This window comes from Solanum dulcamara, chromosome 11, assembly GCF_947179165.1.
Source record: "Solanum dulcamara chromosome 11, daSolDulc1.2, whole genome shotgun sequence".
Lineage (NCBI taxonomy): Eukaryota > Viridiplantae > Streptophyta > Magnoliopsida > Solanales > Solanaceae > Solanum > Solanum dulcamara.
In genome coordinates this window covers 39,714,318-39,786,406 of record NC_077247.1, presented here as the reverse complement: position 1 = coordinate 39,786,406, position 72,089 = coordinate 39,714,318, and the positions used below count along the sequence as shown (strand labels likewise).

The following is a 72,089-nucleotide window of genomic DNA, read 5'->3' as shown; positions in this document are numbered from 1 at the left end:
TATGGGAAGATAAATCTCTAGAGGAAAACCAATCTTGCGGTGCTTATGCTGATGATGAAGGATGGATTTTAGTGACACGACGAAGACGTCGTAAAATGAGCTTGCAAAGAGAACCAAATAAGCAAGTGACTAGAGCGAAGATGAGAACAAAGTGGTGCCATCCACCTACCCTTAAAACTCAAAGGGTAAAGAAGAATGTGAAGAAGTCAAGAGTCGAGGGAAATTACTATCAAAAGCAACGTCCTCCGGTGACATTAGAGGAATTCTTACCAAGTTAGTTTCGTGAAAAGATTTCTCATCGTGACACCAAGGCCTCGTGTTGTAACATTGATAGAGAAGAGACGATGGTAGAAAGCTCATCACCATCATTACCTCCATCACATGAAGGCCCTATAAAGCCTCACTCTGAAGAAGTGGACACTTGTGATGCGAAGTTTACATTCACTAATGATGATCTTTTATTGGGTGAAGTGTTGCATAATCGTCCTTTATATATGGTAGGTTTTGTGCGTGGACATAAAGTAAATAGGATCATGGTGGATGATGGATCTGGGGTCAATATTCTCCCTATTCGTACTGTGAAAGAACTTGGAATACCGATAAATGAACTGTCTGAAAGTCGTCTGATGATTCAAGATTTTAACCAAGGGGGGCAGAGAGCCATTGGTGCTGTCAAATTAGATATAACGATGGGGGATATGCGTTCGAGTGCATGGATGCATGTTATTGACTCAAAGACCTCGTATAACATCTTGTTAGGAAGACCATGGATACATGAGAACAAAGTAGTACCGTCCACCTACCATCAATGTTTCAAATACTTTGAAGATGGGGTTCAAAAGAAGGTAGTTGCTGATGATGAACCTTTCACCGAGACGGAAGCGCACTTTGCTGATGCAAAATTCTACTTAAAGAATCATGTTTCAAAAGAAGTTAAAGTTGATAACGCGATACCTGCTGATATCACAAAAAGGGTTGATGTAGCACCTGCTAATGCGAGGGTCATGATTGAAAAGGATAAAACGCTTTCAGATATGAGTAAAGTACCTAAGATAAGTGAGGCATCTTCAAGTAAGAGAATGACTCCTATTTCTCACTATGTCCCAAAGACAAACAAAGTCAAGATCCCACCCTCTAAGTTGCAGAGTAGTAAGTTGACATTCCCTATCAAGCAAATTGATGCAATCAAATCACCTTCAAAAATGATACAAGGATTTGTCAGACCATCGAATCATGATTCACATGAATCACTCCCTAAAAATCGTACAAATGAGGGTTTTGACCAGAATGCATATAAGTTGTTGGTGAAAGTAGGATACAATCCCAACGAAGCTTCTAAAGTAGGGAAGCTTCCAAATGAAGTTATTGAAAGGGCAAATCATGGCCTAAATCCAACTCAAAGGATGATGATAGAGAAAGGGTATGATGTCAAGCAATAGCGCGAAGGCCTGGGTTACAAACAACCGTCACCAATCCGAATCTCTATAAAAAGGATGAGCATCAACTATATTACCCCTGTGGAAGAATCGATGATGTTCAACAAAAAGCCTTCTGTGTTTGATCGACTTAGTGGCCTGACTCCTAACGTTTCTGCATCTGATCGACTAATAGATTCAACTCCAAAAATTTCAGTATTTGATCGATTGGGACCAATGAAGAATAAATACAAGCGCCAAGGAGATTATAGAACAATGGAAGAACGGGTATATGCTCAGGAGCATAATTCACCCAAGAATTGGCCCAGTTTGATCCCTTCTAGAATGAGGCGAGAAACAAAACTTGTAGTTTCATGTGGAGATGTTTTGAGAGCAAAACCTCATACCATAGTTCACACTAGGGAGCGAGATGAAGATGAAGAAAGTGTGGGATCATCAAATCACATCACAATTTGTGACGAAGAAAGTACTCCACTATATGCAAAAATTGATGACGGGTTTGTTGATATTCATGCATGCCATCACATATCTTTTAATGATGGTGATCCTCAAGAAGATGAGGATGCTGAAGTTGCGCCACCTGAACTCGAGGAAGGGATAAAGAATACTGTTGATGCATTGAAGGAAGTAAATCTTGGAGTTGGTGATGATATAAGGCCTACATATGTGAGTGCTTCGCTGGATGACGATGAAAAGAAGAAATATATTGAGCTGCTTATGGAATTTAGGGATGTATTTGCTTGGAGTTACAAAGAGATGCCAGGGTTAGACCCTAAAGTTGCAGTTCATCGTCTTGCTGTAAAACGAAGTACTCGTCCTGTTAAACAAGCGCGATGTCGCTTTAGACCTAAATTGGTTTCTTTGATCGAAACTGAAGTTAACAAGATCATTGAAGTAGGTTTTATTCGTGAAGTCAAATATCCTATATGGATTTCAAGCATTGTACCTGTAAGAAAGAAGAATGGCCAAATACGAGTTTGTGTTGACTTTAGAGATCTTAATAATGCATGCCCTAAGGATGAATTTCCTCTTACAATCCCTGAGCTTATGATTGATGCTACAACTGGATACGAGGCAATGTCCTTCATAGATGGTTCATCTGGATACAATCAAATTCGCATGGCACCAAAGGATGAAGAACTTACTGCATTTCGCTCTCCTAAAGGTATATATTGCTACAAAGTGATGCCTTTTGGTTTAAAAAATGCTGGAGCCACTTATCAACGAGCCATGCAGAATATTTTTGATAACATGCTTCATAAAAATATTGAGTGTTATGTCGATGACTTAGTAGTAAAATCAAAGAAGAGTGATGACCACTTAAAAGATCTGAGAATGGTGTTTGAACAGCTTCGAAGATACCAACTCAAAATAAATCCTTTAAAATGTGCCTTTGGAGTTGCTTCGGGAAAGTTTCTCGGTTTTATTGTTCGACATCGAGGAATCGAGATTGATCAAGATAAGATAGATGCTATTTTGAAGATGTCTGAGCCAAAAAATATTCATGAGTTGAAAAGCTTACAAGGAAAATTAACATATCTTAGGAGGTTTATCTCAAATCTGGCTGGGAGATGTCAACCATTCAGTCGCCTTATGAAGAAAGATGTTCCTTTTGAATGGGACCAAGCTTGTACCAATGCTTTTGAGAACATAAAGTCTTATCTGATGAAACCTCCAGTACTTGTAGCTCATATACCTGGAAAACCATTGATTTTATACATTGCAGCACAAGAAAGGTCAGTAGGAGCACTTCTCGTACAAGAAAATGATGAAGGGAAAAAAACTGCCCTATAATACTTGAGTAGGATGATGACACAAAACGAGATCAAGTATTCACCTATTGAGAAGTTATGTCTGGCACTCGTGTTCTCAATTCAGAAGATGAAGCATTACTTCCAGGCTCATATTGTACAACTTGTCTCTAAAGCGAATCCTATCAAGTTTGTCATGTCCAAGCCTGTCTTAAGTGATAGGCTAGCAAGGTGGTACCTCCAGTTTCAACAATTTGAGATTGTGTATATATCTCAGAAGGCAGTGAAAGGACAAGTGCTAGCAGATTTCTTGGCCAATCATCCAATTCCGAATGATTGGGAGTTATCTGATGAATTACCTGATGAAGACGCAATGCTAGTAGAAATTCAGCCACCTTGGAAGATGTATTTTGATGGTGCTGCACATCGTGAAGGAGCCAGTGCTGGAGTGGTATTTATCACTTCCCATGGAGAAGTTTTGCCATACTCCTTCACTCTAACACAAAACTGCTCCAATAATGTTGCTGAATATCAAGCACTCTTACTTGGGCTTGAGATAGCCATTGATATGAAACAACTGCAGCTACAAGTTTTTGGGGATTCCAAGTTGGTGATCAATCAAGTCTTGGGTAAATATGAAGTAAAGAAGCCCGAGTTAATCCCATACTGCAATTACGCTCAAACGATGATAGGGTGGCTTAGAGAGGTGACTATTCAACATGTCCCAAGAAAGGAAAATAAAAAGGCTGATGCATTGGCAGCTTTAGCTTCTGCATTAGTATCTCCTCATGAAATCCAAGTTGTGGTTTGCCAAAGATGGATAAATTCGCCTCCAAATGAGCATGAAGAAGAATTTCAACAAGTTATCGCCACTTCGGAAGCTGAAATTGACGATTGGCGACAACCAATAATAGATTACTTGTGTTATGGAATATTGCCAGAAAACCTTCAAAGAAGAACAGAAATCCGACGATGAGCCCCTCGTTTTCTTTATTATAAAAATACACTTTACAGGCGATCGTTCGATGGAGTTCTCTTACGATGTTTGGGGGCAGATGAATCTACTCAAGCTATGCAAGAAGCGCATTCTGGAGTATGTGGAGCGCATCAGTCTGGACCAAAACTTCATTTTCACATAAAAAGGATGGGATATTACTGGCAAACCATGGTGAAAGACTGCTTGGATTACGTCCGAAGATGTAAAGCTTGCCAATTCCATGCGAATTTTATACATCAACCCCCAGAAGTATTGCACCCAACTATTGCCTCATGGCCATTTGAAGCTTGGGGTTTGGATATTGTTGGACCATTGCCTAAGTCCTCTGGTGGACATTTGTACATCCTGGCTGCAACTGACTACTTCTCAAAATGGGCAGAAGTTGTTTCTCTTAGAGAAGTAAAAAAAGAGAATGTCGCCAACTTCATTCGAGTTAATATTATCTACCGTTTTGGTATTCCTCGATACATATTGACAGAAAATGGCAAGCCATTTGATAACAAGTTAATGACGAAGATATGTGATCTTTTTGTCTTCAAGCAACGCAATTCCTCAATGTATTATGCAGCTGCTAATGGTCTCGCTGAAGCATTTAACAAGACACTCTGCAACTTGTTGAAAAAAGTTGTTTCCAAGTCTAAGAGAGATTGGCATGAAAGAATGGAAGAGGCTCTTTGGGCATATAGGACTACGTATCGCACGCCAACACAAGCGACTCCCTACTCTCTTGTTTATGGAGTTGAAGCAGTTCTTCCACTTGAACGTCAAATACCGTCATTGCGCCTTGCCATTCAAGAAGGGCTCACTGATGAAGAAAATGCTCGGTTGCGCCTTGAAGAATTGGAGGCTCTTGATGAAAAAAGACTAGAGGCCCAACAAAGTCTGCAATGTTATCAAGCTCGTCTATCTCGATCTTTTAATAAGAAGGTTCGTCTTAGATGCTTCCAAGTGGGTGATCAAGTTCTTGTTGTAAGAAGGCCCATTATTACTTCTCGTCGGTCTGAAAGCAAGTTCTCCGCCAAATGGGATGGACCATATGTGGTACAAGAAGTATACTCAAGTGGCGCTTACAAACTGGTTGACTCAGAAGGATTGCGCATTGGCCCCATTAACGGAAAGTTCATAAAGAGATATTATCCTTGAAGAAAAGAAACTCACTCCTTAAGGTACGAGTATAAACTGCATGTTACTCCTGGCCCGCAAGAGTATAAACTGTGCACGGCACCCCATAAAAAAAAATATCCGCTAGGTTGAAAATCTCGAAAGAGGCGGTCTAGGCAAAAGTTAGGGCAAAAAAAAAATCATTCTCTCAGAACTACGTTATGACTTGATCCTCTTCACTGAGGTACGTAGGCGCTTAGAATTACATTCTGAGTTCAGTCGCACGAGTATCCAAAGAACCCATAGTCTCTCTTGACCCTCTCCACCATAGTCCGTGAGTTACATCCTAATTTTAGCCTCATAAGCTCAAAAGAAATGGGGCACACTATTATTTGAGCATCACAATGTTCTTGTATATTGTCATATATGACGTGTGAATTAAAGAGGGCCAATCAAGACAGAATTTGAATTGACTTCAAAGAAATATTCGTACAAATCCATAAAGCTATTAGCTGTGATTATTGTACATATTATAGTTTTTTTTTGGATTCTCTACGCTAAGATACGAATATTTTCTTTTAATAAGATCATACAAATGTGAATCTGTCAGCTTTTCTGTATGTGAAATTCATTTTTGAAGTTTGCTTAGAACTATCCTGCAGGACTTGAACTATAAATTTTGGATATTTTAAGAAGCTTGGTTTCTGATAAATTGAGCCTATCCTGGCTTGGTGTTCTCATACAATGATATATCTTTTGTACTATCGAAACACAAAAGGTATCGCAACTCTGAAGAAGAGGAAGTCAAATCTCTAAAGTAAATCATGATTCTATCTGTAAAAAAAAAAAATGTTAGCGCTTGAATTAGTAATTCAATAATCATGGTAATGAATCTCAATAATGGACGATTATATTCTTTGAGCAAAACCTATGTCTGACTCAGACGGTGTAAAGTCTTTGCCACAAATCATGTAAAGTCTTTGCCTCAGACGGTGTAAAGTCTTTAGCTCGGACTATGGAATGCCTCTGACTCAGACGGTGTAAAGTCTTTGCCACAAATCATGTAAAGTCTTTGCCTTAGACGGTGTAAAGTCTTTAGCTCGGACTGTGGAATGCCTTTGACTCAGACGGTGTAAAGTCTTTACCACAAATCATGTAAAGTCTTTGCCTTAGACAGTGTAAAGTCTTTAGCTCGGACTATGGAATGCCTCTGACTCAGACGGTGTAAAGTCTTTGCCACAAATCATGTAAAGTCTTTGCCTCAGACGGTGTAAAGTCTTTAGCTCGGACTATGGAATGCCTTTTCTTTGCCACAAATCATGTAAAGTCTTTGCCTTAGACGGTGTAAAGTCTTTAGCTTGGACTATGGAATGCCTCTGACTCAGACGGTGTAAAGTCTTTGCCACAAATCATGTAAAGTCTTTGCCTTAGACGGTGTAAAGTCTTTAGCTCGGACTATGGAATGCCTTTTCTTTGCCACAAATCATATAAAGTCTTTGCCTTAGACGGTGTAAAGTCTTTAGCTTGGACTATGGAATGCCTTTTCTTTGCCACAAATCATGTAAAGTCTTTGTCTCAGACGGTGTAAAGTCTTTGACTTGGACCAATAGAATAAAAGTTTATTGTATATGAAGTAATATTTTCATTTGCAAAAAAAATAAAAAAATAATAATATATATATATATATATATAAAAATAAAAATAAAAAAAAAACCGTGAAAAAAAAGTCGTGAAAAAAAAATGTGAAAAATAAATAAATAAATTATCTAGAACGATATTGAAGGAGTTTAAATCTAAATTTTGAATATGTTGTATAACTTTGTGTCTAAATTCAAAATAATCTAGCGGCTTGTGATTTTGAAGTTCCTACATAAAGATACAAAAGTTTTAATAAAATCACTCAAATCTGAAACCTCCATCATGGCAAAATCTAGAGCTAACTTTTAAAAAAAAAATTTATCTAGAACAGTCATGAAAGTATTAAATTCTCAATTTTGGATATGTTATAAATCGAGAAGTCTAATTTCTAGAAAATCACACCGTTCGTGATTCCTACGTATCTACAATAAGATATGAAATTTCTACGACAGACATGTCAAGATGTGGAAAAGGCTATTTATAGAGGTTTATTAGCATCTATTATAACTAGATTCAAACTTGAATTAGGCTTTTACAAGATTGACTCCTAAGCGGATTCCAATTAGTGGTGGAATCTTGCATGACAAGTAAACACCCTAAAAAAAGGTGCAAAAAAAAACGTGAAAAAAAATCATTTTTTTTCTTCTCTTTCCTAATCCTCATTGGATATAACTAATTTGCTACATTCCTACTCCAACAATGATGAAGGGGTGCATCAATATAGTATGAATTCACGGTACATCTCAAAATACATGGCATGTCATTATCCTACAAGTAGTACTTCAAGCCTAGTCTTCAAAAGATAAAATATCTCGACAAAACTTGAAGCAGGGGGCATTTGTAATCATTTACAATTTATTAAATATAAATTTGTAGAATGGTTCAATTTATATTAAATTCAAGATATATTAGTCCAAATAAATATTTTGGATTAATAAAATTGGGTCAATTATTTAAGCCCAATAAATGTGGATTTAATTTAAAAACCTAAATTCATTGATTTGGGCTATAAAGATGACTCCACTTTGCTAAGCCCAATATCATCTCATCCTAGGGGCCCATTTTCATGCCACATGTCAAAGTTAAGTGGCAATCCAAGTCAAATTAAATAAGTCACTAGAATTATGCCATGTGTCAAAGTTAGGTGGCAATCCAAGTCAAATTAAATAAGCCACTAAAATCATGCCACATGTCAAAGTTAGGTGGCAATCCAAGTCAAATTAAATAAGCCACTAAAATCATGCCACATGTCAAAATTATGTGGCAATCTAAGTCAAACTAATTATGCCACTAGAACAATGTCACGTGTCTATATGACATGTTCTGACCAATCAAATTAAAACTCTTCAACAAAGAAATCTGATTGGTCAGTTCAAACCAACCAATCAAATCACACCCTCATACCACTCCCTACAACTATAAATAGGGGTCCTCATTATTCTGAAAGGGTTTTTTTTGGGGAAGAACAAGAAGCAAGAAGAGAGCTCGTGGATCAAAGACCGCAAATTCTCTACAAAGCTACAAAGTTCAAGCAATCAAATTCAAGTTCAAGATCAAGAACGAAGAAGAAGATCAAGATCAAGTTACTTGTTCATCTTTACTGTTCGTCATAACCATACAAGTGTTCGTGACGAATAATTCAAATCCAAATTCGAAGACGAAGATTCAAGATCAAGCTATTCAAGCCCTTGACTCTAAATCAAAATCAAATTCAAGTTCAACGTGTTTCATATTATTTGAAGAATCAGAGGATTATCATAGAGATTGTAAACCGCATTACATTTTGAAATCAAATATTACACTTTGTTACTCCAATTTTCCGGTCTTAATTATTTATTTTTCTCGGCTCGAAAATTTGTTGTTTACAAGGTCATGTGACATTGTTTCCCAAGGGTCGTGAGAATTTCAATTCCTCTTAAAGTTGCTCTGTACAATAATATCTTTTCTTTTCTCTCCAATTACATTCTCTGGAATTTCAACAACAGATGGCTCTAGTTGCAATTCTTTCAAGAAAAAACAATCACCCTGTTCTACTCAAAATAGGGTGATGCTATTTCATTAATGATAAAGACTGATATTTGTCTCTGAAGATTCTCTAGGATGATCATATTTTGAATTTCTTGGTAGTCCAGAGGTGTAATAGCGTTTGAGATCATAAAGCCCACTTCAGGATGCCCATGTGAAATGGCTTCCTCAAGTGTTCTAAGCAGATTTGCCTTGTTCTTGACTACAATCTTGAAGAAAATATTTTCATCTGTCATTATTTGACTAGAAGAATGAAGGAGAAGAATGAAAGAAGGAGAAGTCTTGCGGTTTGTTTATTTAACGAGAATCAGTTAATAAACTAACGGTAATCCAATTAGGGAAATAAAAACGCCTATATAATTTACAAAAGATAATAACTGCCATTGCTTGTTGTATATTTATTTATTGTTCATAATAATAATCTGTTGATGTCATCATCAACTCCAATTTATTCCTCAAAAACGCTATCTAAATCTAATTAACATTTCTTTGGTGGAACATATGCTTTGGTGGAAGACATTTCTCCCTCATTGGTAGTGGAAGAGGAAGATATTTTCCCCTCATTGATAGTGAAAAGAGAAGTTCAAGTATTTAAATAAGAAAATATTTTTACTTGTTATTAAAAGGGTTGAGCAGAGGACCTCTCGCGTTGTCGCTTGCTCGGGAAGGAGAATACTTTTGGACATTTTTTTAAAATTATTTTAATTATTAATTAAATTAAATTGCCATTAGACATTCAGGATGAGGTGCATGTCGCGGTGTATGTTTTTTGGGATGACATAATACTGATTGATGACACGCGCAATGGAGTTAATGCTACGTTAGATGTGTGGAGACAAACTTTGGAAGCTGAAGGGTTCAGGTAGGTTGTGCTAAACCAAGACAGAATATGTGGAGTGAAAATTCAATGATCTGATGCATGAGGTAGGCGTGGAAGTGAGGCTTGACACACAAACTATCCCTAAGAGAGATAGATTCAAGTATCATGGGTATATAATTCAAGAGAGTGGGGACATCGACGATGATATCATACATCATATTGGTGCAGCGTGGATGAAGTAGAGGCTTGCCTTTAGAGTCGTGTGTGATAACCACCAAAACTCAAAGGTAAGTTCTATAGAGTGGTGGTTCAATTGACATTCTTATATGAAATTGAATGTTGGCCAGTCAAGAACTCCCCAGAAGATGCATGTTGTGGAGATGAGGATGTTGAGGTGGATGTGTGGTCATAGTAGGAGTTATAAGATTAGAAATGGGGATATCTGAGATAAGGTGGGAGTGGCCTCCATAGTGGACAAAATGAGGAAAGCGAGATTGAGATAGTTTGGACATGTGGATAAAAGATGCATAAACACACCAGTGAGGAGGTGCAAGACGTTGATTATAGGGGGTACGAGGAGAGGCAAAGATGGGCAAAAAAAAGTATTGAGGAGAGGTGATAAGACAGGATATAACGCAACTTCAGGTTACCGAGGATATGACCCTAGATATAAGGGTGTGGAGGGCACGTATTAAGGTAGAAGGTTAGAAGGTCGTGTAGTATTGTCTTGCTCAGGGTGTTGGGGTTTGCGATGGTACTAGTTGTATTATTGTAGTTCTTACTTTTATTTTATCATTGTTGATTGTTTGTTTATGGAGTTTCGATTATCACATGATTTTTTTGTTGTTTTAGCTCCTCTTTGGTAGACTTTTGCACTATTTTCTTGTGATTTGCTAGTTTCTTATTATTGTTTCTTTCTTCTTTATATCAAAATTTATTGCACTTAAGCTGAAGGTCTTTCCAAAAGTCTCTCTACCTCTACTAGGTAGTGGTAATGTCTGCGTACATTCTACCTTCCTTAAACCTCACAGGTGGATTTCACTAGATATGTTATTGTTAATTAAATTAGCTAAATATCCAATTCGAACCGGATCTACGCGCGATCCGGTTCAATTTCTTTCTCGGATTTTATTTAAAACTCCCGCACTTAAACTATTTTGAAGGGGGTGCAACTTTTATGACTACAAATTCAATATTGCTTCCAATCTTTTAGATTTTTTGATGTTTACTGATTTGAGTTTTCTGATGTTGAAAATACTTTTTAAACTTTATTGTTTCTTCTGAAATAATCCAAAGTTTCTGTCTTAAGTCATTATTCTTATACAATCAAATAATATTGTAATGATTAATTAACTTATCTGAAACTAATACTAATGAGAATTCTTTACGTACAAAAATAGTCAAAGATTCAGGTCTCACTCTAATACTCTTTTCGAATATTTGAATCTCATTCTTCGATTTGAGACTTTTCATATATTTATTTCATATGTTTTAAACTTGTCCGAATGATTCGTATTGGGACCTGAGGAGTTTGGGTGAGCATCAAACAAGAAAGTTTTTAATATTTTAATTTAATTTTAGGAGAATTAAGCCATCGTTTAGAGACAAATTAACGGAAAATTATCATATAGTATCGAAGTAATGATTCAACATCGATTTCTAATAATTATACAAGATTCTAGTTAGCTTATGATTTGTTATAAATCGATAACGATTAACTAGAAGTGCATTAGTGGTAATGTATTAGTGATTGATTAACTTATTTGTTATAAATTGATAATTATATTAATTAGAAATGGAGTATTGGTATCCTTACGAAATGTTAATATTAATTGTATTTGGAGAACGATATTTTTGACCCAATTAAGTAATAATAAAGATATTTTTGGATCAAACTATTATCGAATGATAATTTTACAAAACTTTGCATGATTTAAATATATTTTTATCCTTTTCCGTTAGTAAATGACCTTTTTTAAAAAAACTTATTCTATTTTGTAATTTATTGACCTTTAAGACCATGATTGTAAATATTTTTTTAAGCAAACTGAAAATCTTATAAAAAAACATGCTAGATTTATAGTCTAAAATTTTATAAATTTTGCACATATTTAAACGACAGTCTAATATTTTATATTTAAGACTAAATAATGTATGAACAGACAATAAATCTGAATCTAACGTTATTTAAAAAGATATGTTTTTAAGACTTATATTTACCCATATAACAAAATCTAAATAAAGGCCAGCATGATAATTCTCCAGGTGGCATGCAGGCAAGGACATTATTCGAAGCCCCATGAACAATTGGAGACAAATTATAATGCAACAGCGATAAATTAAGCTAGGAGATTAAAAAAAATCAAGCATTATTATTATTAGAAACCAAAAAGAAATTAAGAAACATATATAAAACTTCTTAATAACACTCAAACCTAATTACTAATTGATTTATTCCCTAATTCTGAATAAAAAGGTTCAAAATTGAAAGAAAAAAAGAAGGTTGAATTGGTAGCCTAAATGGTGAACAAAGATGTCCATGATGTGATAAAATGGATATTTTTCATTTGTTCATGCCAATAGCATTTTTAACTGTTAATAAACTGTATTGGAAAATATTAAACAGTAACAAAAACTTCTGAAAGTAATAAAGACAGAATTTGGAATGAATCTGAAAATAATAACAGTATATGAAAAATTATTGTAAGAAGAAAATCGAGTCCACTGAATACACAGTGTGTCCTTAAGGAAATTATTCCCCTCAAAGTACCCGAGGTTTTGGAATCTTTTCTCCCAGGATAGAACGATTTACTCACCAAAGTAGAGGTACTGTAAATTTTGGTGACTGCGAACCACTTGAAGGTTGTATATCACACAATTTTAGGAAGTGCAGAAAGAAGAAGAAGAAGATGTTATTTCAGAAATTTCGTATTGAACATTTTGAGGATTAAGAGACATATATAGACTATTTGCACCTTTAAAAAAGGCACATGTTGGGAAAAGATTTGCCTGTTGAGAAAAGGTTTGCAACTTTTCGGACAAAGTTGCAACCTTTCAAAAATCTGTTGGAAAAATGGAGGAAAATATTTTTAAAATTAATCCGGGAAAGAAACGGATCGCGGGTCACGAGTCAGGATTTTTTTACTTAATTAATTAAATAAATAAATAGTATTAATTAATTAAAATTTAAAGGAAATTTGGTCCAAAAAGATTATCAATCAATCATATCAATTGACCAAATCCGAATCCGAATTCAAATCCGAATAATTCGAATCCGAATCTGAATCCGAATCCGAAGCCAAATCCGAATCCGAATCCGAATCCGAAGCCAAAGCCGTAGCCGTAGCCGTAGTCGAAGCCGAGCCGAGCCGAGCGAGCGACGACGACGACGTCGCGAGGGGAGACCCTCTTCTTGACCCTTTAGCAACATGAAGGAGTGCTTCTACTTTTAAGTAGGAGATTTTTCATTTCGACCACCTATGTGGGACCAAAACTTATTTCATAAAGCAAGAGAGAACAGATCATTTTTCCCTCCACTTCTTTTCCCTCAATTTCTCATTCAAACTATCTATTAAACCCAACAATCCCCCACATGAATGGGGAATGTCTACAAGATAAAGGAATGCAAGGATAAGTGTGTGATATACAAGTGAAGATTAATTGCATATGGATAAGTAGGTTTCCCTTTGAACTTTCCATAGTGAACTTATATAGGATATACTCGATCAATCGGTAGATGCGATATCTTTGAACCGTCGAACTTTGTTGTATAGCTAGACAACATAAGTCACACAATTAACCATCAACCATCTATGGTTCTCACGGTTGTGTTCTTTTCAGCCATAAACACCGCCTGGTTTCGTGAATGCATATAGAATGAGCCTTTACCGTCATTTCCCTTGAAGCGACTTATACTTCACATTCACATAGGTGATTTCTAAACGTGTAGTCTTATAGACACACTATCTAGTCATTTTCCGCCAGACTTAGATAATCATTAAAAAACATTTAATATTGTATTAACTCATTAAAAAGCCTTAAGGTTTTATCCTTTGTTTCTGAACATTGTCATCATCATGAGAATGGATTGAGTTATTTGACAATCTAAAACCGCCAATCATAACTTTGTTTGATCTCTTTGAACCTAGTTCTTGGGATCTCCAGTCTACTAGGTAGAGTTACCGCCATGATGACTTGTCCTAGGCCTTAACCCCATTTCCCTCGATGATCTTTCAACAGCCTCTCTAGATAAGCCTTTTGTTAGTGGATCCGATATGTTATTTCTTGACTTTACGTAGTCAATAGTGATAACACCACTAGAGAGTAGTTGTCTAATAGTATTGTGTCGCCGTCGAATGTGACGCGATTTTCCGTTATACATAACGCTTCCTGCCCTCACTATTGCCGCTTGGCTATCACAATGTATACATATGGGTGCCAAAGGTTTGGGACAAAATGGAATATCTTCCAAAAAATTTCGAAGCCATTCAGCTTCTTCACCAACCTTTTCTAAAGCTACAAATTCAGATTCCATTGTAGAGCGAGCGATGCATGTCTGTTTTGATGATTTTCAAGACACTGCTCCTCCACCAACGGTGAAAACATATCCACTTGTGGATTTAACTTCAGATGATCCGGTGATCCAGTTTGCATCACTATATCCCTCAATTACTGCAGGATATTTATTATAATGCAAAGCATAGTTTTTGGTGTGTTTCAAATAACCCAAGACTCATTTCATTGCCATCCAATGAGTTTGATTGGGATTATTTGTGAATCGACTCAACTTGCTAATAGCACATGCTATATCTGATCGTGTACAATTCATAATATATATCAGACTTCTCAAAACTCGTGCATAGTCCAATTGTGAGTCACTTTTACCTTCATTCTTTTGAAGTGCAAAACTTACATCAATTGGAGTTTTTGCAACATTAAAATTTAAATACTTGAACTTATCAAGTATGTTTTCAATATAGTGTGACTGTGATAATGCTAGACCTTGTGGAGTTTTATGGATCCTAATTTCTAAGATCAAATCAGCAACCCCTAAGTCTTTCATGTCAAATTTGCTTGCAAGCATACGCTTAGTAGTATTTATATCGGCAATGTCTACTCATTATCAATATGTCATCAACATATAAACAAACAATGACTTCATGATTTGGAGTATTTTTAATGTAAACACATTTGTCACACTCATTAATCTTAAATCCATTTGCCAACATTGTTTGGTCAAATTTCGCATGTAGGTGTTTGTTTAAGTCCATAAAGTGACTTAACAAGTTTGCACACTTTCTTTTCTTTACCTGGAACTACGAAACCCTCAGGTTGTTCCATGTAAATTTCTTCATCCAATTCTCCATTTAAGAAAGCCGTCTTAACATCCATTTGATGGATTTCAAGACCATATACAGCTGCAAGTGCCACTAACACCCGAATAGATGTTATCCTTGTTACCGGCGAGTATGTGTCAAAGTAATCAAGGTCTTCTTTTTGTCTATAACCTTTGACCACAAGTCTTGCCTTATATTTATCAATAGTGCCATCAACTTTCATTTTCCTTTTAAAAATCCATTTTGATCCTAAAGGTTTATTTCCAGGAGGAAGATCAACCAATTCCCATGTATGATTATTTAAAATTGATTGAATCTCACTATTGATTGCCTCTTTCCAAAATGCTGAATCAGAAGAAGATATTGCAGCTTTAAATATTTGAGACTCATTTTCAAGCAAGAATGTCACAAAATCTGGTCCAAAGGAAGTAGATATCCTTTGACGTTTGCTACGCCTTGGATCCTCTTCGGTTGGTTTACTTTCCTTTGATTCTTCTCGCGGTCGTTTAGATCTTTCACTTGAGGACTCACATTTAGTTTTATACGGATAAATATTTTCAAAGAATTCAGCATTATCTGATTCAATTACCGTATTAACATGAATTTTAGGATTGTCCAATTTGTGAACTAAAAATTGACAAGTTTTGCTGTTTGTAGCATAGCCAATAAAAATACAATCCACGGTCTTTGGTCCGATTTTTACCCTTTTGAACAAAGAAACTTGGACCTTTGCTAAACACCCCACACTTTGAAATATTTCAAGTTGGGTTTTCTTCCTTTCCATAGTTCATATGGAATAGTTTGTGTTTTGCTGTGGGGCACTCTGTTGAGTATTCGATTAGTTGTAAGGATAGCTTCCCCCCACAAGTTCTACGGTAAATCGAAACTTATTAATAAAGCATTCATCATTTTTTTAATATTTGATTTTTCCTTTCCGCAATTCCATTTGATTGTGGTGTGTAAGGGACAGTACTTTGATGAATAATTCCATATTCTAAATATATCTCTTCAAAAGGAGCTTTGTATTCTCCACCCCTATCACTTCTAATTATTTTTATCCTTTTATTCAATTGATTTTCCACTTCGTTCTTGTATTGCTTAAATGCATCAATAGCTTCATCCTTACTATTAAGCAGATATACATAACAATATCGAGTGCAATCGTCAATAAAAGTTATAAAATACTTCTTCCAATCACGAGTTGGTGTAGACTTCATATCACAAATGTCTGTGTGAATCAATTCTAAAGGACTAGAATTATTTTCAATAGATTTATAAGGATGCTTAGCATACTTAAATTCAACACATACTTGACATTTTGATTTATTGCAATCAAAGTTAGGAAATATATTTAAGTTAATCAGTTTTCGCAAGATTTTATGATTGACATGTCCTAAACGTGAATGCCATAAATTATTTGACTCAAGTAAGTAAGAAGAAGCTTGAATTTTATTATCATCAACAACCATTACATTTAGTTTGAGAAGACCCTCAGTGAGGTAGCCTTTTCCTAGATACATTTCATTCTTACTAACAACTACTTTGTCTGAAACTAGAACACACTTGAATCCATTCTTGATAAGAAGACCGGCAGACACCAAATTCTTTCGCATTTCTGGAACATGATAAACTTTGTTCAGCGTCACCACCTTGCCGGATGTCATTTTCAGAAATACTCTCCCATATCCTTCAACCTTAGTAGTTGCAGAATTTCCCATATAGATCGTCGCATCACGTGCTGCAGGGGAATAAGTAGAGAAGGCTTCTCAGACTGCACACACATGCGAAGTAGCTCTCGAATCAAGCCACCATTCTTTGAGATTACCTACTAGGTTGCATTCTGATAGCATTGCACACAGATCATCGATACCTTCTTTATTTTCCACCATATTGGCTTGTCCCTTTCTCTTGTCCTTTTTCGGAAGACGACAATCTGGAGCTTTGTGGCCAACTTTTTCACAATTATAACAATTGCCCTTGAATTTTTTCTTGTTCTGCTCCTAATTCTTTCTAAAAGGTTGCTTCCTTTTCTTATTCTTTGGAGCAGCATCTTCAACGATGTTCGCTTCCATAATCGTTGAATTTCCACGTGACTTCTTTTCTGCTGTTTTGTTATCTTCCTCAATCTTGAGACGAATCACAAAATCTTCCAACTTCATTTCCTTGCGCTTGTGCTTTAGATAATTTTTGAAATCTCTCCACGAAGGAGGCAACTTTTTTATCATCGCAGCCACTTGAAATGCTTCATTAACTACCATACCTTCAGCAATAAGGTCATGAAAAATAAGTTGTAGTTCTTGAACTTGGGTTCCAACAGTTCTGCTATCTATCATTTTATAGTCTAGGAACTTAGCAACCATAAATTTTTTCAAGTATGCGTCTTCAGTCTTGTACTTCTTCTCAAGTGCATCCCACAATTCTTTAGAAGTTTTCACAGCACTGTAGACATTGTACAAATCATCATCCAAAGCACTTAGGATGTAGCCCTTGCATAGAAAATCCGCCTGTGTCCATGCCTCAATAATCATAAATTTTTCATTGGCCGGCATATCAGCAGCGGGCACAGGAGGGTCTTCGTTGGTGAACTTCTGCATACCAAGAGTGGTAAGCCAAAAGAACACCCTTTGCTGCCATCCTTTGAAGTTGACTCTAGAAAATTTTCCTGATTTTTCTGCCGGTGGCACAGAAGTGCGGCTTGTTGCAGAAACAGTCGCAGAATTAGTAGCAGTATCACTTGTCATTTCTTTTCACTGTCAAAATAGACAAACTGTCTTAATATTTCAGAATATTAGACTTTTTACAAAAAAACAACGATGAAGTTTTTATACTCTTCAAATCGTTGTACAAGTATGAACTTTAATATTCCAACGAAGTTTTTATACTCTTCAAGTCAGAATATTTATTTCATACGGAGTAAAAAACCACACAGGTTTTAGTCTCCAAAAACAGAATACAGTTTAATCAGAAAAACAAAAATAACAGTAATTTCCTTAAAATTGTTAATAAACTGTATTGGAAAATATTAAACAGTAACAAAAACTTCTGAAAGTAATAAAGACAGAATCTGGAATGAATCTGAAAATAATAACAGTATATGAAAAATTATTGTAAGAAGAAAATCGAGCCCACTGAATACATAGTGTGTTCTTAAGGAAATTATTCCCCTCAAAGTACCCGAGGTTTTGGAATCTTTCCTCCCAGGATAGAACGATTTACTCACCAAAGTAGAGGTACTGCAAATTTTGGTGACTGCAAACCACTCGAATGCTGTATATCACACGATTTTAGGAAGTGGAGAAAGAAGAAGAATAAGATGTTATTTCAGAAATTTCGTATTGAACATTTTGAGGATTAAAAGACATATATAGACTGTTTGCACATTTTAAGAAAAGACACCTGTTGGGAAAAGATTTGCCTGTTGAGAAAAGATTTGCAACTTTTCGGACAAGGTTGCAACCTTTCAAAAATCTGTTGAAAAAATGGAGGGAAATATTTTTTTTTAAAATTAATCCGGAAAAATGGGTTAATTAATTAAAATTTAAAGGAAATTTGGTCCAAAAAGATTATCAATTGACCAAATCCAAATTCTAAGCCGAGCCGAGCGAGCGACGACGACGATGGCGCGAGGGGAGACCCTCTTCTTGACCCTCTAACAACATGAAGGAGTGCTTCTACTTTTAAGTAGGACACTTTTCATTTCCACCACCTATGTGGGACCAAAGCTTATTTCATAAAGCAAGAAAGAACAGATCATTTTTCCCTCCACTTCTTTTCCCTCAATTTTCCATTCAAACTATCTATTAAACCCAACATTAACTGCATCTGCCGCTCCTTGTGCCGTAACCTTTATTTGCTGTCCAGCCTATAGAATTAACACATAAATTATATTATGTTGATGTATATAAGTTAAATTCGATTCTAATGAATTAATTATTAAAATAGAGAGACGAGTTCAATTATTAGATTAACTTAATTAGATATTAATGAAAAATGCCAAAAACCTCGTGCATTGTTTCCTTGGCAGACTGCGCAGCATTGCTAGCCTGTTCCATCATCTGATTACCCTTTTCCTGATAGATATGTATATAACTAAAGTTTAAATTTTATGTATTTACTTATAACTACACAAATAGATCAATCAAATGATAATTTAATACTAACACTAAGAGCATGTTTGTATAGGCTTATTTTAAGTACTTTTAAAGTTAAAATAACTTTTAATTTCTTTTATGGTGTTTGGATAAAATTAAAAAAGTGCTTTTGAACCCTTATTATAAGACAAAACAACTTACAAAAAGCTCAAAAGTAAAAAGCTGAGATTTCCAATTTTAAAAAAACAACTTAAAAAAAGCTCATTCAAATAGGCTCTAAGTGGTATTCTAAAATAAATGATAAGTGGCATGTCATAACAGGTTAAATTAAACTAATAATTTAAAAATTCATTACACTTTGAGTGTTTTTCTTAAATCTAACTAATAAGAGTTCAAATTCCATGCACTAATAATATATATAAAACATATATTTACATGTAATCAAGTCACTTAAAATGATAAATACATATAACTCAATCTAATCTCTAGTAATAAAAAGTAGTATACATCCTAGAATACATGACAAGTAACATATTTTATAACAAATAAGACACATTATTTGGAAAAATAATACTTCATTACAATGACAATATATATAAGGGGAGGAGATGCAAGAAGAGCAATAATGCTGACCTGAGCTTGGCCCTTGGCCTGGCCAGCTTGGTAACTAATGTTCTGAGAATTATCCATATTTAGTTTAATTTGCTTTTGAAAATGATAATATTTGATTTGATTCGATAAGTTTTTGTTTACGACGTTGTAATTATAGCCGACGAAATTTATTTAGTGCTTGACACGTGTTATTTAGGTTGAAAATGCTTGGGTCACATTAAAATATGTTCCAACGACCCTTAAGACTAGGAAGAAGTTGCATCTTGCTAATAATTAATTTCTTGTGTGGCTATTGAAAATTTCCAACTTACATTATTTTACTGTCTATCTTGACTTTGACATATTTTGAATAATGAATTGGGTACTTATATTTCTTGTTGGGCCACCTAATGGGTTGATGGTTAGGTATCATCGCGATTTAGATAATTTGAAGGAAAAATTACTTGATTGAGTGTTTTTTAAAAATTAATTACTGATTTTAACGATATTTTTTTATTTATTACCATTTATAGTAATATATAGCAATATTATGATAAATCTACACTTGTATTAAAAGTGAATTATGCATACAATATAAATGTATTATAAGTGTTTTAAAATATATATTATGCTTGTGTAGTAAGAAACTAACATAATGTATTATAAGTCTATTAAAATATGTGATAAATGTATTATCCATCTATAAAACTTGTATTATATATGTTTTATAAATAGTTCTCTGCAATATGTATTAAAACTGTATTATAAATGTATTATAAGTGTTCAATGAAATTATTTTTTTATTGCTATAAATGATAAATATTTTCTTAATATTGTATATTTACGTAAGTTTTCCTAATTTGAATGGTGACAAAGATTTGGTTATAACTAAAATAAATATAAGTTTAATTTTTTAATCCGAGCGCTAAGTCCAACCTCATATGTTACTATTTGCCTCTAATTGATCTCTGAAGTGCATTAAAGATAAAAGTGTAATTTTAGCCTTTATACTCCCTCTATAATTGAATTCTTGAATAATCAACGTTCCTTTAGTTTCTTTTCAACATATATGGTAAATAATCGTGGCAAATATTATTCTGAATATTCAGTACCAACATTTTTTTTCTTTTGCATGCCCTATTTGTCCATTTTAGTTCCTCCTCCCATCCCAACTGGTCTGAGCAAATACTCTATATTGAGAAAAATATTTTGCCATGCTACTTTCATATATTGGTGAGGACACATAGTTATGAAGGATATGTGAAGCGATCAAACCTTTTAACTTGAGCAAATTTGAGGTAAATTTGTGATATATGAATTAATTTGTGGGAATTAAAAATCACAACTTGATTGTCTTGCTGACTTTGTTAATACTTGTGATTTGGTGTTCTCTTACATAAATTGAAGCATCGAATTCTTTCGAGTTGAAATTTTCATCGGTCTTGATTTGATTGATTTTTTTTTCCAAGGACGAAAAAGGATTTAAGTATATGGTATTTATGTTGGACATATTTTATTATATTTTAAGTAAATTTGTGGGGTGAAGATTTTCAACTATTGCTAATTATGAGTTTCTTTCAATAGAAAATTGATGGGATGAATTGAGGCGTTTAGAACAACATTTGAAAAATAGAAATTACTAGTTTATTTCATCATTTTTGAGTTTTGAAAGCTCGGTTGGGACAATTTTTAAGAATGCACAAAGCAGAATTAAAGTGAACAATTGTATCGCATTTAAAATCGCCTAGATAGAAATCCAAAGTACCAAGATTAATCATAACAATTCAGCATCTAACAAGACTCAACTCCCTCATGATCTTACCAAGCTAACATCCAACTTTGTTAAACACAACCCTCAGTATAAACCAAATATCCAGAATTCAAATGACAAACCTCCCACAAAACCAAAACAGCTACCTCAGTTGCAGAGCTCCAAAATAGATTCTGTCCCAGAACCAAGTCCATTTACAGTTATACAAACTTATGCGACTAGACTAAGAGTTAACCAAAATAGAACTGAAGCGCCTATTAATATTTCACCTCCTGTCTACACCACAAGACAGGGCCTACCAGCTATAATCTATAAAAAGGAAGACTTTTTTGTGAAACTTGCGTCTAGATGTAAGTATACTTTAATAGGAAAATTCACCAATACAATGCCCAAGATAGAGCTTATCAGAAGAAGCTTTATTCAGCAGACTCAACTCACAGGAGGTGTCAAAATTGCTCATTTCAATGCAAGACACATTTACATTGATCTTGATAATGAGGAAGATCATATTTCAGTCTGGAATAAACAGAAAATGTATATTGATGGGCAACTTATGCGACTACAATTGTGGACTCCAACCTTCAGGCCAGAGGAGGAAACTCCTATCGTACCAGTTTGGGTCATACTACCAGAACTACCGTGGCATTGTTACAATAAAGAGTTTATAACCACCCTTTTAGACCCGATTGGTAAAACCCTGTACCTGGATGCAGCATCTCTTAAAAAAACTAGAGGCAGTGTTGCAAAAGTAAGGATACAAATGGATATCACCAAGGAAAGGCCTCAACATGTATGGTTAGGAATTGATGAAGAGGATCACAATAAAGGCAGATGGCAAGCTATACAATATGAAGGTTTACCTGAATACTGTTCTTACTGTAAGCATCAAGGACATACTATGACAAGATGTAATGTCAAGAAGAGAGATGAAGAAAGGAAAGAAGCTGAAGAAGCAAGGAATAATAAAACCAGGAAAGAAGATGACAACCAGGTATGTCCCTTAACCACTGTACAAATGCCTGAGAATAATATATCTTTAACTAATGCAGGTACAAAAGAAAATCAACCTTGGAGACAGAGACAACACCAAAATAGGAACAAAAACAAGGAGGAACAACAAGAATGGCAAATTCAGAAAAAACCAAGACAGAAGGAACAACAAAAGAATGTTCAATCAAAGCAGAATCTAGCAAAGCAAACAGGTATTGACTTATCTCTCCCATCCCCCCAAGTCCCCATTAATGGCTTAGATGCTGATGCAAATGACACAATGGATGACGACTGCAACAAAAAAAAAGAGGAAGGATTCAGGTATTGACTTATCTCTCCCACACCCCCAAGTCCCCATTAATGATTTAGATGCTAACACAAATGACACACTGGATGATGACTGCAATACGACAAAAAGGAAGGATTCAGGTATTGACTTATCTCTCCCACACCCCCAAGTCCCGATTATTGGTTTAAATGCAGACACAAATGATACACTTGAGGACGACTGCAATATTACAAAAATGAAGGAGCCAGGTATTGACTTATCTCTCCCACAGCCTCATGGCTCCCCCAATAATTTTATTGTTGTGAATGATGTAGCTGTTGTAGTTTATGGAGGTGAGGATGGGGGAATACAGGAGAAACCCACTAACTTGCAGGAAGGGGTTACCAGAGGGAGGGAAAGTACTTTGGTTGACCATAGGAAAGACATTAGAGCTCCTGCTACCACAGAGGTAACTACTACAACTGTAACCAGAAAGGAGAGGTACAATGAATACTCACAACAAGAAGAGGACTGCTACACAATGGATAAGGAACCTCCGGATCCGAAAAGGCAAAATGAGAGTCCTCAGGCGTTTAACAACAAGTCTACATTAGCACTTAGTAAGAAGAAAAGGGATGCGTTGAAGAAGAAAATTATTAAAGAAATGCAATCAGGACAACAGAGCTTACATGATGTATTGGTGGTGGAACATGCAGGCATCCATGTGACAGCTTTGCAAATTCAGAAACCGAATACTGGAAAATGTGCCCTTAACAAGGAAATTACTCCACAAGAACTAACAGATGAATACAGAGTCACACATTCTGAGGATGAGGAAGATCCTGACCAATATGATGAGGTTCAAAAAGAAGAGGAGGAAATGAGGGCTCTTTCTACCAGGGGTCAGCAAGAAAATAGGAAAAAGAAGCAACAAGATAACACAACAAGTTCTGATAATGCTATTTGCAAAAGTGGCATCAAAACAAGGTCCAAATCAAATAAGTCTCAATGATTAATACCCTATGTTGGAATGCAAGGAGTATCGATACTCAGGGTTCACTAGATAGACTTCAAAAACTCAAAGACTATCACAAAATCTCTATGATGGCAATTCTTGAACCATTCTCAAACCAATCACACCTCAATTCACATAAAATTCAGCTTAATATGGACAGTGCTATTCATAATTCCAACAACAAAATTTGGCTCTTCTGGAATAAAGATGTAGCATGCTCCATTATAGATCAGGATGAGCAGCAGATTACCTGTGAGATCAAACATATTACATGGCATATTACCTATCTCACAACCTTTGTTTATGCTAAATGTAAAGATCATTTGAGAAGAGATCTTTGGGATAAACTACTGCTATATTCCAGTGTAGGCAAACCATGGTGTACAATAGGGGATTTTAATGTAATCACTGGCATTGAAGAGAAGCTGGGGGGCATACCCTACAACATGAACAAAAGTTTTGAATTCATAAGTACTATTGAAGCTTGTGGACTCATAGACTTGGGTTTTCATGGTGCAAAGTATACATGGTGTAACAACAGAGATAATGATGCCAGGATTTGGAAGAGACTAGATAGAGCTATGGTAAATGATAAGTGGTTAGACATGATGCCCATGACTACTATTACTCATTTAGCTTCCACTGGATCAGACCATTGCCCTTTATTCATGGAGTGTGCAGAGAGACAGAACAATGCCCCTAAGTATTTTAAGTTTCTACACTGCTGGGTTGATAATGATAGCTTCCTTGATGTAGTGAAAACGTGCTGGGGAAAACCTGCCGCAGGAAATCCTATGAGAAGATTTCAGGACAAAATGAAAAGAGTGAGAAGCACTCTGAGTAAGTGGTCAAGACAAGAATATGGTGATATTTTCTCTTCCATCACTGATTTTGAGACAAAAGTTAGAGAGGCTGAGGATGCAATAATCAGTGATAACTCCGAAGATAATAGAACCAAGTTGAACTTGATCAATGCCAAATACATCAGGTATCTAAAGATAGAGCAATCCATCCTCAAACAAAAAACTCAACTCCAATGGTTTAAGGAAGGGGATGCCAACTCCAATTACTTCCATGCTATCATTAGAGGGAGAAGGAGAAGACTGTATATTCACAAAATTGAGGATGATCAGGGTAATAGTATTCAGGGAAATGAGGAAATTGCCAATGCTGCATGTCATTACTTTGAAAAGATATTTACTACAGACAACAAGAAAATCAATGAAGATTTCCTTAAGTACATACCTAGAAAGGTCAGTGACAATCAAAACCACATGTTGCAAAGGGTACCTACTAAAGAGGAGGTACAGAAAGTGATTTTCTCTATGAATGGTACTTCTGCTGCAGGTCCTGATGGGATGAGTGGCAAGTTTTTCCAGGTATGCTGGGACATTATCAGTGAGGACCTTTTGGAGCTGATTCTGTTTTTCTTTAATGGCCATGACATCCCAAAATACGTCTCCCATGCATGTCTGGTTCTACTCCCAAAAGTTGAACATCCTAATAGACTATCTGAATTCAGACCTATATCTCTCAGCAATTTTAGTAGCAAAATAATCTCCAAACTCCTTAGTAGCAGACTGGCTCCCATCCTTCCACATCTTATTTCTGATAATCAGTCTGGATTTGTCCAAGGAAGGAGCATATCTGAGAACATTATGCTGGCTCAAGAAATTATGCATAACATAAACAAACCCAAAATTGGAGATAATGTGGTTATTAAACTTGACATGGCCAAGGCTTATGATAGAGTCTCATGGTCCTTTATCTGTCTTGTCATGAGAAAGATGGGATTTGGGGAAACCTTTATAGACATGGTATGGAGAATAATGTCTAACAATTGGTACTCTGTCATCATAAATGGCAGCAGGCATGGTTTTTTCCACTCAACAAGAGGTCTCAAACAGGGAGACCCACTCTCTCCTGCTCTCTTTGTTCTTGGTGCAGAAGTACTGACCAGAATGTTAAACAACCTTCATCAGCACTATCTATACACTGGTTTTCAAATGGAGAAAAGGGGTCCTCAAATTAACCACTTGAGTTTTGCAGATGACATTATTATTTTCACCTCAACTTCCAAGTATTCCCTTCAACTCATCATTAAGACTCTTCAGATGTATGAAGGCATTTCTGGGCAGCTTATTAATAAGGACAAAAGCCAAATCTTAATCCCTACCAATACCCCTGATGATATAATGGATAGAGTAGTGACCATCACTGGTTATAAATGCACTCATGGGCCTATGACATACTTGGGATGTCCATTGTATATAGGAAGACAAAGGGTCATATATTTCACTGGTATAGTTTCAAAAGTGATTGCTAAAATTCAAGGGTGGCAGACAAAGATGCTAAGCTATGGGGGGAGAGCCACTTTGATCAAATCAGTGCTTCAATCACTTCCTATACATCTGTTATCTGCCATAACCCCTACCAGAACCACTTTGAAACAAATAAAATGCCTTATTGCTGACTTCTTCTGGGGTTGGGATAAGGAGAAAAGGAAGTACCATTGGGCCTCTTGGGAAACCCTTAGCTTACCATATGAGGAGGGAGGTATTGGTGTAAAAAACTTGGAAGATATATGTCTGGCAATGCAATACAAACATTGGTGGTTGTTCAGAACTAAGAGATCTTTATGGGGGGATTTCCTGAGAGCTAAATACTGCAAAAGAGCTCACCCTGTCACAAAAAAGTGGCACACAGGTCAATCTCTCATGTGGAAGAACATGATGAAGAACAAAGGTGACATAGAACCTCACATTAAGTGGACCTTATGTTCAGGGAACTGCAGTTTCTGGTGGGATGATTGGCTGGGTATTGGCCCTCTAGCCAATCACTATGAATATATTCCAAGATTCAACAACTCCACTGTCTCCATGTTCTTGACAAATGGAAAATGGAATGAAGAGAAAATCAGGCAACAGGCCCCTCAACACATGATACACACAATTCTCAATACTAAAATCATGTACCAACAAAACACATTAGATCAAGCTCAATGGAAGCTGCAATCACATGGAAATTTCACTTGTAAATCAGCTTGGGAAAATGTGAGAAAGAAAAAAAACAAGACATTGATAGATAGGATGACATGGCATACTAACATCCCTTTCAAGGCTTCATTCTTGCTTTGGAGAGCATTGAGACACAAACTGCCAACCAATGATAAACTGATTTCTTTGGGGAGAGAAACTGTAGAGTGCTCATGCTGCTACAGGCCTGGTTTGGATAACATAGATCACATATTTGTCTCTGGAAGCTTTGCTAAACACATCTGGACATATTTCTCTAACTGGGGGGGAATCAGGCAGGACCACAACTCCATTAGAGACATCTTGATGAGATGGTGGACCTACAAACCAAACAATGCTGTACATAAACTCATGTTGCAAGCCCTCCCTATATTTATTTGCTGGAATGTCTGGAAGAACAGGTGTGCAAGTAAATATGGAGGAAAGAAATCTAGTACTACTAGGGTGAAGTTCAATATAATCAAAGAAATATACATGCTTATTACCACAGTTTTTCCATATATCCAATGGCCACCAGCTTGGAAAGATCTAATTATTTGGATAGAAAACTGTAAGCATGACATAAAAGTAACCCAGGTTAAATGGCTCAAACCCCCCCCCCCCTAACATAGTTAAATTTAACACTGATGGGAGTGCCATAGGCAACCTAGGAAAGATAGGAGCAGGAGGCATAGTAAGGGATCATAAGGGTAATTTGATATATGCTTTTGCCTCTCCTTTGGGAGTTGGAACAAATAATCAAGCGGAAGTGCAGGCAACCAGTGTTGGCATTAATTGGTGCATTCAACATGGTTATAATAGAGTAATATTGGAAGTAGATTCGGAACTTGTGATCAAGTGGCTGAATCTGGACATCAAACCACCCTGGAACATTCAAAACTACGTTAATGAACTCTAACAACTGGTCCAACTGCTAGAATACTTCCAATGCAAACATGTTTTTCGGGAAGCAAATTTTCCAGCTGATACATTATCTAAGTACAGCCATACACTTGATAATACACAACACTTCTACAACCTTCAACAACTTCCACAAGAAACCAAGGGCTACATAAAGCTAGACAAGATAGGAATGGCAAGCTTCAGGAGAAGAAGATTAAAAAGGATAAAACAACCTTCTTGAACATGTTTACCTCTAATTTTCCCAACTTGGCTACGATTGGTGTTGCTGCAACTTTCCTTGGACCTACTTGGTACGACATGTCTAAAAAGAGCAAAGATGAAAAGAATTTCCCCAACCCATGCGAGATAGAAGGTTCGTATACTTGTTCTTGAATAGGACTAGTGTAGGCTACTTTCTTGTATTCTCATGGAAGGGGAGAGTCTCCCTCATTTATGCTTTCTTAGTTGATTTGTACCGAGAGGAGTCCTCTCACAGGTTTAATGCTTTCTAGTTATAGTTAGTCTCTTTTTGTATCGGGGATGAGTTAGCCGACCTTAATAGGTTAGCCGACTTATGAACCACCATAGGATCGGAGGTAAGGTTTATGTCCCCCTCCTTGTATTTTATTTTGATTATTTATGTTAAGGCTTGGGGGTGCTACTCAACCCCTGACTGTGCACGAGAGGTGGGAGCCTCGTGTAGGGTCTGTTCCCATAAAAAAAAAAAAAAAAAAAAAAGATAGAAATCCAATGGGATTTAAGGAATGATATTTTTGCCCCACGACTCAATTTTTAGGTAATTCTACCTAGTTGGAAGAGAAGTAAACATGGGGGAGCAAGAAGATTCGTAATAGAGTTTTTTCTTTTTCAATTTTAAAAAATAATTTTTACGTATGTTTAGAATTTAATTCAAATTTCTATCATGGCGTTGTGTATTTTAGCTCATTATTTTATGGAGTTATGGAATGCCAAAATGAATGTTGATTTTGTAATATTATTTTCAGAGATAAATTTATCAATATGGTTACTTTTTCATATCTTATGTTTAATTATTTGATTGTTCGATCAATAATTAGATACTATATATGAATTTTGAGTTAGGGCTTGAAAAATGAAAAGTGTCATCCTTGATTGCAATATGATTGGATATAGGGTGTTCTTGAACCTAAGCATTAGGAAAATGATTTCTGAATAAAGATGGACATATTCGTGCTTAGCTAAATAGTGCAGGTAATCGTTAATGTGATCTTCTTTTTATATATGATCATAATATAGACACTTTTTTTAAATAACAAATTGAAAGGAAGAAATTAAGATTTTAGGACATTGTTGGAGTTCTTCTTGTATCGTTTCAAACTTCAGGATACGATGTTAGAGTTTTTCTTGCTTCAATCAGAAAAATTGCTAAAGTTAATGTGATTATTTTAAAATTAATGGAATCATAGTAGTTCAATTGATTAACTATGTGAATTTTTCTTTTATTGGTGTGAGTTTGATTACCCGCCGTATAATTTTTTCTATTTTTTCTATCTTCAATTTTATTTTACTTTTTTTTAAAAGAACTATTTTAAAGCTAATTAGCTGCATTTTTATGTTATGTCTATTACAAGAATACTTCGAAAAGGTTGACTTTATTCAATTAGCAACATTTGAAGTATCCGCCTGTAACACTCCCAATTTTTTTTTTCCACCAAGACTCGAATCATTCTTCATATGCGTATAGACTCGAACTAAATGACTTGTAATTTTATATATTAGTTAGGATCAATTCCTAAGTATTTGAAGAGTATTAGATGTGGTTTAGGTTCATGAGGGATATCTAACACCAAGCCAAGTCCAAAAGATTTCTATCGGCTAAGTTTTCATATAAGATCTTATAAGTGTCAACTTCAAATGACCATAACTTTCAGAATATTAAGAGTTATGTGGCACATGACCTATCAAATTAAAGGTCTTTGGATCTTCTTTCCAACGCTATCGAGTTTGCCTCATTTTGAGTTTAGAGTGAAAAATTATGACCATTTTACTATAGACTATCACTGCAGCGATTTCAGGCCTGGCGTCAGGCGCTACTATAGCGCCCAAAATCAGCTGCAGTAGTTTTGGCTCTAGCGTCGGGCGCCACTATAGCATCTGCAAGGTTCTGAACTCATTTTTCAGATTTTTTCTTGAGAAAGGGCATTCTGAACTTTTGCCCACCTTTCCCAAATATAACCCTAGCCATTTTGGGACTAAAAATCAGTTCCTTCATAATATCCAAGGAGGTTTTCCTCTCCGTCACCTTAGGAGACTTGAGAGAAGAGACTAGAAAGGAGAAGAAGAGTTAGGATTCAAGATCTTCAAGTCATGTCTTTGATTTTCGGTGAGATGATCTTCATTCTAGGTATGTAAGGCTACTCACAACGTTGGATTGATTTCATCCACGTGCCCTACATCTTCATTGATTCGAGTTGAGTTAAGTTTTGAGGTTCCATGAGTTGACTTCTTGAGTTATCTATAACTTCTATTGAGTTTTTGTATATAAATTTATATGTATTGATGATGTCTTCGAGTTGAGTATTTGAGGTATACATTCATGTATTCATTCACATGAACCCAAGATGAGATTTCATTTTTGTCATAATTTGCCTTGAGGTTGAGATTGATGGTTTTCATGTATAAATAAAAAGTTACTTTAAAAGTGAGATGATTCATATTTTAATGAGTTTGATGAAACTGAATATAAAGTTAAATGAGGATTTTGGAGCAAGATGTTTAATAATGATGTAAATGATTTTCATTTTAAAAAAAGGTAAAATGATTGATGAAGAGGTTATATTGATGATGATGTCTTGAGATGGAGTGGATTGGAGTCTAATGTGACTACATGATATGATTTGCATAATTCGATTTGATTGGAGTCTTATGAGCATTTTGAGTATACATGATTGTTTGAGAAGGAATTTTAAAAATGATTTGTGAACATTTTTGTATAAATTATTTATGCCCTATTTTGAGTTTAAAGAATGATTATTTTCATCTTTGATTTAGAAAGAGTTTAAGCATGAGTTGTGTTTGAGAAGTCTCTTAATTATTATTTTGAGCATGAGTATTTTAAGTATAAACGAGTTGAGCATTTTTACAATAAAACGTCTATTTTGAGATTGAGTTAAGGAGTTAAAATTATGTTTTAAATGCATTTAATACTTACTGCATTGATTGAGTTTTGAAAAGAGACCAATGAGATTAAATGAGTTGATTTGAACTAAGTCCAAAAGAGACCATATGAGTATTTTGAGTATTTTACTCACTTGATAGATATGAGCATATTAAGTCTTGGGAGGAGTATTGAGCACCGAATTGAGTAAGAGTATAGTCCCTACTCGAATCGCATGAACTACGTAGCTAACGTAGGAGATGATTGAACCGTTAAAGTTGGATATTTTCCTAATTTATTGTCCTGACATGATAGGACTTGATTGATTGTTGGATCCATGATTGGTTGATTCGTTCCTACCTTGACAAGGTATGATCGGAAGTGGCAACAACGTCGGTTTGTTGTGCATCATTAGCTCATATGGTGATGATTGTCGGTTAGAGAAACTCCCAAATTGAGTGGATTGTGCATGAAATGATTGGTTTGATTGAGATTGTAGATAATTGAGTTGAATTGTAAAATATTATTAAATTCTAATTTGCATACCTGTTAAGTCGAGTCCTTTGAGTTTATTATTGAGTTGATTGAATATGATATGATTGGTTCAATTGAGATTGTAGATGATTGAGTTGATTTGTAAGACATTTCTAAATTCTAATTCACATGTCTATTGAGTTAAGTCCTTTAACTTTATTCGTTGAGTTGATTGTATATGATTGGATTTGATTGGATGGTAGGTAATTGGATTGAATAGGATTGTATATGATTGAATTGTATCGGATTGTATATGATTGTATTGGATCGAATTGTATATGATCGAATTGGATCGAATTATATATGTTTGAATTGGATCGAACTGTATATGATTGGATTGAATTGGATTGTACATAACTGGATTGGATTGTATATGATTAGTCTCTGTCTAAACCGTATTCTTACTTTAGATTTATGACACCTTGATTGAATCTCTCTAATCTTTCTGATTTGAGATATCTAAACTGATATTATTCTACCTTGACGCATGTTTCATTCTGCCATATTACATACTCGTACATTCCATGTACCGACGCCCATTTGGAGTGCATCGTTTCATAATATAGAGACAGGTTTAAGAGATCATCAATAAGCGCACCGTTGAGGATCTGTTCACACTCAGCTTAATGGTGAATCCTCCCCTACATTTGGAGGATACCACTTATGATATTCTTGCGTCGAGTTTAGTCCTTTTATTTTAATTTGAGGTAGCCATGAACCTGTCATTGACACTAATTAGATAGTAGTGATAGAGGTTTCATAGACTAGATAGTAATGGGTCGATTGAGTATTTTATTTCCTTGAATTGTTTTTGTCAGATTATTTTAATGACATGGATTGAAGTTCAATTTGTTGGCCCATGACCTTTTTTCCTTGAGCTAGATTGTTGATTGGAATTGCCCACCTAATTACCTCTTTATTTTAAGTCTTTCGCTGATTGAATGAATGAACGGATGTGTGATCAGGTCAAGTGGTTCTTTTGGGAGCTAGTAATGATTTTTGAGTGCCGGCCACGTCTAGGATACCCTTCTGGGGTGTGACACCGCCGCACGGTAAATCACATCCGGGGCAAATAACATACATGTATTTGGTATATCCATAAACATGTATCTCAAATAAATGGAGTCAAAATTAGGTGTAATTTATTCTAAATACATTGTATCCAAGTGGGTTGACATGTATCTGACTCTCTCGTCTTTCTCCTATATCGCCTCTCTTGCTCGCCTCACTACCTTTATATTTGTATTTCAGAATGTATCTGATATCTCATATACATGTATCTAGTGTGATTCACATGTATCTGGATATATAGAATCTCTCACTCGCCTCACTCGCCTCTCGCTTACCTCTCTCTTCTCTCGCTTACCTCTCTCTATATGAATATATATTTTAGAATGTATCTGATTGCAAAAATGTATGTATCTAGATGCATCTGACTTAAAATGTGATATGCAATTATTAATTAGTGAAACAAAATATAATTTTTTTAAAACTATAAAGAGAATTAATAAATATGATCAAAATATTCGTGTAATTGAGTAATTTTTCCTTATATCAATTTTATGAAATAAAAAGAATTGAGATCCATTTGATGGCTTTGACTTGTTTAATAGGGTCAGGTAGAACTGCACTAGAATCCAACATTTTGGATCGTTTTAGGAAAAATTACACAAAATAGACCAATTGTGAAACTATTTACTCAAATTGGATCTAATCCAAACTATTTACCTTTAATAGACTCATAATCCAGACTATTTACCCTCTTACCCTACTTTCTCCCTTTTAATTTCGCGCATGACGTCAACATTTCTACTCCTCTTTGATACGATCAGAGTATATTATACTCTGATGGTATCAAGCAGTTTCGCTGAAGCGCTGTCTCTTTCTTCTTGATACTATCAAAGTATATATATATTCTCATGGTATCAAACGTGTATTTATATCAGTTCTCCTTCCCTTGTTCCTCTTTGATACCATCAGAGTATGTTATAAACTCTCATGGTATCAAATGCGCAAGATAGTTAAAAACAAGGATATGAAAGTGATGTGGTATCCAATGGTAAATAGTTTTCTCTTTTGGGGTATAACAATAATTATCCTTATCGTTTTAAGACTTATAACCTATTTAGCTAAGTTTTGGAAAGTTCAAAATATTTTTTACTTTATTTTTTTGAAGTGTTCGTTCAAGCTTTTAGAGAGATCAAAATAAGTGATTTTGAATAGTAAAAAAAATAGAAGTACATAAAATTTGAAAAAGTATTTTTTTGTGCTTCCTAAAAATAAGTGATTTTGAGTAGTAGCAAAAACAGTACTTATTACAATACAAAAGAGGAGAAGCAACGACGTCATTATGCTTAAATGCTGTTCTAATATTTGAAAAAGAAGTTCGGCTATTCTCAAAAAGAAAATTGAAAAATAATTCTAGGAAAACAGTTTTCAAAATAAGCACATTTTAGATGTTTGGTCAGATCGACTATTACTAAAAAAAAATTGCATAATATTTTTAGTTTAGAAATCATAATGACATGGTCGCTTGTCCTCTTCTTATTTCTTTTTAGTTTTTTTTTGTGCTTAAATGCTATTTTTGCTTTAAAATATTTAAAATAAATCAATTCAAATATGCTCGTGTCTTTTCCTTTTTTCCCTTCTTGTTTAATTTCAAACTTAACTTCAATTAATTATAACTTAGGATAGTTTAATCAATAATAATTGAAAATTCAGGACAATTTTGAAGTTTGAACTTCACGATTCAAAACTTTAAAATAATGTCTAAAAGTTTATTTTTTCTCCAGTTTAATCTCTAAAGTTTTTATATTTTCGCAGTCTGTATGATATGTTTTTTGTCCTAATGTAATGTCAATATAAACATAGAAATAATCCAATTGCACAATCCAGATAATATAAAGTTAACATTAAATTTGAGCGGAAAAAACCTAAGGACACAAATTGAAATCCTAAAGTATTAATCGAAAAAATTATTATTTTTTTTCGTCAATAATTATTGATCCTACTCAATTATAAAATTCGTCAAATATTTTTTTAAGGTTTGAAAGAAAAAGGTAAAATCAATTGATTTCATGATTTCAAGAATTTATAAGCTTTCATGTGCTGCTCCCTTAATAACATGTCTTGATTTCCAACCTTGAGTATGAAAATAATTTTTGATAAAACGCGCTACTCCTTAATAGATTCTACGAGCAAATCTAAATTAATCGAAGTTCAATACGAACAGAAATCGGAAAAGAAAAGAAAAACTTGGCAGTCATATAAAATGGAAAAAGTTAGAACTCTCTTGTAGTGATTGTACAATGTGTTTGCAGGGTTGCACTGTCAAACTCAGCTGATTTTATATAATTAAACTTTATTATTTGAAGTTCTTCTTATTCCAGTTTAGTCCCTGGTTCGCCCTTTCAGAGGCAAATCGATGAAAATATATTCTCAGTTAGCCCTAGTTCTTCTCCGAGCTTAGCTTACTGTTGCTTTATCTTCTTCTTCTTTTCGAGATTTCCATCGGTACTCCAGCGAACCTGTTCGTTTATCTCCTCTCTTAGCACTCCAAAAGCCCCACTTTTTAAGATTGTTCCGATTCGAAAGTGAAGGTGAAGCCCTAATTGAAGCAGGTCTAATTTCTTCAAAGGTAATCTAATGCTGATCCTCAACCCTTATTATTGGACAACCTTTGGTTTATGTAATTTTAGAACTTTTTGGTGTATTATGTAAATTTGGTTATCCAGGTATGTTTTGTTTAGTTATTGAAAAGTTTGGTTGTAGTTATCATTTTACATTATAGAGGTCTGGTGCCATTTGAATTGTGAATTCTGCTGCACTTATTTTCAGCTTTACTGCACTCATTGATGCCTTTTTTTTTTTTTAAAGTAAAAAAATCTGGTGCATTTGGCCATAAATTTGGGTGAAAAATCTGGTGCATTTGAGTGAATTCTGGTGGACTCATGGATGCGGCAAGTGCCTTTATTTGGTAATCAAGAGAAAGAAATGAAGAGAGGGATTCTCTACAAAATAGGGCATGGGGTTTATTGTCAAAAGCCTGGATGTTATGAGTGATTTCATTAGCTTCAATTTTGATGAGTGTTTTTGACTGGGAATAGTCTTTACAGGTTATTGAGAATATCTGTTAAGAGCGATATATCAAGGACCAAAATTATTAGCCCCAATACATGAAGGGCTATTTTGGTTATTTTCTTGAACAAATTATCAAGGAAGTATAAGGACTGTGGTTGAGTTAATTGTCTTGCTATTCACATCCAAGGTTCCTGAATTGTCTGTGAATAGTGGAGTATCTTTGGATGGTTGATTGAACTAATTGTCCTCAACCTTATATACTATGAAACTTAGAGGTATAAATCTAGTTTTCAGATCTTTTTCCCCCCTGGAAATAGGAAAGGATTTATGAGAAATCAAAGTTGCATATGATTTTGGGGCAGAATTTCCTCAAGTCATAGGAATGTAATAGTTTGTCCTGTAGAATTGTCTGCTTGGCCTTTTGAAGTGAAGGGGATGTAGCATGTTGACTATTGGGATTTTGTGTTTTTTGAGTTTTTGGATCTGCTAACAGGTTAGGAGATGGAGGGGCAAGCTACTTGCTTTTGAAAAAAGAAAGAACAAATGCAGTGTCAATTTCCTAGAGGAACTTCCGATTCCATGTGCTCCATCTTTTTTTTCTATTGAAATCATGTGGCAATGCTACTTCTCTTTTGCTGCATTCTAGCATCTCCAACATATCCTATGAAACAAGTTTTATGTTTCTTGATTTTTTTGGTAGACTGTATTGAAGTGGTATTCTTTTGGATGCCTTCTATATGTTTAGTAATTGTACTTCTTGTTTACAGGTTCCTGGTACAATCTCTCGATGGGAAGCAAAGGTCGAGGGCCACCTCCCAACCTTAGGCGTCCACCTCCCGGACCTGGCATGATGTATCCTGATTCTTTTGGTCCTCCTATGCGCAACCCACCACCAGGTGATTTCCCTCCTTTTGACAGGCTACCTCCTCCAGAGATTTTGGAACAGAAGATTGGTGCACAGCATCTTGAGATGCAGAAACTTACTACAGAAAATCAGAGGCTTGCTGCCACCCATGTAACTTTGAGGCGAGAATTAGCTGCTGCACAACATGAGCTGCAAATGTTGCATGTTCAGATAGAAGCAGTCAAGGCCAACAGGGAACAAGAGACTAAAGGCCTTAACGATAAAATTTCTAGGATAGAGGCTGAACTTCAAGCTACCGAATCTATCAAACTAGAATTGCCGCAAGCACAAGGTGAAGCTCGCACTTTGTTTGCAGCAAGGCAAGAACTTGTTGCTAAAATACAATTGCTGACTCAGGATCTTCAAAGGGCTCACACTGATGTGCAACAGATTCCTCCTTTGCTGGCTGAATTGGAGAGCCTAAAAAAGGAGTATCAGCAGTGCCGGTAATTCTCTGGTAACTCTCTTTTTTATTGGGATGAAATGCAACTTAATAAGAACAGGTCTTCTGACGTAATTAGAGCTGTGATGGATGCTCAGAACCTGAAAGGAAAAGTTACCCTTTGTGCTAGGATACATTCATAGTACACTCTCCTTCGAAACCTGTTAGTGTACACCACTGGTTACTTCCTTCGAAAATTCGACAACGTAAATAGTTGTATTAGTATGTGTCTTTTTTTATAAGTAATGTTCTCTGACTCTCTTTTGGGCCTAAATTATCTTTAAAGATTATTGAACTTCCAATTAATATACCGGTTGATTTAGGGACTTCCAATTTTTTTTAACATCTAATGCTGTCCATTTTCTATCTATTAGTTGTGAACTTGTATATATTTTCTTGAAATTGGTAAGTTGTGATATTATAGATAAAAACAGCCGCTTGTGAATTACTCCCTCCATTTCAATTTATTTGGCTTGATTCGGAGTACAAGGGTCAAACTAACTAATGTTCGGTGTGAATTCGAACATAGAATCTTCAATTCTTTTGAAATAAAATTTACATATTTAGAAACTACATAAAAAGTACTATAAGTCAAAATAGTTAACAATTCAAAATATTTAAAAAGTAATTGAAAAAAATGTGGTCAAAGAACATGTCCTTTGATTGTCCAAATAGAAATAGTAACTAAGACAAACAAATTGAAATGGATAGAGTACATAAAAACATTATATACCAATGGAAAATTGCACTCTCTCCCATGACTTGCTTAACTCCTCCCATCCAGCCCGTTGTGATATGGCTTGCTAGTTTTGTGCCTTCTATTTTCAGGCCCAAAGCTAATATGAGCAATTTTATCCACTTGTGCTGTGAACTGGTTCTAATACGAGTTTCCCTCAAAGGATTATGGTTTTGATTTACCCATAGGTTTTTCCTCTTACCAAGCCGACATCATAATCATGGATCAGATTTCCTCCACTAAATTGGAACAGATTTGTTCCAGTTGAAAGGTGTGACATACAAATCACGATGAGGCGGGTATCTGTAGAATCAAATGGATATGTGGAGGAACTGCGCAGATCTCTCACTGTAGTAGTCACTACACGAATTTGATTAAAGGATTGAACTCAGTGCGTGGACTAGTTCATTTTAAATTTATAGTAGGTATTTGAGGTTAAATCATTTAGAGACACTTGAAGGATGTCATATGCAAGCATTGGAGAGGAGAGAGGAAGTAATGTTTGGTAATGCTTTTCAATGAATGCTAACTTCTTGTTTGATCGAATGATGTTTGGTATTCTTCAATTCATTTGACAGGACTACCTATGAGTATGAGAGGAAGTTATACAGTGAACATCTTGAATCTCTTCAAGTGATGGAGAAGAACTACATGACTATGTCCAGAGAGGTGGAAAAGCTTAGGGCAGAGTTAACGAACACTTCTAACTCTGACAGACAAACAGGTGGCACATCTGTTTAATCACTTCTCCTTTTTTTGTTTTTGTAATGGCCACAGTAGTTGCTCAAAAATTTAGTATTACATTTGTTGTAATATATATGCAGGTGGACCTTATGGTGGTTCAACTGGATACAATGAGAATGATGCCACTAATAATTATGCTACTGGGCAAAACATCTATGCAGATGGCTATGGAATTTATCAGGTTTTAATCTGTTATTCTTCATGTATTTATTAGTTCTACAATGATTCGATCTTAATTGAGGAGGTTGAAAAGTTATGTGGTTTTAAATGTTGTCTTTTTATGCTTCAAGTTCTCTAAATTATATCGTCAAAATTGAGCTGGTGGATATTGGTACTGTGTGTGTGATCTTTGTGTTCTCTTTTTGAGAAAAACTAAAAGTGAAGATACAAAGAATGGGAGAACAGGGGAAAAAGAAAAAAAAGCAAGGAAAATAAATGTGAAGTGAAATTTCAATACTTAGTATACCTACATGGATTTTGACTCTTAAATCTCAAGTGAAAGAAACCAGAAATAGAACACATATAGTATTAAGAATCTAATTGTAAAAATGTAAACTTGGAGTAACAATGATACAAAATGTAGTCTAAATTACCAGTCTATATATTTTCCTATTCGTTGAGGTAAGGTTTTAATCTTTCCATTCCTAAATTTCTAAAAGACCAAAAGTTTCAAATTTTCAATTTGTGTAATTGCACAAATTTTTGAAGATTTTTTGTGTTACTCATTTGTTTTCAGTGTCAGGTCGTAGAGATAACAACTTTCGTAAGATACTGTAGAAGTCCTTAGATATCACAATAAGCCATATGTAGACTTATGTGGAGCAGGATTTATTCTTTTATTGAGCTACTAGCTGAATGGAATAAACATATATAATTTTCAGGGACTTACCTTTTTAAATTACTCAAAAGTCAAAACACATTATTTAGTACTATTATTTATATAATTTCTTAAATTATGTATTCATTAATAGGTACAATGTGCAAAGCGCATACCCAAAAACTAGTCAAATATGAAAAGAGGGATTGAAGTCTCTTGTTTCACTTGAACTGTGTCTCCTGTCCAAATTCTGGATTAGATTAATGTTCTCCTTTATTATTAGTTGTCGCGAGTGCAAAAAGCTGACCTTATCTCTACATTTACATGGCAGGGTAGAGGCTCCCTACCAACAGGGACTAATGTTGGAGGAGTTCCTGCAGTTACGTCTCCACAAGTTGGAGCTCAGTCTGTGCCTCCGTCAAACAGGCCCCCTTATGATGCACCAAATATGCCTGGTTATGATGCACAAAGGGGAATCAGAGGACCTGCTGGACATGGTTATGAAGCACAAATGGGATCAAGTGGTCCTGGCTATGATGCACAAAGAGGGTCTGGTTTAGCATCTTATGAAGCTCAGAGGGGGCATGGGTATGATGCTCAGAGGGCAGCAGGTTATGAAACTTACAGAGGACCTGGCTATGATGGATATGGGGCACCTGTTTATGATGCTCGGAGAGGATCTGGTTATGACGCACAAAGGGGAGCCAATTATGATCCTACCAAGGCCTCTAACTATGACACATCAGCCAAAGGCGGTGTTGCAACTCAAGGACAGGCAGCACCTGTGGGAAATACTCCTCACGGGCCAGCTACCTCACCTGGTCATGTTGGTCCTGGATATGATGCATCAGCACAAGGTGGAAATCCAGCACGTAGATGATTTCAGCTCCAGTTTTGTGTTATTACTTGAGGGATATTATTATCTCGAGCATTCACTTCAATTTTAATATTAGCAGTCTCCCTAAAGACCAATTCACTGCATCAAGTGACTTGAGGCTGGTTAATGTAAATGAAGGAAATCTTGCTTGTTGATGAGCTGCGTTGTAGGTTCAAGTTAACTATATTTGATGTTTCTTTTAGGAGTCTCTTAAGAAATCATATTTTACATTTGGAAATATTATCTACTGCTCCTACCATCTAAATTGAGTTTGTTTTACTTGGGGAAAAAGTTCATAGAAGCTAATGGTGATCCTCAACAATTCTGCATCGAAAATTGAAGCTCTTGTCGAACCATCTTTTAACGTGCCTAGTACATTCTATATTTCTCTTAGGTATTGCAGTACCTGTGTGTTTGTTACTACTGTCCTGAAAGTTTAGGTCAGAAAATTGTTATTTATTCAAGTAAACATTCGGGCAGTGATCCTTTAGATGCCGATGTTATAATATGATAAAATAATTGCTTCAACAAATTTTTTCGGAAGAATACAACAAAATACACAACTATTTCTCCTTTATTTTCACCAATTTAATCATCCACTTGAGTGTTAGAGCTTGTTTGGATAAATTTTTTTAAAGTTGCTCATAAGTTGAAAATTGCTTATTATAAATTTAAAAAAAAAGCTGGTGTAACCTATTTTTTTTTGGCTTATAAAATATTTTAGATAAGTTAAGTTAACCAAATTTAATTATTTTTTTGGGTTTATTTTAAGCACAAAATAACTTTAAATTGACCATTTAAACACTCAAAAAAGCTGAAAATAACTTATAAGCTAATCTAAACGGGCTCTTACTCTCTTCATAAACGATTAAATCCTCCACCTTACTTTTGAATGTATGGGCATGCAAATATAATTAAAAAAAATGTTAGCGACAACCTAATATTTCGAAATATACGGGCATGCAGTGCATTTAAATGCTAATTAGGTGATCTTACACTCTAACACTGTTCATGATTCGGTTTGAATAGGTTATTGATTAAAATTAAAATTAAATTAATTTAGTCGATTTTTAAATTTTTAGAACCAAACTAAATCAAACCAAAAAAATAATCATTGGTTTGGTTCATTTTTTTTTTGTTTTTTGGATTTGAAAATAATAAGTTTGTCGAGGGCATACGGATTTCGATAGACACAAGCACCTAGTATATGAACAATCTACAGGAAAGCTAACATGGATTCAATTAAGCAATACTAGAGTTATTATTGCACAAACAAAGTAGTTTAGTTAATTAATACTAAAGTCATTATAACCAAAAATCAAATATTTATATTTATATTTTATTTATGAATAATATATAAATAATTATAAAATTTTTTATATATAATTTCTCGATTTAATTTGGTTATTTTTTATTTTTTTTCGTAAAATCAAAATCAAACCAAAATAATATCGATTTTCAAAATTTAAAATCAAATCTAACCAAATCAAATCAATTATATATTTTTTTTAATTGGTTTGATTCGAATTGCGGTACCCATGAACAACCTTATCTAACACCATGGAAAAATAGGTGGAGAAAAAAAGACTTCTACGACCATGAGAAACCCGACCCGACAATATTTTCATGCTTTTATTCAAAACTGCGTGCGTACAAATCGACAAATTCAAAAATTTCCCATTCCCGGTAAAGGCACTACGCTTGCAGAGCTTCCATGGAAGAGGAGGAGGTAAATCGACGGTATAACAAAGGTAAAATCACCTTCTGTGCTTTGGGGAAAAACATTTATCTGCTATATAGGGTTCGATTTTAGGCGTTTCGTCGTTTGATCCTGTAGACAATATTTCTCAATTTCATATTCTTTTTGGTATTCAGAGCGCGGGCCTTTACCTATCCGAGGCATGGAATCGGTGATTGCTACAGTTAGTGGATACCACGGTACCGAGCGGTTTAATCTCATCAAATTGATAGACAAGAGTGGTGCAAGCTATGTCGGTTCAATGAACCAGTCGATCACTCATTTGGTACGTGAGGATTTCACAATGAAAGAAGTTTTCATAATTTTACTCTCTTTGTTATGTAAAAGGCTAGAAATTCTGTTGGACTCTGCAAAGAATTGAATAAAGTATAAATCTTTCATTTTTCATTAATAGTAGAAGACAACTTATCATTTTGGATCAATAAATCGCGACACCGGACTCCCTGGAAAAGCTATTGAAAGAAGCTTTTGGGGGAAATGGATAGTCCAATGGGCAAGAAGCCACACTTACAACCTTGGTGTCACGAGATTAATCTCAGTGACTATTGTTGTCTGATTTGGGGCTTCACTATATGTGAGCTTAACTATCTTCAAAATAAATCTAGTTATAAGTATAATCTGCCTAGGTTGATTTTTGGTGCTAAACGTGGAGCTTTGGTGGTTTTGTTCACCTTGCAAGATGCCACAGATAGCCATCTACGGAGATTATTCAGATAACAGTTCTTATTTTCTTCTCTACAAGGTCAAATGTTCTGCCAATTGGAGTATAAGAAATATCACTAAGTTTCTGCTGCCCCACCTTCAATTGTCGGGTCCTTTGAGTATTTAACTGTCAATTTCTTTTCTAATAAATTCTGTATTTTCTGCTAATATGGTGCCATGACGTGAGAGCCATTCCTTGGGATAATGCTTAAAGTTAGACAAGTTGTTTGGTGAATCCATGCGGTGTTGATGTGTATGCTGCTCCTATTCGTTAGGTGTGCTGGAAATTTGAAGGGAAGAAATATGAGCTTGCCAAAAAGTTCAAAATGTCAATAATCAACCATAAGTGGGTTGAAGATTGTATTAAGGAAGGAAAACGTCTTCCAGAGTCTCCCTACAAATTTCAATGGTATACTCCCTCCATTCCACTTTGTTTGACACTATTTTCTTATTAGTCCGTTCCAAAAAGAATGAAATATTCCTATATTTCCTTAATGAAGTAGCTTTTGTAACCATACTAGTTTTTACCACAAGTTCCAAAAGTTTTATAGCCACACAAATGGTAGGCATTTAAGACCACAAGTTTCAAAAGTCTTTCTTGCTTTATTAAACTTTGCGCCAGTCAAATTATAACAAACACAATGAGATGGATGAAGTTTAAATACTGGCTTACTGGTTATTGCAATGGTTTTTTTTTAGGTTCTCTTGGTTTGCATAACTAGTGTTTTTTTTTGCCTGGCAAACTTATTTGGACTGGACTTGACCTTTGTGGTGCCTGTTGCAGGAAGGTGTTCCTCACAACAAATGCAGGCCCCTTCAGTTGAAGAGAACTAGATAAAATAATATGAAATTTTGATAGAGAATGTATTTATTCTTCTCCGAAATCTAGAATTACTATTGGACAACATGTTCTGCTGATGCTGTTTACTTGATGAAATCTTTACGATTCTGGATGCCTACTGAAATAAATATCATTGTTTAGTCATCTAATGGCTGTGAATCAAGAAAAGACGAAAAATTAGCCAATCAAATATTTGCGCTTATAAAAATTCTGAAGAGAAAATGCATATTCATGACTACATTATCCTTTTCAGCCCTCTCTCGAAAAATCTAGCTGCAGTGTTATTTCTCATTCTTCTCATAACAGCAAATTTAGCTTGTAACACAATAATTCTTATTTCTTACTTCTGAAGTACACAAATCACAGACCAAAATGTCTTAGTTCATTAACCAACCATTAATTTATTAACAGAATGTAGCTATTTCTTTGTTTGTGAATATGCCTAGCTGATAGCTGCTGTAACTGTATTGCTCATTTGAAAGTTGGTTGTATAGCTTGCTTACTATCAATTATGAGCCCGTTTGGATGGGCTTTAAGTTGGTCAAAACCAACTTAAAGCCCCTTTTTAGCTTTTGAAAGTGTTTGCCTAATGTTAACTTTAAGCCATAAAGTTCTTAAAGTCAGTCAAAAATGAAAAGTTAGGATTCCTAATTTTTTTTTTCTAAGTGCTTAAAGTCATTTTCTTTGACCATTGAAATTACTTTTATATCCCTTATATTTTAACTAAATTCCCAAACTACCTTTTTTATTCTTTTAACCCTAAAATTCACATCATTTTCCTCATTTAAGCACTTTTATCCAAACACTCAACTACTTATTTATAAAAATAACTTTCAGCACTTCAAAGTTCTAAAAGCACTTCATACATAAAAATTACTTTTTTTAAGCCTATCCAAACGGGCTCTATATCTCTGGTTTTGTCCCTTGAATCTTATCCCTTGGCATTCAATTTTTTTGCAGTGGGCAAGAAGTGGGGCCGTTAATATTGGATAGTACACTTTCTACAGAAACTATACAATTGAATCACTCCAAAAAACCAGCTATTCATATTGAATCTGAAGAGGATTTCAACTCTTGGACGGATTCAACTTTGTTAAAAGAGGTGCATTCATTTTCCATCAATGCTCTTTATCATTTTCAAAAATAGATCTCGCACTTCACAGAGGTAGTTCAAATCACATTTGTTTAACAGTTCACGCTCAAAGATGTGCCTTCAGGTTGACAAATGATCCACAGTAGCCTGCTCTTCCTGGATTTATGTATCAATGTTTCCTGTGCAAACTTCATCCTGTAGCTAACTTTTGTCTAGTACAGTTTTTATCAATGCACGCCATATATGTTGTATACCTTGGCTAGTTATTTTTGCAATCTATGTCATTTATCAAAAAGAGTTGGTGCAATGTAGGTCAAGTTGATCTTGCACCAACATTACTACAGTATGTGCTGAGTTTGAAAGCTCTTGCGCGCCCTTCCATTTGAATACATATCTCAATGTGTCATGAAATGCGAGGCTCTTTCACTGAAACAGGTGAGAATTATCACATGCAGTGATCACATAATATTGGTAGGGATGTCAACAACTCAACCAGTTTATAACAAATGGCTATGTAATATGAAAAAAGGAGATCAGTCTAGTGGTAGCAGCTCTACATATTTTGTAAATTGTGTACTAGCTCCTTAAAAGCACCTTTGCATTCTTGGAGTAGCAGCCACCTGGAACACTTAATTCTATGTTTCTCTTCATTTTTTCCTTTCTACTCAGTTCTCTGAAAATATTCTTTGCTTTTCGCTTCTCATTGTCTTATGCCTGGACTCAATTATATACTGCTTATCTACTATCTTGATGCTTTCTTGCTCAGAACATTAAATTAGGTCAATCATTTGTCCTTGAGGATCCTGGCCTTTACCTGGCTGATTTCATCATTCTATTGCTTTAGCATTTTCATGTAAAATAGATTTGTGTTTTTGAATAGAGATGTTCTTACTTTTCTTTGTTCCATATTTCAAACGACTCATACAAGTTTCAAGTTTGGTCTGATTGAGCAGTAGACAAAAACTTTACTTTCTTCTTTCAGTAAAAGGAGCTGAAAGATCAGTTGCCAAATCAAAAATAAAAAGAAATTTGAAGAATTTTCATTGAACTAGCACATGAATTTTAGGTAATTAAGGGAAACAACACATTGTTTCAGTTTAAATCAAGTGTGCATATATAGTTTTTACATTTGCATTCCCAATTTTACAATATTTTTTTGTATAGAATGTTCGTCCAATTTTCTCTATGGTTCTAGGTATTGGATATATATTGTACTGCAAAATGTATGCTGAAACACATCTATATAAAAGAATTATAGAACGCAACTTCATTTCTTGCCTGAATGCTACTGGTTGCAGAATTTATTTCCTGAGATGGGTAAATACAAGGATAGACCAAGGAGGAAATCAAAGGCCAATATTACGAATGAGGATCACCCCTCCAGCAGCAAATATTGTTCCGATAAGCACTCTTTACATGGCTCACACAAGATAGAGGTATTAACAGTCAGACTGTCATTATTTATTACATTACTTTTGAAACTTTAGTTGATACTCTTCTTTTCCTAATATTTTTCATGTAGATTGAAGAACTGAATTTTCCCTCTTCAGCTTCCTTTAAATCCAATAAGAGAAGTTCTGAATTTTCTGAAACTTCTCGCAGAAGTCGTAGATTGGTGAAGAAGAACACTAGTGGGGATCTTCTGGAAATTATTTCAGGTTCAGAGAAACAGAGATTCCGACTACAAGCTCGTCAAGAACTTGAAACTTCAGCACAGTTTTACAACTTGGATGTTGAAATGCCGGAAAACTCTGTGAACAACAGGCATGGATCTGGTTTTAGCTGCCATCAGCCGGAGCCAATTAGAATAGACCTGGATGGTATTGAGGAAACTGAAGTTAACAGACCTCTTGATAATGGTGATCAGAGTTTACAAATAGAAAGTGCCTCCTCTAATCTTACTGGAAATCAACAAGAGCCATGCCCAGCTATTGATGAGGTCCAAAATGAGACTGATAATACTTGCAAAGTGTCTACATCAACCACATTATCCTGTGTCATATGTTGGACAGATTTTAGTTCATCCAGGGGGGCGCTTCCCTGTGGTCATCGATTTTGTTTCTCATGCATCCAGACGTGGGCCAATCATATGGTAAATCTTCTCTTCTGTCTGGTGGAAGTTTCCTTTTCTTTTCACTTCCAATTTTGGCATGTCATCATGATGAGACTTATAATGTCATTTATGCATGCAAGTGCAACTTTTGATTCTTGGATGTTTCTTTTTGTTTCAACTGATATCTACCTTTCATAATGCCCCCATTATAGGCATCAAGCAGAAAAGTATCAACATGCCCTTTGTGCAAGGCAAGTTTTGTTGCCATTAGAAAGGTTGATGATGCAATTCCTGCTGATCAAAGGATATACACCCAAACTATTCCGGAGCAGAATCCAGAAATGGACATATATATACTTCCCGAGGGTGTAACACCAAGGTTACCTTCTAATGTAAGTTCAACGGCAGTTCTCATTCTATTCTGTAATGCGGAGAACATCACCTCCTGTTTGTTTGTGCTGTCCATTGATGTGAATATCTATATCTCATCATTGTCACCAACTAACATGTATTACCATACTATTGGATACCTTTTCTGCACCCGTGGGCCTTCTCTTCCTACAGGTGCAGACAAAGGTCACACTTGAAGTATTATTTAACTGCCTTAAGTCGGATGCATGAATAGCCTAATCATTTCCCTAATTTGGTGTAAGGAGTGTGACTGGGACATTGAGTTGCCTGTATCATGCTATTTTGTTTTATAGATCAAAGTAGGATTCTTACTTCCACTACTTCTGATGCTCATCTGATTCTTCAAATTTAGTAGTAAAGAGTTGTCCTCACACTGTTCTTGAAGCATGGTTACTTGTAGGAATACCTGTCCACAGCCAACTTAGGGCTATTCCCCTTGGCACTGTAGACTTTTCAAAAACCAGTAACCAAGAAAACAATTTTACAGTTGAAAACTTACATCCAGTCAATATAGGTTGAAGCCAAAGATGTAGGTTAAAGTATACAACAACATACCCAATGTAATCCCACAAGTGGGGTCTGGGGAGGGTAGGATGTGCAGAGTCCTTACCCCTACATTTGTGGGATAGAGAGAGATTGTTTCCATACACCCTTGGCATAAAAGAAGTGTAATCAAAGCAGGATATAAAGGAAATGACGACTGCAAAATAGCAAGAACACAAAGCAAACAGTAGGTTAAAGTATCTCACTTGAAATTATGGAACGAGATTTGGACTGAATGTTGGAGGTGACTCCTGCTTTGAGTTCCATATGTATTGTCATTGTATATCCTTAATGGCTGTTGTGGTTGAAATCTCCTAATAAAAAGAGTAACAGAGTGGTACATCAAAAAGCTGCCCTTTGGGCTAGTTTGGATAGAATTGAATAGCAAAACAGCTCTGTTATTTTTTCAATATGAGAAGATTGTTGAGTAATTTGTGTCAATGCATTGCTTATACTACATGTTCTGATGATTTGCCTGAGTTGCTTTAACTTTTTTGCTAAAACTTGTGTCTATCCAAACATTCATGAACATGGGTGAAATATGTTATGTGTTTGCATCTTGTGTTTCAGTTTCCCGAGCTCATTTTTTTGTGTGGTTATTTTGGTTTATGTAGTCATCAAGAACTCCAGTCTGTTGTCATTGCTCTTGTCGAGAACCAGAGGACCTACTAGTCAAATGTCATCTCTGCGAGACTCTCTGTATTCATTCCTATTGTTTGGATCCTCCATTGTTTCCATGGACATGCATGCACTGCAAGGATCTACAAAGGCTTTACCGTCGTAACTGGTAATTTGCATGCTTGGAGGTATGCATAAGCCATAAGCTGATCTTAAAACTAGAAGCTACCATAGGAAACAAAAAGAGGAAAAGCAAGGTGTCAACCTCCCCCTTTGGGATGTATATGGACAGGTTGACTCCTGGATATGTGGGACATGCTTGGTCCACTTGTAACAGTACGAACTATGTAGAAATCATTCGATGGACAAAGCTCCTGAGCTAAGACATCATTTCTCTCCTGGAGTCTAATACTAAAAACTTAAACTGTTGGCTCATGATATTAGACTCTTGTTTTTCTGCACAATGACCAAACCTTGTTATTATTCTGAAGCTAAATTCATCAAATAATCAGCAGATTACTAAATAGGCTCCTACATGCTGCAGGCATCACACAGTTTTTGGTAAGTAAATTGTTTTTTCCCCATAAGTTGGTCCTTTTAAACTTGAGAAACTTTGACAAAATATTGCACTGTCTACAATATATTCCTGTACCTAGTCAATCAATTAACTAATAAGAATTTTCTTTATGAATCTTCTCTATGTTGCTTTACATTCCATTATTAATTTGTCTTTTAAGACTATTAGACGTGTTCGGAAACTCGACTCCTTGTAAGCGTAACAATAGCTGGGGTCTTATATGGAGCACTTCTCTTCATTTGTGTCCGATGTCAGTTAATTTCACATGGTTTCAAGGATATATTTTGAGAGACAAAAAGGTCTTCTGAGGCAATTAAACTCTTTTGTTTTGGAAAAGACAAACTGGATTTGATGTGGTTAAGTGATCAATATATTTGGAGTTGTTGACAAGTGTAATTTGAAATGTGACATCTTGGCTTGGCGAGTGATGTACGCTAAGGAATTTCGTTAATTACCTGCAAAAGAAGAACCAACCAACTGACTAAATACCATTTCGAAAAATTCATTATTAATCTATTGCTAAATAATAAAACAATGAATTATTACTATTTAGCAACATAATTTGTTTGTCACTAGTTCTTACCTGTTTGTTAGTAGTGAACTATAGGAATACGATAAGAATGAGCAATTTAATGCGAAAGTTAGAATAATGTTTATACTTCCTCTGTTATCCATGTTTATTTATGAGAAATTATCTATAATTATAGATTAAATCAATCATATTATAAAAAATTGATTTAAACCCATTTAATAAAGTTGCAGTATGTACTAACTGGACCACCACCAGATGTCTCTTTACTAAAAACAAAATCCCTCCTATTGTCTCTTTTCTTGATTATTCCATCCTTCATTATCTTCATCCAATTAAAAATTTGTTGAAGGAATTGATTGGTTAGACAGAAAGGAACAAATTCAAAGGACATAATACATGAATAGGAGTTTATTCTGAAAAATGCTTTCCTTCTTTTAAATCTTTCTTTTTATTTAGATCACCAGGAGGATCTGTGGCTGAGAAACAAACTCAAAACATATAATTTAGTGTTTTGAGTCAGAATTCCAATTATTGAATTAACTATATGATTATAAAGTTGGCCCACCTTCACTTCCCTGTTCGATGTGAATTTTTTTTAGTTTCATCATAGAATGGGATGATAATTTATTTTTTTACACGTTTAATTCTTACATATAATGAAATAATATATTTAAATATGCAATAAAAATAAAGGAAATTAGACCATATGATCTCTTTATCCAACCCAAAAGAAGAAGAAAAACATGATCTGAATGCCCAACACCTTTTGGATTGTGCTTTTTAGTGCGTCCTTCTGTTTCATATGATTTTCCTTTTGTCTGTCAAAAAGGGTGATTCTTTAAAAAAAAATTATTTTATATTTACAAACATTTTAATTTCAAATTTAACAGAAATATCATGAAGTTTTACTAGTACCCTTGGCAATTGATACATGACAAGTCTTTTTTCCCCGTTAACTTTCTTCCAAGTTAAACATGCCATACAAACTGAGGTAGCAATATTTTTTTTTTTAAATAAGCTATTTTTCAAAATTAGGGGATACTTGTCATATATGTGCAACTCGTTCAACTAATTTATAAAATATATATAGAAATTGTTGAAGTATACATTGGTTATGTATTACGTTTATACAAATTTTGTAATTAGATCACTCAAATACAAACGTAATTTTCAAAATTAGAGGAAGGAAACTAAGACGGCTATACGAATTTCCTCATGTCTTGGCCTTTCTGTCTTACTTAATTCTAATTCAACACATGGCAATAATTTGTTTGCTGAATTTAGCATTAGCAACTTTAAAAGTTCCTCTTTTTTTTTTTTTATCCTTATTGTTTCTTCTTTCACTAGTCCACATCTCTTTTTCTTCTTCTCTCTTTCTTTCTCCATGAATTTCCAAGATCTTCAGCTAAAAACACGAAAGAAAAATGCTACAAAAATTGCCCCCTTCGTCGCCCTCGCTATCTTATTCACTCTCATCCCTATATATTATCCCTCTATGCACCATAAAAAACTCTCACAAATTCTTTCTTCTTCTTTGGTACCACTTCCAGATTATCACACTCTACACCAATCCAGCAATAGTATTACAACACAACAAATTAACGTGACCAAAAGTAGTGATGAACATGTCTCCGTGGCGGCGCCTCATGAAGCAAGAATTATTATTAATGGTACTGATGATGAAAAATGCGATTTATTTTTAGGGGAATGGGTAGAAAATCAAGAAGGTCCATATTATACAAATATGACATGTTTTGCAATTCAAGAACATCAAAATTGCATGAAATATGGGAGGCCTGATACTGATTTCTTGAAGTGGAAATGGAAACCAGATGGATGTGAGCTACCAATATTTGATGCACATCAATTTCTTGAAATTGTTAGGGGAAAATCATTAGCCTTTGTTGGAGATTCAGTTGCAAGAAATCATATGCAATCGTTGATATGCCTATTGTCTAAGGTAACTTCTCATCAACAATATTATCGTCTTGTCATTTAGTAAAAACCCTTATTCTATTTTTCCACTTAAACAGAGGATCTTTTGGAAATAACCTGATCTCTACCTTCACGAGATAGTAATAAAGTTTGCGTACAGTCTACCCTCACCAAAACCTACTGAATTTCACTGGATATATTATTGTTGTTTATTGTATTGCTTTTTAAATTTGGTTTGGTGGGGTGAGACCGATTGGTTAATTTACTATTCCCTCTATTTTATTTGGTACAACTACTTTTTATATTTGTAATTTTTTTTTAATTTTAGACCTTTCACTTGACCTTTAATCAATGGTGGAGTTATAGGCATGAACGGGGTCAATTGAATCTCCTTCGCCTAAAAATATGAACAAAACTTTTTGTTATATGTATTGTTGAATTCTTTAAATCTATATTTTTTTCATGTCAATTAATATAGTACTATTTGACACTAAATTTAAACGAGAAAATAATTTTTTTTTGAAACTTATAATCTAAAATCAATCTTATATATTTATGTGATTATATTAAGTGTAAATATGAATTTTTAAAGTTAAAACTATTTTTATATAATGTGATATATTTTTTAGATAATAAAAAATAGTGTATCACATAATTTAGGATATAAGAAGTACAAGAAATTTTATGAGCTACTAAAAAACAAAAATTCCCTAGATTTCCATCGAAATTTGCTAGTCGGAAACATAAATGGTCATGGAGTGTTTAAGATTAAAAAATTTAAATCTATTTTTAGTATATATTAGCATTATGTTTTCTTATAATTTAGTAACTAATCAAACGCCACTCACGGAGATTTTTTATTTTATTTTTACGGAGAGATTCATTTCATCCATGCAACTTGTTTCCATATTTAAGCACTTTTCCATATATATTGTCTGACCTTTGAGGATTAAGTGTATTAATCCCTTAATTAGTACTGTTCTTCGTTGACTCTAAAAAACTTTGACATAATTTCAGTTTCCACATGCAATAAGAGTTTGATTATATCCTTCTATATGGGAAGAAATTAATTAGATCTAAAATCACTAGGGAATTGAAGATTGGATCTTTGTAATTAAATACTTATAACATATCTAATTAATCAGAAGGTCACCTCTACATTCAAACTTGGTTTACTGTGATATATTTTGGTTGACTTCTCATTTATTTATCCTAGAAATTGTGTTTTGCATTAAGTTACATGTTTTACATCCTTGTTCTACATTAATATAAATCAAAAACTAGAAAATCAATTATGAAGAAAAAAAAAACATGATTGTTTTTAAGGATTAAAAAAATTATATGCTGACGTCAGATTTTGAATATTTCTTCTTGATGAATATTATTTTGGAAAAAGGCAAGGCATTAGTTTATGCTTCATCCACTAACAATATTATATAGTAACACGTTTTAAAGTTGACAATGTACGTAGTAAATTATGGATCTAGAACGTTTTTCTTTCTAGCTTCCACTTTATTTTTCCTCACATTGACTAGAAATTTAAAAAATAAAAACGGCATCCTAATTATAATAATTCATAACTATTTAGCTTAAGAACAGACTAACAAGTCAACAACTGATTAACTAGCTAACACCTAACAATGCAGTATCTTATAAATTACGTATTATACTAGTTGGAAATGCGCCCAGCTGGCAAAAACTGCTTATTAATAGAAATAACTTTTTTTATAATGGCTTTTAAGAAAAGTGCTTTGAAAAAAAAAAGTCTAATTCATTTGAAAAATACTTTTGATAAGCAGATTATGTTTGACTATTTTTTTTAGAAGTGCTTTTGAGAGTCAAATTACGAAAAAAAAACAAGTATCAATGCAGTTTTAATATTAATATTATTTAAAATTTCAATTAATATTGTACATAGATTAAAAAAACTTATTAAATATTAATGTAATATTAACACGATGATTTAATATAATTAAAAATATCAAGCAAAATAAATTTAAAAACCATTCCACAAATTAAATCACTACATAAAAAAATTCACCACAAAATAAATGAATATAAGGGATATACTGGTAAATGTGTATATATGGCAGGATATTTTGGTTTTGGAAAAAGGAAATTCCTGCTTCTACTTTTTTAAGAAGCAAAATTTTTTATCTTCTTCTTACTATTTTCATCTAAAGCAGTTTTACTGATTGGTCACCTTGATTTTCCAAAAGTGCTTTTTTCCCTTCAAAATAAGTGTTTTTAACTCCCCCAACAATAATGCCAAATGGGCTCTTAAACTTGGTCACTTGCAATAAAGTGGTGGACCTTGCGCTTAATTAAAATTTATAAATAGTTCATAGGATGAATATTGTCCAAAAGCATATTATTAAGGAGACAACAATCCACATTTTGAACCAATATGAGACTCTAATACCTATCTACACGTTAAAAGTTGAACACCAGATTCATGATAATATAAAATGAGGATCCAACATTGGAATACAAGAAATTGTTTAGGTCTCAATGTCCTATTATCAAAACAATGACATGTCAAAAATTTTGGAACCCAAAAATATCCCTTTTTAATCATTTTGATTTTGATAGCTACATTAATTGTGGTAAGAGTAAAGGGTTGAGGTCCAAATCAACTAGTTGCCCACTGCTAGGTATTCGATTTTGATTTTGATATGTATTGACAACTCTACTTGTGATATACAATAAAGTGGTCCTTTTTTATTTTATAGTTCAATTTCGTGGTAGTATATTGCTTTTTCAAGAATGTTGTTTAATTTCTCCACCCTTATCATAGTAATTCGTAAAATTCATTAAATACTATATCGTAATTTTGATTTCAGGTTATGTACCCTATAGATGTTTCAAATTCGACAGATCAAGAAAATAGACGTTGGGAATATAGAGATTACAACTTCAACATGTCCATATTTTGGACACCCTATCTGGTAAAAGCAAATAAAACCGAACCCAACAATATATATCAACCTTTCAATTTATATCTCGATGAACTTGATGAATCTTGGACCACTAAAATCCAGGATTTTGATTATGTGATCATCTCAGCTGGCCATTGGTTTTTCCGTCCAACTATGTTTTACTTAAACCACACCCTCGTTGGCTGCCTTTTCTGTTCACAACCCAATGTTAGCCAAATGACATCCTTTTTCAGCTACCAGAGGGCTTTTCAAACGGCTTTTCGGGCCATTAATAGTTTGGAAAATTATAAGGGTGTGACATTTTTGAGGACATTTGCACCATCTCATTTTGAAGACGGGGTTTGGGATAAAGGAGGAGATTGTGTTAGGACGATCCCATTTAAGAGGAAAGAAAAGATGTTGGAGGATTATAACTTAGAGTTTTATAAGATTCAATTGCAAGAACTAACGGTTGCTCAAAAACAAGGGAAAAACAGAGATTTGAAATTTAGGCTATTTGATGCAACACAACCAATGTTGTTGAGACCAGATGGCCATCCGAGTAAATATGGGCATTGGCCCAATCCAAACGTTACATTATCAAATGATTGTGTCCATTGGTGTTTGCCAGGCCCAATTGATGTGTGGAATGATTTCTTACTTGAATTGATGAAAAGGGAGGAAATTGATAGATAATTTGCGTAAGCATTTTATTATCTTTTGATTTGCCATTTTTCTAAAGGAAAACCTTTTTTTAAATAGAATTATTATTCAAAGTTGTTACTTTGTTTGTTGTGGTACAAAAAGGGTGTAATTGCCCTACAAGAAGGGGAAAATTGATACTGCAAAAAACAAAAACCTTTTTGGTTTGGCCTTTTTCTTTTTAGTTATTATTCAGAATTGTCAGGAGTAACTTTGTTCGTTTTGGTATAGAAAGGGAAATTACCCTAAAAGAAAGGGGAAAAAAAATGTGATAGTGCAAATTATAATTTTTTTAAAAAGTTCCTCAGTTCATTTACCTTTTTGCTTAAAAAATTCTCTTTTAGTGTGGAATAGAAATGAATACATAAGTAATATGTTATACTTATACACTAGTTCTCGTTTAATAATATTTGTTGCTATACTTATTTGGTACATTTGCTTCCTACGTCGGAAACTTTTTTTTTTAATCGAGGATCTGTCAAAAATAAATTTTTTATCCCACTAAGATAAATGTAAAATATGTGTACATTAAAAAATAAGTGTCATTTTAGCAAAAACCACCTTCATTAAGAAACATTAATAAATACGGAAAATAGTTTACTAAACTGCCCCTGTTTAATAAATGTCTCTTTAAAATTGAACGCTATTATATATGAAGATGGAGTACAAGGATATAGTTGGAAAAACATACTATTTTGTCTTGCATTTAAGGCGACACTTATTTTGGAGTTATTTTTTAAGTTTATTTTTGCGAAAGCAATAATTATTTTGATATGAGAGAATTACAAAGTTGTATAAATTTATGTTTCTTCACTCACTACATCCTTTTGTATATAATGGAAGTCTTTCCATGAAGTTTTAAGTAATATAGCTTTCATCATGACACCACGAACCCAAAGATTTTTACCAAAATTGCTGCTCTTGTTGGCATGAAAACAAATAGAAAATTTCAACCACATATGAAATTCTCTCAACCGCAAGACAGAGACCTCAAGAAAATTTTCAAACCAAAAAATGATTGCTTCTCAATGATTTAAACTACAACTTAATTGTAAACCAAATTACAACATGGCTAGTATTATGTGAAATCTAAGATTCCATACACATGAATCAAAAGCTGCATCATATATTACTAAATTGATTTAAAAGGAAGCTAAAATGTGGTAAAAAGGAGCCGATATACAGTTGTTATACGCTGATATACAGGTCAAAGATTCAAGAATGAGCCCAAACTCATGCCAATCAAATTACTCTCTGTTCACTTTATTTGTTCACTATTCCAAAATTAAAATTTTAAGTTCTTGTAATCACTAACATATCAAGAAAAAATAATATAATTTTTTCATGTTTTACACCCAATAGTAATTACTTATTCCTTAAATTATTTCTCAAGATCTAATACTATACATTAATTAATTAATATGGATATTGTAGTAAAATACTCATATTAATCATTATTTTTTTAGGGAACGACATAATCCAAATTAGGCAAGTAAAAGTGAGTCATCCAATGTAAAGGCATACGGTCTTCACAGCTAGTTATCTAGTTACAAAAGCAACTGCCTAAATTTTTGCTTTCGCGTATTTCTAAAATTGCAGTCATAAGAAAATCTTGTTTTAATCATCAGGGACTCCCAGAAGCACGAATTTTATACAAATAATTTTTTTTCTTAAAAAAAGCTTGTTATTACCCTTATATATAAGCCAACAACAAGGGGACGACCACAACATCTCACAATTGTACCAAAAGCTGTCAAACATGTACAGTGAGAGCTTAGTATAATTTGGCCCTTTCTGGCCTAATTTGATTGGCTATGAACTGAAGTGTACCCTTTGTTGAAGTGTTGTACCTGTTCTCAACCACATGTATTTCTTTTTCTTTGCATATCACATCTGTACTTTAGACATTAAAAGATAATATGGAAGACTATTTTCTCAAGAGCCGGAGAAAGTTTACTTGGGTGAGTTCATCTTTTTCCCTTTTCCCCTTCTTCTCCTTCAAAGATAATGGTGAAATCTCTGCTTTATTCATAATTTTTTTTGTTGATTGTATGTGGTAATTGTAAAAGCTATTCTTTATTTCCTTAGCTCTTTTCTTTTTCTTTTTAAAAATTTGTTTCAAATTTAGCTCTTCTTTGATGTTATGTGATAAATTTACTATTTTTTTGGAGTAGTTTATTGTGAAATTTTATGGTTGCATGTTCCTAATTTGATTTGATTTAATGGATGTTTGAAAAATTGGTTCCCTTTCTATATCTCTTGAAATTGCAGACACACATGAAAGAGAGTCAAAAAGGGGAGGCCAAGGAAGTCAAAAAGGCTGCCTCCTTTTATGACTTTGCATTTTACAATCTTTGTTGAATTGAAATGTTGGACATTTCAAACGCGTTTTGAAAACGCGTAAAATAATTTTACGCATTTTTATTCTCCTATAAATAGAGAGCATCTTGCCCTCATTTAAATCATCCCAGAAAGAGAGAATAAGAATACAAAGAGAGTTATACACCAAGATAAATATTGTAGTCTTGAGTGTCTTCTTTAGTAGTTGTTTTTTTTTACAAGAGAGAAGTGTTAATTATTGTTTTCTCCTTGTATTTGAGAGCAGTATACTCCATATTTTAAATAGTGAGATCCTTCTACCCTATGGTTTTTTTCCTCTATCAGTTAGCGGGGTTTCTACGTAAAATTTTCGTATCCAATTTATTTTCATATTTATTATCATATCAAACTTTAGTTGTGGTGCTTCCTCCCCCAACAATGGTATCAGAGCCCTCGGTTATTCTGTATATTTTATGCGAAGATACTATTCATGAATAGTTAAGTTTCGTGAATAGTAAATTCGGTGAATAATACTATTCACGTGAATAGTAAATTTCGGTGACGGTACAGTTTATCACGATTGTTCACAAAAATATTCAGAAATAATCTAGAAGGGTGTAAAGTAAATAACAATGTTAAGTACAATAAAGTTTGACGTTGAAAAATTTAATAGAACAAATTTTTCATTGTAAAAAATGAAAATAAAAGCGATATTGAGAAAAGACAATTGCTTAGCTGCAATTGAAGGCAGGACCACAGACTTTGTTGATGACAGCAAGTGGAACGACATAGACAGCAACGCAGTTGCTGATCTATACCCCTAGCTGATCAAGTGTTGTCTAGTGTGACGAAAAAACGGACGGCGAAGAAAATATGAGATACTCTTATGGGGTTGTATGAGGCCAAGTATTTATATAATAAAATCTTCTTAAAAAGAAGATTATATACTCTTCGAATGGCAGAGTCCATATCGGTTACTAAACACATCAATACTTTGAATACTCTATTTTTGCAACTTACAACAATGAGTTGCAAAATAGAGGAGACTGAACGTTCGGAGATTCTACTTCAAAGTCTGCCTGACTCGTATGATCAACTCATCATCAACCTGACGAATAATACAGACAGTCTAGTTTTCGATGAAATTGCAGCCGCTGTCTTGGAAGAAGAAAATTGGCGTAAAAATAAGGAATTTGGACAAGCAAGTTTGCAGCAAGCTAAGGCTTTGATGATGGTGAGAGGAAGACCAATGGAACGTGGCTCCAGTGGGAGTCACAATCATGGCAGATCTCAATCAAGAAATAAGAAGAATATCAAGTGCTACAACTGTGGCAAGAAAGGGCACTTCAAGAAAGAATGTCGGTTCAAAAAGAAGAGTGAACACCCTAAGCCATCAAATGCTCAAGGGAATGTAGCATGTACCTCGAATGATGGCGATATTTTATGTAGTGAGGCAATATCAAATAATGAAGGAAGAAAATATTTCACTGATGTTTGGATCATGGACACAGTAGCAACATGGCACATGACTTCCAGGAGAGAATGGTTCCATCAATATAATCCTATCTCAGGATAGTCTGTATTCATGGGAAACAATCATACTTTAGATGTTATTATTATTGGTTCCATCAAAATAAAGATGTATGATGGCACGGTACGCATCATCTAAGAGGTACGATATGTAAAAGACTTGAAGAAAAATCTATTGTCTTTAGGACAACTAGATGATAATGGATGTTCATATAAGACTCATGGTGGAGTCATGAGAATATCCAAAGGAGCGCTTGTAGTGATGAAAGCAGAAAAATTTGCTGCAAACCTATATGTGCTTAAAGGTGAAACACACCAAGAAGGAGAAGCATCAACCGCGTCAGCAAGTTCATTTGAAGAATCAACGATGGTATGGCATCGTATACTTGGCCATATGTCAGAACGAGGTTTGAAGATTCTTGCTGAGCAAAAACTTCTTCCAGGGCTCAAAAAGGTTTCACTACCCTTTTGTGAGCATTGTGTTACCAGTAAGCAGAATAGACTGAAGTTTAGCAGTTCCTCTGCTAAAAGTAAGGAAATATTAGATCTGGTCTACTCTGATGTTTGGCAAGCAGCGATGGAGTCCTTAGGAGGAGCGAAATATTTTATTTCTTTCATCGACAATTACTCCAGGAAAAGTTTGGTGTATCCAATCGAGAGGAAGGCAGATATTTTTTTTACTATTCAAAGAATTCAAAGCGCAGGTGGAACTTGAATCTGAGAAAAAGATCAAGTGTTTGAGGACAGATAATGGAGGAGAATACACTGGTGATGAATTTAATAACTTCTGTAAATAAAAAGGTATTAAACGACAGTTCACGATGGTATATACTCCATAACAAAATGGAGTATCAGAGTGGATGGACAGAACCTTATTGGAATGGACAAGAGTTATGTTGGCAACTTTAGGGTTGGAAAAACCATTCTGGGTAGAAGCAGTCAAAATCGCCTGTTATGTGATCAATCGATCACCATCAACCGCAATTGATCTGAAAACGCCAATGGAGATATGGACAGAAAAACCAGCTGATTATTCTTGCTTACTTATATTCGGAAGTCCTATTTATGTTATGTACAACACCCAAGAAAAATCAAAGTTGGGTCCAAAATCCAGGAAATGCATTTTCTTAGGGTATGCTGATGGAGTCAAGGGGTATCGCTTATGGGATCTCACAGCCCGCAATGTGGTAATCAGTAAGGATGTTGTATTTGTTGAAAATAAGATACAAGCAAAAGAAGGTAGCACTTCAAAAGAAAAATCAGAGACTACTACAGTTGAAGTTGAAGAAATAGAAGAAGTTCCAATTTCTTCTGAAGCAGCACCAGAGCACGAAGAACAAGAGTAAGCTGAAATCGAAACTCCACAAGTTCGACGGTCAACTAGGAAGAGAAGAGAATCAGCTTGGCACTCAGATTATTCTATGAAGAGCAATGTTGCATACTGTCTATTAACAGAAGATGGAGAGCCTTCAACTTTCATGAGGCTATGAAAGGCCAAGAATCATCTCTGTGGATGGCAGCAATGCAAGAAGAAATTGAATCTCTTCATAAAAATAAAATATGAGATCTTGTTCAATTACCACAAGGAAGGAAGGCCATTGGAAACAAATGGGTCTACAAGATCAAATACAATGGTAATGATCAAGTGGAGAAGTATCGTGCAAGATTGGTGGTGAAAGGATTCACTCAGAAAGAAGGTATAGACTTCAATGAGATATTTTCTTTGGTGGTTTGACTCACAATAATTCGAGTGATCCTGGCGATGTGTGCTACATTTGACTTGTACTTGGAGCAGTTAGATGTCAAAACTGCATTTCTTCGTGGAGAGCTTGAAGAAGAAATTTACATGCTCTAACCAGGAGGTTTTGAAAAACAGGGAAAAGAGAACTTGGTTTGCAGGTTGAACAAATCTCTATATGGTATCAAACAGGCGCCAATGTGTTGATATAAGAGATTTGATTCCTTCATTATAGGTCTTGGATACAACAAACATAGTTCAGATCTTTATGTTTATTACAAGAGATTTGGTGATGAAAATTTTATTATTTTGCTGTTGTATGTTGATGACATGTTGGTAGCAAGCCCTAACAAAGATCGTCTGACAAATTTAAAGGCACATTTGGCTAGGGAGTTTGAAATGAAGGACTTGGGACCAGCAAATAAGATTTTAGGAATGCAAATTCACCGAAACAGAAATATTAGGAAGATTTGGCTTTCTCAAAAGAACTACTTGAAGAAAATCTTGAGACGCTTTAAGATTCAAGACTGTAAGTCAATTTCTACCCCACTTCCTATTAATTTCAAGTTATCCTCAAGTATGAGTCCTAGCAATGAAGTAAAGAGGATGAAGATGTCTCGAGTATCCTAGCATCAGTAGTGGGAAGTTTAATGTTCATCATGGTATGTACAAGACCTGACATTGCACAAGCAGTGGGAGTAGTTAGTCGATACATGACTAATCCTGGTAGAGAGCATTGAAATACTGTTAAGAGGATCCTGAGATACATCAAGGGTACCTCAAATGTTGCAATGTGTTATGGAGGATCAGACTTTACTGTTAAAGGTTATGTTGATTCAGATTATGTAGGTGATCTTGATAAAAGCAAGTCTTCCACAGGTTATGTGTTTACTCTTGTTGGATGAGCTGTAAGCTGGGTTTCAAAACTGCAATCTATCGTAGCTACATCTATGATGGAAGCAGAATATGTAGCATTTACACAAGCTAGCAAAGATGCAATATGGATGCAGATGTTACTAGAGGATCTCAAGAACAAATAAGAGAAGGTTGCTCTATTTGGTGACAGTCAGAGCGCTTTGCATCTTTCAAAGAATCCAACATTTCATTCAAGGACAAAGCACATACGAGTTCAGTATCACTTCGTTTGTGAGAAGGTGGAAGAAGGCAGTGTGGATATTCAGAAAATTCACACTAATGACAACTTTGCAGATATATTTACGAAGCCGATCAACAATAACAAGTTCATATGGTGTCGATCTTCTATTGACCTAGCAGAAACGTAACATTGCAGTAATTGGGTAGAAAGGATGGTGTGAAGACATATTTGATTCTCAATTAAATCTTCAAGTGGGAGAATGAAAGAGAGTCAAAAAGGGGAGGCTAAGGATGTCAAAAAGACTGCCTCACTTTATGACTTTTCATTTTACAGCCTTTATTGAATTGAAATGTTGGACATTTCAAACGCGTTTTGAAAATACGTAAAATAATTTTACGCATTTTCATTCTCCTATAAATAGAGGGCCTCTTGCCCTTATTTAAATCATCCCAGAAAGAGAGAATAAGAATACAAAGAGAGTTATACACCAAGATAAATATTGTAGTCTTGAGTGTACTCTTTAGTAGTTGTTCCTTTTACAAGAGAGAAGTGTTAATTATTGTTTTCTCCTTGTATTTGAGAGCAGTATACTCCATATTTTAAATAGTGAGATCCTTTTGCCCCGTGGTTTTTTCCCTCTATCAGTTAGAGGGGTTTCCACATAAAATTCTCGTATCCAATTTATTTTCATATTTATTATCATATCAAACTTTAGTTGTGGTGCTTTCCCCCCAACAAATAAAAAAGAGTCAAAAATGAGATACATAAATGTTACTGGATGCTTGATAAAGAAACTCTAATTGAACGTGTCGAACCAACTAACGAGTTTGAGAAATTACTATCGCCTTCGACCAAACTAAATATCACATCTTTTATCAGTATTGCTCAAATGACTCCAGACCCTGCTCTGGAAATTGGTATATCCCTCCTACCAAGCATTACTTGGCTAACATTTATGCCCCAACATGCAAAGAACTCATATTTCTTTATTTATTACTATCAGATATTATGAGAGTTGTTCTCCATTGTGGCCCTTCAAAGTATGCAGGCCGTAGTCAAAATAGGTGTCGTGAGGTTATTATTTCTGATGATCACTAAGTACAACCTTCACTTTATGGGATGACTTTCGGAGAAATTGAAGGAACTGAATTGGAGACTAAAATAGAAAAGGATAAAGAGTTCCCTATAATCCTTGGAAGGAACATTGGAATATCTCCTTATCAAGGTATGAATGAATTACAATATTATACTTAAATATCACCATTTTACACCATACACTATTACGTTATTATTCTATATGTACAGGTTTATCGTTGGAAATCAGATTTAACTCCATAATTCGCATAAATTCTACTTATCCACGGATATTAGAGCTCATCAGTTGGTACTGACTTCTTATTTTTTCATCTCTACCTTGAGCGTGCTATAAATAATATATTTTATATATATAATAATTCATTTGGTGTGATAATAGTACAAAAACAAACAAAGTCATGCTTTCAGGCCATGCGTTAGGCAAATTTGCTAGGTTGTCCACTGCTTTTATCATGAATCATGTTCACGAACGAGTTATTCTTATTGCAGAACTTACCTCAACAACTTCCGTAAGTTTGACAAATATCTAAACTTAATATCTATACTTACTCGGTTTATTGATGAAGCAGAGTTTCAAGCTGGAGTCTTCTATATTAAGGCCGAAATGTCAATATCAGATTATCTTCAAAAGTTCTCCGTGTTAGAATGTTCAGGGTGCAAATAGAAAAAATGCAAAAAAACAAGAAACAGTTTGATTGCGTAAAATGTCAAAGAAAGACAACATTGGTGCCTCGATATTACATTTACAACATATATACATATTAATTTTAGTGCAACAAAATCTAGCATATATAAATAATATTTAAAGTATTAACTCACTACGATTGCACGTGTACCTTTCAAATTGATTTGACTAATGGCGGCAATTCGACAACAACCTTCATTTCTGGTCATCTTGCTGAAAAGCTTCTCTTATGAAAGCAAATGACATATTTGACACAACTTGCATCAACGTTATCCCTTATTTATATGTCTAAGTGTGTGTGTGTGTGTGTCTCTCTCTCTCTCTCTATATATATATATATATATATATATATATATATATAATATTTGCTTTTGCAAATGAGTTCTTCTATTTTCATAACCAACTGCACCACGTTGATCATGCCCAACAAATATTGTCTAATAGGCTATTTTACATTCAACTAAAGAAGTCAGCCTGGATAAGCTTTAATATTACTCAATCAAATCTAACAATTCTGTCCTACACAGAAAAGGAACATCACTCTCCACTAAGCACTAGTGAGATGAACATTAAAAAGGCCAAATCGTTCGACGCAAGCCAGGTGGAAATGAAAGCGGCAGTTATTGACTCTGAATCTTCAAGCATTGGTCCATCAATTGAACCACCCACGCCAATCAAAAAACTATGAAAGGTTAGTGAACCAGTAATTCTTTAGTTACTTCTAACCTAATAACTAAGTAACGTTGAGTAACTGATACTAAATGGCTACAAAAAGAATGCACCTCATCCTTCATAATCAATTTCCAACACATATTAATATATAAGGTATATTATGATTTTAATTTTTGAAATTCATCTCTCATACGAAATTTTTGTTAGTAAACTGTATTGAAAAATATTAAACAGTAACAATAACTTCTGAAAGTAATAAAAGATAGAATTTGGAATAAATCTGAAAATAATAACAGTATATGAAAAATTATTGTAAGAACAAAATCGAGCCCACAGACTACACAGTGTGTCCTTAAGGAAATTATTTCCCTCAAAGTACCCGAGGTTTTGAAATCTTTCCTCCTAGGATAGAACGATTTACTCACCAAAGTAGAGGTACTGCAAATCTTTGGTGACTGCAAACCACTTGAAGGCTGTATATCACACAAGTTTTAGGAAGTGCAGAAAGAAGAAGAAGATGTTATTTTAGAAATTTTGTATGAAAAATTCTGAGGATTAACAGATATATATAGACTGTTTACACCTTTTAAGAAAAGGCACCTGTTGGGAAAAGATTTGTCTGTTGAGAAAAGGTTTGAAACTTTTCGGATAAGGTTGCAATCTTTCAAAAATCCGTTGGAAAAACGGAGAGAAATATTTTTAAATTAATCTGGAAAAGAAATAGGTCGCGGGTCACGGGTCAGGATTTTTTCACTTAATTAATTAAATAAATAAATAATATTAATTAAAATTTAAAGGAAATTTAGTCCAAAAAGATTATCAATCAATCATATCAATTGACTAAATCCAAATCCAAATCGAAATCCAAATCCAAATCCAAAGCCAAAGCCGTAGCCGTAGCCATAGTCAAAGCCAAGTCGAGCGAGCGATGACGACGACGGTGCGAGGAAAGACCCTCTTCTTGACCCTTTAGCAACATAAAGGAGTGCTTCTACTTTTAAGTAGGAGACTTTTCCTTTCCACCACCTATGTGGACCAAAGCTTATTTAATAAAGCATGAGAGAATATATTATTTTTCCCTCCACTTCTTTTCCCCTTAATTTCTCATTCAAACTATCAATTAAACCCAACAATCCCCCACATGAATGGAGAATGTCTACAAGATAAAGGAATGCACAGATAAGTGTGTGATATACAAGCAAAGATTAATTGCATCTGGATAAGTAGGTTTCCATTTAAACTTTCCATAGTGAACTTATATAGGATATACTCGATCAATCGGTAGATGCGATATTTTTGAACCGTCGAACTTTGTTGTATAACTAGAAAACATAAGTCACATAATTAATCATCAACCATCTATGGTTCTCACGGTTGTGTTCGTTTCAGCCATGAACACCGCCTGGTTTCGTGAATGCATAGAGAATGGGCCTTTACCGTCATTTCCCTTGAAGCGGCTTATACTTCACATTCACATAGGTAATTTCTAAACGTGTAGTCCTATAGACATACTATCTAGTCATTTTCCGCTAGACTTAGATAATCATTAAAAAACCTTTAATGCTTTATTAACTCATTAAAAAGCCTTAAGGTTTTATCCTTCGTGTTTGAACATTGTCATTATCATGAGAATGGGTTAAGTTATTTGACAATGTTGAACCGCTAATCATAACTTTGTTTTATCTCTTTGAACCTAGTTCTTGGGATCTCCAGTCTACTAGGTAGACTTACCGCCATGATGACTTGTCCTAGGCCTTAACCCCATTTCTCTCGATGATCTTTCAACAGCCTCTCTAGATAGGCCTTTTGTTAGTAGATCTGATACGTTATCTCTTGACTTTATGTAGTCAATAGTGATAACACCACTAGAGAGTAGTTGTCTAATAGTATTGTGTCGCCATCGAATATGACGTGATTTTCCATTATACATAACGCTTTCTGCCCTTCCTATTGCTGCTTGGCTATCACAATGTATACATATGGGTGCCAAAGGTTTGGGCCAAAATGGAATATCTTCCAAAAAATTTTGGAGCCATTCAGCTTCTTCACCAGCCTTGTCTAAAGCTATAAATTCAGATTCCATTGTAGAGCGGGCGATGCATGTCTGTTTTGATGATTTCCAAGACACTGCTCCTCCACCAACGGTGAAAACATATCCACTTGTGGATTTAACTTCAGATGATCTGGTGATCTAGTTTGCATTACTATATCCCTCAATTACTGCGGGATATTTATTATAATGCAAAGCATAGTTTTGGGTGTGTTTCAAATACCCCAAGACTCATTTCATTGCCATCCAATGAGTTTGAATGGGATTATTCGTGAATCGACTCAACTTGCTAATAGCACATGCTATATCTGATCGTGTACAATTCATAATATACATTAAACTTCCCAAAACTCGTGCATAGTCCAATTGTGAGTCACTTTTACCTTCATTCTTTTGAAGTGTAAAACTTACATCAATTGGAGTTTTTGCAACATTGAAATTTAAATACTTGAACTTATCAAGTATTTTTTCAATATAATGTGACTGTGATAATGCTAGACCTTGTGGAGTTTTATGGATCCTAATTCCTAAGATCAAGTCAGCAATTCCTAAGTCTTTCATGTCAAATTTGCTAGCAAGCATACGCTTCGTAGCATTTACATCGGCAATGTCTTTACTCATTATCAACATGTCATCAACATATAAACAAACAATGACTTCATGATTTGGAGTATTTTTAATGTAAACACATTTGTCACACTCATTAATCTTAAATCCATTTGCCAACATTATTTTGTCAAATTTCGCATGCCATTGTTTAGGTGCTTGTTTAAATCTATAAAGTGACTTAACAAGTTTGTACACTTTTCTTTCTTTACCTGGAACTACGAAACCCTCAGGTTGTTCCATGTAAATTTCTTCCTCCAATTCTCCATTTAAGAAAGCCGTCTTAACATCCATTTGATAGATTTCAAGACCATATACAGCTGCAAGTGCCACTAACACCCGAATAGATGTTATCCTTGTTACCGGCGAGTATGTTTCAAAGTAATCAAGGTCTTCTTTTTATCTATAACCTTTAATCACAAGTCTTGCCTTATATTTATCAATAGTGCCATCAGCTTTCATTTTCCTTTTAAATATCCATTTTGATCCTAAAGGTTTATTTCCAGGAGGAAGATTATTCAATTCCCATGTATGATTATTTAAAATTGATTGAATCTCACTATTGATTGCCTCTTTCCAAAATGCTGAATCAGAAGAAGATATTGCAGCTTTAAATGTTTAAGACTCATTTTCAAGCAAGAATGTCACAAAATCTAGTCCAAAGGAAGTAGATATCCTTTGACGTTTGCTACGCCTTGGATCCTCTTCGGTTGATTTACTTTCATTTGGTTCTACTCGTGGTCGTTTAGATCTTTCACTTGAGGACTCATATTTAATTTTATACGGATAAATATTTTCAAAGAATTCAGCATTATCTGATTCAATTACCGTATTAACATTAATTTCAGGATTGTCCAATTTGTGAACTAAAAATCGACAAGCTTTGTTGTTTGTAGCATAGCCAATAAAAATACAATTCACGGTCTTTGGTCCGATATTTATCCTTTTGGAAAAAGGAACTTGGACCTTTGCTAAACACCCCACACTTTGAAACATTTCAAGTTGGGTTTTCTTCTTTTCCATAGTTCATATGGAATAGTTTGTGTTTTGCTGTGGGGTACTCTGTTGAGTATTCGATTAGCTGTAAGGATAGCTTCCCCCACAAGTTCTGAGGTAAACCTCCTTTGAAGTTGGCTCCAGAAAATTTTCCTGGTTTTTCTGCCGGTGGCACAGAAGTGCGGCTTGTTGCAGCAACAGTCGCAGAAGTAGTAGCAGTATCACTTGTCATTTCTTTTCACTGTCAAAAATAGACAAACTGTCTTAATATTTTAGAATATCAGACCTTTTACAAAAACAACGATGAAGTTTTTATACTCTTCAAATCGTTGTACAAACGGAGTAGAAAACCACACAAGTTTTAGTCTCCAAAAACAGAATACAGTTTAATCAGAAAATAATAATAACAATAATTTCCTTAAGATTGTTAGTAAACTATATTGGAAAATATTAAACAGTAACAATAACTTCTGAAAGTAATAAAAGATAGAATCTGGAATAAATCTGAAAATAATAACAGTATATGAAAAAATATTGTAAGAACAAAATCGAGCCCACTGAATACACAGTGTGTCCTTAAGGAAATTATTCCCCTCAAAGTACTCGAGGTTTTGGAATCTTTCCTCCCAGGATAGAACGATTTACTCACCAAAGTAGAGGTATTGAAAATCTTTGGTGACTGCGAACTACTTGAAGGCTGTATATCACACGAGTTTTAGGAAGTGTAGAAAGAAGAAGAAGATGTTATTTCTGAAATTTCGTATGGAATATTCTGAGGATTAATAAATATATATAGACTGTTTACACCTTTTAAGAAAAGGCGGTGTTGGGAAAAGATTTGCCTGTTGAGAAAAGGTTTGCAACTTTTCGGACAAGGTTGCAACCTTTCAAAAATCCGTTGGAAAAACGGAGAGAAATATTTTTAAATTAATCTGGGAAAGAAATGGGTCGCGGGTCACGGGTCAGGATTTTTTCACTTAATTAATTAAATAAATAAATAATATTAATTAATTAAAATTTAAAGGAAATTTGGTCCAAAAAGATTATCAATCATATCCAAGCCGTAGCCGTAGCCGAGCCGAGCGAGCGACGACGACGACGGCGAGAGGGGAGACCCTCTCATTGACCCTTTAGCAACATAAAGGAGTGCTTCTACTTTTAAGTAGGAGACTTTTCCTTTCCACCACCTATGTGGGACCAAAACTTATTTAATAAAGCAAGAGAGAACATATTAGTTTTCCCTCCACTTCTTTTTCCCTCAATTTCTCATTCAAACTATTAATTAAACCCAACAACTTTAACATTTTTGCCTTTGTTATTATTTAATTAGTGCACAATTAAATCATTCTGTGGCAAAATTCAGCTATCAAAAGTGACTAAAATTTAGAAGTGGATTGTGCTTTTTTCCTTTCTTTCTTTGTACTTCCAATGGATTTCTCGCTGCTTCTGTTATTGCTCTCAATTTTTATGGGTGTTTGTGTTCATGAAGTTTCTACTATGTTATTTTTTTCAAAATGAAAAAACTAACTACTACTACTCGCATTACAGTAGGTACTCATAGAGAAAAATGTATTAGCAAGTATATTGGTGTGCTTGAAGATATTAAACAGTTACTATTATATCCACAAGATGTGAAAAAAAATAAACTCAATTGGTAAACACAATATTCTTATATTCAAAAGATGTGGAAAAAATAAAGTCATATATATATATGTGTTTAATAGGCATATATTCCAATAACAATGGTTGGCCAATATTGCCAGTATGTTTAATAGGCATATATGTTCTTTCCTTTCAGCTTTATTATAAAAGGTAGTTTAATAGGCATATTGTTATGGCCCGCCACTTGATCTTGAAGAAGGTAGAAGAATTTAGAGTCTTGGATAGGTTAGTAGAAGACTCTAGATTCTTATAGAAGCTTGTAGAGAAGTCTTGAAAGACTTGGAATTCTCTAAAGTGTGTACAGAATTCTAGAGAGGGACTTCTTTGTAAATATGAAGGAATTTGTATAGCAATTTCTATTTACACTTGAGCCCCTTAGGAATAGTATAAATAGAAGGGACATTCATTTGTAGAAATCCATCAAGCAATCAAGTATTCTTCCAAGCAATACAAAAGCCTTATTCATAAAAACTCTCTTGTGTTTCTTACAATCTAGCATTGCCTTAGCGATCTAGTCTTAAAGGCTTACTTGAGCTTACAAGATCATGAAAGATTCATGAGTAAGTTGTCAAGTGCCGCACGGAGGTCTTAGTCTAAGTCTAAGTCCGTGACAATATATTCTAAAATTTTCATGTCTAAAATGCCTGAAAAAGACAAGATAAATCTATAAGATAAAAATTATATGGCTTTGAATTTCTTTAGAACATTATTGCCTTTTGGGGAAAGAGGCTTACGAAGAACGATTACTGAAAAGGAGGCGAATATTTGATATTTGTTTTTCCTTGTTAATATTTGGTAAAAGAAATGAGTTAATTGGTGAAAAATTATCTCACTCATTTGAGTTGAGAGGAAGTAGAAGTATAAAAAAGAGCTTGTGGGGTGTGAATTATATAACCTTAAGATATTTGTTAGATTTAAAATAAAAATTAAAGTGAACAAAATATTACGGTTAGAAACCACTGCAAATTAACCAAATTTAAATGCAAATTCTAAATGCAATTAATAAAAAAAATTACAATTAATTGTAATCTCCTCATCTACAAGTGAATCTATTTGATTTTTGTTGACAGTTGCTTTTCCATTTGATCATTGTTATCCTTCTAATTGCTCTACTAGAATCTCATATTGTAGTGATTTATATTTATGGTTCAATCTTGAAATTGGCAAGTGACTTGTGAAAGGTGAGGAGTTCAGTTTTTAAGACTTCTCCAGCAACTATGTTGTGCTCAACTATTAGGATCAACAATGTCTAGATGATCTATTATTCTAAGGTAGCTTTTGTTTTGATTTTTACGTAGACAAGAGCGTAAACATTGTGAAATTTGAGGCTTTAGTCACATCAAAATTTTTAGATATCTTATATATTGTGTGAATACATAGAGCACGATCAAGTTCGTCAAATCGTATGTATTTCTTCTACTTATTATTTTATAAGTTTTAGGGAGTTCATTATTTATAACATGAGGTTACCACAATTTGATGCAAGAAAAAGAAAAAGAGAAGGTAGATTGAGTTTTATCGTTATTTTCTTCTCTTTTGGTGGTTATTTTCTTCTATATGAATAATTGAGAGTATGGCTCTAAATTGGATATTCAGGTGATTTAATTCCTTCTCTAAGTTATTGGCCTTTTTGTATTAAACTTGATTAGTGGCTTGAAAAATGTATAGCATTGTGTATTATTTAACTTATTTGATTTATGCTTATGCAGTGAAATTTAGCTTTCACACGAGGATCTATGTAATACTCTAAATGACTGCTCACAAATATTATATATGTTAAATTGCGTTTACACAATATTTCATTTGTGTTTTTCTTCAACATTGCAAAATATGAATTATTTGTTTCACTTTGGTAAGTTTCACTCCATAATGGAAACTTCATAATGAATGCGTGAGATTTTTGACCAGTGTTAGCCCATGCTCATAGTATTGTGAACTTGCAGATTTTAGCTATGGGATCTTTTATAGTTATTGCCAATTTTCATCAAATATATATGCACTTTAAGAGATGTACAAATATTTTGCAGGATTTTTGTAGAATTATTAAACCTTAGCTTCAATTGTTGATGAGTTTAATCCATTGATAACTTCACATAGGCAAAATATGTGGTGCATGTGAATGTTTTAGTGTATGGTTAAGCCAACTATGTTGTCAATGATTAATAACTTCCATAGATATATATATTTTAAACTTTCAAGTTTTCCTTTTCAAAAGATTGCAAAGTTTCCCCATAAAGAAGATAGGAAATAATAGCTTATCAAATTTGGTGATTTCTTGGCACAGATGATTTTCAATTTTTTTTTGGATAGATTAATCCCTGTTCGTAGCAGTTAAAAATTTAAAAACTTGAGTTATGAATACTTAAATGAAGGTCAAAGGAATATCAATTAAAAGAATATCGAAATGAAGGGAAATGGCTACGTCTCTATTTATAATAGATTCATTTTATTGATCTGAAAGATATAATTTTGCCTAAACAAATTTAGATGACTATTATAGTTTGACTCTTACATTAATTTAAAAGGCATATCTAATTTGGTTCGTAACAATCTTTCATTGTCTAATTATAGGAAGTCTCTTCCCTGTTTTTGTGACTTTTGTTTGATGAAGAAAAGAAGTTTTTGGATTGTCACTCGGTAAGTTTGTTCAATAGCAAGAATGAAGTAAATCAGTTATTCAGCTTTTTGTTTACCTCAGTATCCTTACTCTTCAGGTGACGTGATATACCACTTTCTTATGTAATATGCCACTTTCTTATGAGTTTTCCTTCCATCAACAATTGCCTCAACTTTGCAGGATTACTAATGCAGCACATTTTTGTCAGAAACCTCAACAGCTCCCTATGCCATGGCCTTTTGAAATGCAGAAGGATGGATACTAAAATTAGAACTCTGACTAAGCACTTTACGTCTACTAAATTGTGGGTATATAACAATGG

The 72,089-nt window shown here is 34.4% G+C and overlaps 4 protein-coding genes across 4 annotated transcripts; 3 read left to right on the top strand and 1 right to left on the bottom strand.

Moving 5' to 3' along the window:
- Positions 1–18,897: 18,897 nt before the first annotated feature.
- On the bottom strand, positions 18,898–19,885 carry LOC129871999 (stress-induced protein KIN2-like). Its single transcript, XM_055946820.1, has 3 exons — positions 19,829–19,885; positions 19,106–19,174; positions 18,898–18,966 (listed from the first exon to the last, which is right to left on the bottom strand). The coding sequence occupies exons 1-3, from the start codon at positions 19,883–19,885 to the stop codon at positions 18,898–18,900; spliced, it is 195 nt and encodes a 64-aa protein (XP_055802795.1).
- Positions 19,886–34,789: 14,904 nt separating this feature from the next.
- Positions 34,790–40,260, top strand: LOC129873311 (protein FLX-like 2). The gene is made up of 5 exons (XM_055948381.1): positions 34,790–35,054; positions 36,265–36,847; positions 38,158–38,303; positions 38,404–38,504; positions 39,472–40,260. The coding sequence occupies exons 2-5, from the start codon at positions 36,285–36,287 to the stop codon at positions 40,018–40,020; spliced, it is 1,359 nt and encodes a 452-aa protein (XP_055804356.1). The 5' UTR covers positions 34,790–35,054; positions 36,265–36,284; the 3' UTR covers positions 40,021–40,260.
- A 1,308-nt stretch (positions 40,261–41,568) lies between these two features.
- Positions 41,569–48,731, top strand: LOC129873814 (uncharacterized). Its single transcript, XM_055949003.1, has 8 exons — positions 41,569–41,768; positions 41,893–42,041; positions 42,754–42,887; positions 44,280–44,421; positions 45,711–45,848; positions 45,935–46,504; positions 46,678–46,857; positions 48,034–48,731. The coding sequence occupies exons 1-8, from the start codon at positions 41,732–41,734 to the stop codon at positions 48,208–48,210; spliced, it is 1,527 nt and encodes a 508-aa protein (XP_055804978.1). The 5' UTR covers positions 41,569–41,731; the 3' UTR covers positions 48,211–48,731.
- Positions 48,732–50,490: 1,759 nt separating this feature from the next.
- On the top strand, positions 50,491–54,782 carry LOC129874880 (protein trichome birefringence-like 19). Its single transcript, XM_055950258.1, has 2 exons — positions 50,491–51,106; positions 53,925–54,782. The coding sequence occupies exons 1-2, from the start codon at positions 50,531–50,533 to the stop codon at positions 54,693–54,695; spliced, it is 1,347 nt and encodes a 448-aa protein (XP_055806233.1). The 5' UTR covers positions 50,491–50,530; the 3' UTR covers positions 54,696–54,782.
- Positions 54,783–72,089: the final 17,307 nt, after the last annotated feature.

Bases quoted from the DNA above. Each gene is read 5' to 3' on its own strand.
- LOC129871999 (XM_055946820.1), bottom strand. From the start codon at position 19,885: ATGGATAATTCTCAGAACATTAGTTACCAAGCTGGCCAGGCCAAGGGC. The intron at 19,175-19,828 runs GTCAGCATTATT...CATATCTATCAG, and splicing joins AGGCCAAGGGCCAAGCTCAG to GAAAAGGGTAATCAGATGAT. The intron at 18,967-19,105 runs GTTTTTGGCATT...TTAATTCTATAG, and splicing joins CCAAGGAAACAATGCACGAG to GCTGGACAGCAAATAAAGGT.
- LOC129873311 (XM_055948381.1), top strand. From the start codon at position 36,285: ATGGGAAGCAAAGGTCGAGGGCCACCTCCCAACCTTAGGCGTCCACCT. The intron at 38,304-38,403 runs GTGGCACATCTG...ATATATATGCAG, and splicing joins TAACTCTGACAGACAAACAG to GTGGACCTTATGGTGGTTCA. The intron at 38,505-39,471 runs GTTTTAATCTGT...TTTACATGGCAG, and splicing joins ATGGCTATGGAATTTATCAG to GGTAGAGGCTCCCTACCAAC.
- LOC129873814 (XM_055949003.1), top strand. From the start codon at position 41,732: ATGGAAGAGGAGGAGGTAAATCGACGGTATAACAAAG. The intron at 42,888-44,279 runs GTATACTCCCTC...ATTTTTTTGCAG, and splicing joins TCTCCCTACAAATTTCAATG to TGGGCAAGAAGTGGGGCCGT. The intron at 46,505-46,677 runs GTAAATCTTCTC...CCCCCATTATAG, and splicing joins AGACGTGGGCCAATCATATG to GCATCAAGCAGAAAAGTATC.
- LOC129874880 (XM_055950258.1), top strand. From the start codon at position 50,531: ATGAATTTCCAAGATCTTCAGCTAAAAACACGAAAGAAAAATGCTACA. The intron at 51,107-53,924 runs GTAACTTCTCAT...TTTTGATTTCAG, and splicing joins TGATATGCCTATTGTCTAAG to GTTATGTACCCTATAGATGT.